The 72,089-nt window shown below is 39.4% G+C and overlaps 1 protein-coding gene and 3 long non-coding RNA genes across 4 annotated transcripts; 1 reads left to right on the plus strand and 3 right to left on the minus strand.

Annotated features, from left to right (window-relative positions):
* Window positions 1-7,054: 7,054 nt before the first annotated feature.
* On the minus strand, window positions 7,055-11,997 carry LOC139161925 (uncharacterized). The gene is made up of 3 exons (XR_011558182.1): window positions 11,852-11,997; window positions 8,116-8,237; window positions 7,055-7,159 (listed from the first exon to the last, which is right to left on the minus strand). It is a non-coding gene; the product is annotated as an uncharacterized lncRNA (long non-coding RNA).
* Window positions 11,998-17,000: 5,003 nt separating this feature from the next.
* Window positions 17,001-23,676, minus strand: LOC139161928 (uncharacterized). The gene is made up of 3 exons (XR_011558183.1): window positions 23,540-23,676; window positions 20,863-20,984; window positions 17,001-17,194 (listed from the first exon to the last, which is right to left on the minus strand). It is a non-coding gene; the product is annotated as an uncharacterized lncRNA (long non-coding RNA).
* Window positions 23,677-31,024: 7,348 nt separating this feature from the next.
* On the minus strand, window positions 31,025-35,302 carry LOC139161932 (uncharacterized). The gene is made up of 3 exons (XR_011558185.1): window positions 35,176-35,302; window positions 33,000-33,121; window positions 31,025-31,205 (listed from the first exon to the last, which is right to left on the minus strand). It is a non-coding gene; the product is annotated as an uncharacterized lncRNA (long non-coding RNA).
* Window positions 35,303-69,525: 34,223 nt separating this feature from the next.
* On the plus strand, window positions 69,526-71,691 carry LOC139157739 (beta-defensin 13-like). Its single transcript, XM_070734825.1, has 2 exons — window positions 69,526-69,646; window positions 71,140-71,691. The coding sequence occupies exons 1-2, from the start codon at window positions 69,589-69,591 to the stop codon at window positions 71,271-71,273; spliced, it is 192 nt and encodes a 63-aa protein (XP_070590926.1). The 5' UTR covers window positions 69,526-69,588; the 3' UTR covers window positions 71,274-71,691.
* The last annotated feature ends 398 nt before the right edge of the window (window positions 71,692-72,089 follow it).

The raw sequence follows: 72,089 nt of genomic DNA on the forward strand, positions 1-72,089 counted from the left end.
GGGCTTAAAAAAAACTTTATTCTGAGACAGTAACAATGAAAGAGCTTGCAAGATAGTAAGAGTTGAGAACATCATTAGCACCTGGAAAGAAACAGTTGGAGCAAGTAGAGCAATGGAAAAACCCTGCAAAGACTTAGGGCTTGGTAAACATTCTTCACAGAGAGAAACAGTGAAAGAGGTTGCAAGGTAATTGCTGGGAAGATCATTAGCAGCTAGTTAGAGCTGGGGGGAAAAAGCTACATTCAGAGTATAAGACGCACCCCAATTATCAGCCTCTCTTAGGGAAGAAAAAGGTGTGTCTTTGTTGTGGTTAGCTCTGGCCCAGCTCCTGCCCCAAGGACTGTGGATGTGGGGGAGACATCCACATGCTGCAGGCCTGTTTTGCCCCCGGGGGAATCTGCTGATGAAGGCTCCTCTGACCAAGAAGACATGAGTGACAGGGAGGAGTGTGGCAGACAGCTCAGAAGGAGATCAATTATCTAGCTCCTCCTTGGATTCAGAACAAGAGTTAATGATACAGCCACGCATGCGGAGAGCGATGCATAGGCAACAACAACTGAGAGATTATTATCAAAGAAAATGAGGCCACCTGTGGTTGGGTGGGGCTGTGGTAATTAGTGAGGCTGCTATAAATAGCAGCCTGTGTGTTTGGCCATTGTGGAGGATTATCTGATTGTTGTGTTTCATGACTGCTTTACTGACTTTGACCTTTTGTGTGCTGATTTTTCCCGGCTTTGAAACTAAACCAGGGCAAAGTGTGTTTCACTTTGTGAAAAAAGAAGGACTGTGAATTACCTCACAGCTGCAAGCTGAGTATCACAGAACTGATAAGGGACTTGTACAAATTACCAGTTTATTTGGAGACAAGTGCTCTTTGCTATCCCAAAAGAGGGCTTGGTTTAGTGAATTTTCATTATAAAGAACATTTTTTTGAATTTTCAAATGTCTGTGTGTCTGAAATTGTATCTGTGCATTTTTGGGAGGATTCTACCAGAGAGCTCGACAGAACTGTCTTATACACTGAAAAATACGGTACTTGCTAGAGAATAGTTTATTTTGTAGGGGTTGATGCAGTTATTTCTGCTTCTTCCAGGATTGAGAAATTGGATTAAAGAATACTGGTAACTGGTATCATACCAGTATTTGCTTCTTGCAATTTTGAGTCCTTGAATGCTCATTCCAACTGCTCCTCATCAAGCTAATATTGTAATACTGTACTTCTATCCAGAGCTTATAAAGTATTTGCTAGACCTATTCTCAAATACAGTTCACGTGTCTGGAATCCACACTCCATATCGGACATTAATACAGTTGAAAATGTCCAGAGATATTTCACGAGAAGAGTACTACACTCCTCCATTCACAACAGAATACCTTATTCCACCAGACTTGAAATTTTAGGCCTAGAAAATTTAGGACTATGCCACCTTCAATCTCACCTAAATGTAGCACACAAAACTATATGCTACAATGCCCTCCCTGTCAATGACTTCTTCAGCTTCAACTGGAACAACGCACGAGCTCACAATAAATACAAATTTACTGATCCAAACGTCATTACAAAAAATTTGACTTCAGCAACACAGTAGTCAGTGCCTGAAATACATTACCCGACTCTGTAGTTTCCCAACACTAATTGTGAACCTTTTCGGCACCGAGTGCCGAAAGTGAAACATTTGTGAATGTGTGAAACCCAAAGATCAGCTGACGAGTGCATGCATGGTTGGTTTTTTGGCCAATTTTCAGACTGTATTCTAGGCCAAAAACAGCCCCCCAAAAGGCCCAGAAATGACCTGAAAAATGGCCTGGATTTTGGCCATTTTCAGGCAGTTTTCTGTTATTCAGGTACCCACAAAGACCAACTGACATGTGCACCAGAAACCAGAGAAGCAGCTGGTAATGGTGCGCATGTCCACAGATTGTGGTCCAATCTCACTTTTGGTCATCAAGCAAACGCCTTCGAAATATATTTGCAATATATAAGTCAACATTTCTCTTGCAGCTTCACGCACTAAAATATATTGCATAACCATTTTCAAAACAAGAAATTGCCATTTATTTATTATAGAATACAAAGACAGTTTATTTTTTTAGTGATAAGTGACCTAGCTTGGAAGTAAGTACACTGCCCAATGATGGTTTCCAAATAAATAACACATCAGCAGTGTAAAGATTGTACTACAGATATCACCCAATAATCAGGTGTCAATATGTACCCAAAGAAAAAACAAAAGGCTTCAAAGAGAACTTCAGGTAAATATACTTTGCAATGAGTTATTTTCTTCAGGTTCCAAGATAGAAATAACTGAGGTTTTTTCTACATTGTTATATTTTTTAAGTCACAGGAAAAAAACCTCCCCGTTCTCTCAAACTGTTATGGGAAGGGAAGGGAAGGGAGGGGAGGAGGGAGAGAAGGGCAGGGGAGAGAGGAGAGGGGAGGGGGAGTGAAGGGGGAGTGAAGGGGGAGGGGAGGGGGAGGAGAGAAGAGAAGAGAAGAGAAGAGAAGAGAAGAGAAAGAATAAGGGAAATCGTTAAAGTAATCCAAATCAGGAATGAACTATTGGAAACAGTGAGCCACATCCATCCACAGTTACCATTTCTCTCTCATGTTTCTTAAGCCACAAAACAAAAACTCTTCCCTCCCCCATCTCTTCCATTAAACGACGTTGAATCCCCACACCCCATTTTCCACAATCCTTTGCTTTTATAGTGCCTGGAAGTGACATCACACCCCAAAGAGGCTCAGGCTGTAAGCTTTTACTATGTAGCTCCTCTTACCTTTCCATAATATTCTATAGTGAGGGTCTATCCACTGACTTTCCACTCTAATGTCTTCCTCATCCTCTGACTGAGACCACTCCCCCATTGTCATATCAGCCCCCTCTAGTGGTTCCTCAGGTTCACTCAGGTCACTTTCTCCCCTACTCTCACTCTTTGACTAAACTGGCAACTCCCTTGGCCCAGGATATCCAGAGGGGCCTGGCTCATCTTCCTCAGAATCTGACATGACCTGAGGTGGACAAGGAGCACTCACAACAGTGACAATGAGTTTGACACCCCTGTGCTAGAGATATAATAAATGCCAAGGGGCTTGTCCTCTGTCCTGGTGCTTCTTGACCTCTCAGCGGCTTTCAATACCATCGACCATGGTATCCTTCTGCACCGGCTGGAGGGGTTGGGAGTAGGAGGCACTGTTCTTCAGTGGTTCTCCTCCTACCTCTCTGGTCGGTCGCAGTCAGTGTTAGTGGTTGCTCAGAGGTCGACCTCTAGGTCTCTCCCTTCTGGGGTGCCTCAGGGGTCAGTCCTCTCCCCCCTGCTATTCAATATCTACATGAAACCACTGTGCGAGATCATCCAAGGGCATGGGGTGAGGTATCATCAATATGCCGATGATACCCAGCTGTACATCTCCACCCCATGTCCAGTCAACGAAGCAGTGGAAGTGATGTGCCGGTGCCTGGAGGCTGTTGGGGCCTGGATGGGTGTCAACAAACTCAAACTCAACCCAGACAAGATGGAGTGGCTGTGGGTCTTGCCTCCCAAGGACAATTCCATCTGTCCGTCCATTACCCTGGGGGCAGAACTATTGACCCCCTCAGAGAGGGTCCGCAACTTGGGCGTCCTCCTCGATCCACAGCTGAGACTGGAACATCATCTTTTGGCTGTGGCGAGGGGGGGGGGCGTTTGCCCAGGTTCGCCTGGTGCACCAGTTGCGGCCCTATTTGGACAGGGAGTCACTGCTTGCAGTCACTCATGCCCTCATCACCTCGAGGTTTGATTACTGCAATGCTCCCTACATGGATTACTTTGAAAAGTAATCATAAACTTCAGATCGTGCAGAATGCGGACACAAGAGCCATTGTGGGGCTTCCTAGATTCGCCCACGTTTCTGCAACACTCCGCGGCCTGCACTGGCTGCCAATCGGTTTCCGGTGACAATTCAAAGTGTTGGTAATGACCTTTAAAGCCCTACATGGAATTGGGCCAGAATACATCCAGAACCGCCTTCTACCGCACGAATCCCAGCAGCCGATAAGGTCCCACAGAGTTGACCTTCTCCGGGTCCCGTCGACCAAACAATGTTGTTTGGCGGGCCCCAGGGGAAGAGCCTTCTCTGTGGTGGCCCCGGCCCTCTAGAATCAGCTTCCCCCCAGAGATTAGAACGGCCCCCACCCTCCTTGTCTTTCACAAACTTCTTAAGACCCACCTTTGTCGCCAGGCATGGGGGAGTTAAATTATTCTTTCCCCCAGGCCATTACAAGTTATACATGGTATGTTTGTCTGTATGTTTGGTTTTTTATAATAAGGGTTTTTAGTTGTTTTATTAAATTGGATTGTTACATGTTGTTTTACCACTGTTGTTAGCCGCCCCGAGTCTACAGAGAGGGGAGGCATATAAATAAATAAATAAATAAATAAATAAATAAATAAATAAATAAATAAATAAATAAATAAATAAATAAATAAATAAATAAATAAATAAATAAATAAATAAATAAATAAATAAATAAATAAATAAATAAATAAATAAATAAATAAATAAATAAATAAATAAATAAACAAACAAACAAACAAACAAACAAACAAACAAACAAACAAACAAACAAATAAATAAATAAACAAACAAACAAACAAACAAACAAACAAACTTCATTGTGTGTGCTAGGGACATGTCCATTGTTAATTCTTTATTAGTTTGACATTAATACTATGGTGAACAAAGTTCTTGGGGAAACTATTATTTTAAATTATTAATAGAATCCTAAATGTTGAAAATATTCAAAATATTTTATCATTAGATTTTGAAAAAATAGGATTTTTTTTTTAAAAAAATTAAACTATAAAGAACCTTAGTAAAAATGAACTTCCTTCTTGCCTTCAGGAACAATAATATTTTTCTTTACAAGGAAGCAAAGTGCAACAGCCATCTCCTGCAATCTTACAGTATCTACTCATACATCATTCTCATTGAATACAAATACAGTGGTACCTCTACTTAAGAACTTAATCCATTCGCTACCAGGTTTTTTCCCCATAGGAATCAATGTAAAAGCAAATAATGTGTGCAAACCCATTAGGAAAGAAAAAAAAGCTTGGAATTTGGGTGGGAGGAGGAGGAGGAAGAAGAGGAGGAGGACAGTCGCTGCCCAGAGTGAAGGGAGCGCTTCTTTTCTCTTGGTGCTGGCAGAGATTTATTCCTTCTCCAAGTATTCCTTCTCTTCGTTCGCTCTGGACTGCCAAAGCCTCCTTAAGCACCACCGAAAGACTCTTCTGGTAGCCCAGAAAAGCCTGAGATGGCCGGAATTAAAGGGGAAATGGCAGGAAACTGGCTGGGCCTTCGTGCCATTCTCAAATTTCCTGGGAAATCTTTCTGGGCTTGGGTTCTTTAGTAGAAAATGGTTCTTAAGAAGAGGCAAAAAAAATTGAACACCCAGTTCTTATCTAGAAAAGTTATTAAGTAGAGGCATTCTTAAATAGAGGTACCACTGTACTTGTTTTAATGCAAGTGTTTCTAATTGCTTAGGCAGTTATAAGAGAGAAGGAGGGACTCACAGAACACTGTGTGTTTAAGACAACTCTATATGACAGTTTTTCATGTTCAAAGAAGACACTTTGTTGTGCATGTTTTCTGTGAACACAGAGATGGCTCTGGAGTCCCAGTCTAGCCCAGCAGTCCAGCATAAAGAGGGCACCGGGATTCCATTGTTGTAGTATATGTAGGTGTGATTCTGTGACACTGTTTATGGTTTTATATCAGTTTTCAGCGACACATTTTTAAAAAACAAGTGGAGGCTTCATATCACAAGGCTCACCAGTGGATTCTGTCAGCAGCTACAGCTTCTAGTTTCCTAGACTGAATGCTATAGTGGCAAAAAGTTTCTTTCACAGTGTTTTCATAGCACTTGCATGATCAATCTTGAGGTCCCTTCCCAGATTTAAATGCAATATGAAGCACCTGGAGAGGCATATGGTAGTCATCCATTCTGCTGATATGTCTCTGTCTTATCTGGCGTCTAATAATTAAGAAGGCAATGTTGGTGGACTTTGCATGATCCAAGACCTCTAGGTTGGAGTCAAGTCAAGTTCAAGAAGTTAGATTGAACTTGTGAGACATTTTCTTTTAGAACAGGCTGTCCTCGGCATAATGCCGAGGAATGCGATGGAGGTACTAGTACAAGTGTCAGGTAGGACATGCATCCTACTCCCTATGGCAAAAAAGCACATTCCCTGGGGTCACACACAGTGAAGGGCTACCAAAATGTTTACTACCACACTGTGGGCGTGGCTCTGCATTTTCTTTCAACATCTTTCAGTGCAAACTGGGTGCTCTGGGGTGGAGCTCCATTTTTGCTACCACACTGCATCCCCCCCCCCCCCGGTCTGGGCAGCAGCCTAACCCTGGTCACGTACCCCCAGGCATCGCTCCGTGCCCTCCTAGGGGTACATTGGAATAATTGCTCCAGTGAAGCACACACAGAGAGAGAGAGAGAGAGAGAGAACACAAGCTGTGTCCTGCAGCCCTCAGGTACCATACCACTGCAGATCCATTGCACTTCAGGCTGATCTAGTTCTCTTGGAAGATTGGTTTGAAAATGTGGCAGATATAGGGGGAAAGTCTCGTTTGAAAGGTCTAGAGACTTCCACAACCTGAAGCAGAAGAGCTCTTCAAGATGGTACCCAAGAAATGGGGGAGAGCCCCATCCTATACTGGGCAAGAGTATGGTTGTGAAGGTGGCGAAGAATAATCTCATGGCAAGAATTGCAATGACACATTAACTGTTTAATAGGAAAAACACCAGATTGCTTAAAGAGAAATTTAAATTCCTTCAGATATAAGTGGAGATAGGATGAAGACCATCTCCTCAGCTCATAGACAGATTCATGCAATTGCTGATTACTTCACAAGAACATGTTAATCAGATTCAAATCACCATTTGCAGCAGGTGCTTTCAAAATATAATTCAAATGTTTGATTAAAATTCATTAAATTGCTTAATTAAACTGTTGTTTCCCTACTTGCTGTTACATAGCTATTTGAAACATCATCCATTAATATCATAATTGGCTGAATATTGCACATTAGAAAGGCAAAATTCTTGTTAGGGAACATGGCAATAAATTCCGAGGGTTTCACAGCTTCTTGTCATTGGTGGTTTCACTGCAGAAAAGAAACAGAAGATTTTATTACTGGTGTGACTTTGTCTTGTTCAAATCATATAGACAAGTGTGAGGGAGCAGGATTTCAGATTTTATGGTGAGTCGAGTCATTTAATTTCTTATTGCTTCTATTGTCCAATTGCTAAAATGTAACAAGCTATGCCTGGTCACATTGAGGTTTATTTTGAATCTCTCTTGATTAGAAAAAAAAAACCCAACTAGCTCAATATCCAATACACAACAACAGCTACCTACATATCTCAGTGAAGACTACAGGCAAAACACATTTCTAAGAAATTTGGGAATTGAGGAAATGGACCTCTCATAGCATTTATAATGTGGTCCCAGCCATGCCATTATCCTTTATTTAACAAGTCATTCCCAGTCTATTCTACCAAGCCACATTCACCTCCACTTTGTTTTAACAAATTCCAGATCAGAAGCATTTTTAGGAGCATGGTACTTTCAGCTGACTGAAGAGGAAATGTAAGTTGGGAAAAGTGCTGGAAAAAAACCCCCAAAACAGTGCTGTCTAATAATCGTTGACAAGAAAATTGGAAGTTATTCTATTTTGTAACTAGCATTTTTTTCATTCTATTTTTTTTGCACTTTTTTTCTTCTTTTCTTCTTCTTTAGATTTATTTTTTACATTATGTTAAGATCCTCAATAAATATAATTTTAAAAATTGAAGCTCTGAAAAGCTTATCATGGTTCAGCTAAGGATAACAATAAAGAACTTAATAATAAAGAAGTCAGTTTCCTTTTTTCTTAAATTGTTAATGGGGATTCTTAATTAGACTATGATCTATAGCAATCCAGATGACCAATAGCTGATAACAAATAGAGAAAATGTTTATCATCTTGTGAGCAATTAATGCTTATGCAGAGTTTTGCAGCAGAAAAATGCTATGCCCACATATTTCTCATATCACAACTAAGAAAGAAATGGATCTCACCGGCCTTTTCTTGCAGCATTTGGCATTAATGCCACAGTAGTATGAGAGATATCCATACTTGCAAGGTTTTCGAATATCAGTCTGACAGAAACCACCATGCTTCTTACAGTTTTGAGGTTGTCCTGCATTTTTGGAAAAGATATTATTTGAATGAGCAATTGTCATCAAAACACAATGGTTATAGATGTATGATGGCTAACCTATGGTACACATGCCCAAAGTGACACACAAATCCATGTTGCCTAGCATGCACAGCTTGCCTGCTTGTCTTCTGGATTTCTGGTGCACATGTCTGTCCTTCACGCATGTGACAGTGCTAAAAACTAGTGTGTGCATGACACAACAAGCTGATTGTCAGCATGCATTTGGAAATTTGGCTTTTACAGAGCGTGGCCCCAATGAGCATGTGTGTGCATATGCGACAGTTCCATGCAACCTTTTCAGTACTCAGTGCCGAAAAGGTTCACCATCATTGTTATAAATTTTCTTCATGTATCCCTTTTGTCTGTCCCATGAATGCTGCTACATTATCCCCAATATTGCAGGGATAATATTGCTTGGGATTAACAGTGACATGAAAAGAGCAAGGGGGGGAACTGGTACCAGAGGAAGCAACTTTAAAATAAGAGAGGTAATAGGGAGACGAGATTAGGAGGAATTAAGAACATATTTATGCAAACAATTTATATAAAAGGAAGGGAAGGGAAGGAATCTGGAAGGAAAGGAATTATTAGTACAGCAATAATAGAAAGAAAAAGAAAAAGTCAAAAGAAGAGGTGGGAAAGAGAAAATTTATAAGAAATGGAATTTATTTATTTTATTTTATTTATTTATTAGATTTGTATGCCACCCTTCTCCAAAAACTCGGGGCAGATTTGTTGGAGATCAAAAGGAAATGGATGATTGATGAGTGATACAATTTTAATTTTCCCTCCTAGAATTAGAATAATTATGCTATTACAATTGTGTCAATAAGATTAGGGTAAATAGGTATGTATAAGAAACCAACATAATTATTATGAGGTGTTTTATAAGTTAATAAATTTACATTTATTAACTTAAGAGGTGTTTTATAAGTTAATAAATTTACATTAGATTGGTATATGGATTGAATTAAAACTTGATGCTCTTTATAAGATTTGCTTTTTTATATGAGATATGCATAATTTATAAGTTGATTTAATGTTGAAAAAATTTAGGAAACTATAGATGTAATTTGGAAAGACATTGTAGCAATATAGTCTCAACTTCATCCTATTAAGTACATATGACTTCTACCACAAAGAAACAAGGCTAAAACATAGGATAAAACATTTTCATGCCAGGTGGAATGCTGAAAGTCTAGCATTTTTTAATCTATTTATTTATTCATTTCTGAAGATGTCCAAAAAGAACTTCTGTCTGATTGGTTTTGAGGCATTGCAGAGGGGTTGGTTTGGTTGGTTTCTGAAGTTATCTCAATCTACAGTTCGATTAATCGGTAGCAAAGAATGACAGGCCCCGAATACTTTTAAGGTGTGACTTGGAGAGATTTGGGGTGTTCAAGAGGGGCCTTCAAAAGAACCAGGTGCTTAAGAACTGAATCACTAGCTCCTAAAGAACCCTTTCTCTCATGTTTGTGAATCACTCACCAAATTAATATTTTTATCTCTCCCTGAAGCAGATTAATGTTTGTGAATCACTCACCAAATTAATATTTTTATCTCTCCCTGAAGCAGATTAAGATAAACATCATGCAAACCAACTGATGTAATTCATACTTAGTTGGTCCTTTCTCAACCTACAGGTTTGGAGACAGCAACAGTCTTGGGTCTTTGTAGAACTATTGAGATGAAGGATGAGCAGTAGTAGAGAAGGAAATTTTGTTTTCACATTGTTTGGAGATTCCACTTTTTGTGCCAAATGGAATACTGACCCTGACATTACTGAAAACACATGAGGAACTTAGGAATGTGTAAGATTGGCTGCTAAGCAATGGAAAGGAAGCCTATAGCAATTGCAAGAGTAAGGAAATATAATAAATATATAGTATTTTTTTTCAGATACTGAAAATGAAGTACAGGTTGAACTCAAAAAATTATAATATCATGCAAAAGTTGATTTATTTCAGTAATGCAACTTAAAAGGTGAAACAGAATATATGAGAGAGACTCATTACATGCAAAGCAAGATAGTTCAAGCTGTCATTTGTTGTTGTTGTTATTATTATTATTATTATTATTATTATTATTATTTATTGCATTTATATGCAGCTCAACTCCAAATGGACTCTGAGTGGCTAACTAAAGTTATAAATACAATACAGTAAAAAAGCAGTAAAAAACACCAATAAAATCACATATATTGTAAAAAAAACATGCATACTAACAATCAATCTTAATTCCAGGCCTGCTGGAAAAGCCAGGTTTTGGCAGCTTTCCAGAAGACTGGTAGAGAGGAGATAATACGCTCTACAGGGTCGGAACCGCCACAGAGAAGGCTCTTCCCCGAGATCCCACCAACCAACATTGTTTGGCAAACAGGACCGGAAGAAGGCCGACTCAGTGGGCCCTTACTGGCCGCAGCGAGGGAGGAGGGAGGAGGCGGTCCCATAAATAGTCTGGCCCTGAGCCATTTAAAGGCATTAACCAACACCATGAATTGCATTTGGAGACCAATTGGCAACCAATGCAGCTCATGTAGAGATGGAATAATATGGGCGTACCTAGGTACACCCATAATTGCACGTGCTGCTGCATTTTGCACAATAATCATTGTGATGATTATTCGGCTCTTCCACAGGCTGTGGAAACTTTTGCACCTCATTTGGAAACCAAGGACCAAGAGTATGGAGGAACATTGGAAAGGCTCACACTGCAAGATGCTTGAAGTCCAGTGTGAAGTTTCCACAGTCTGTGTTGATTTGTGGAGCCATGTCATCTGCTGGTGTTGGTCCACTGTGCTTCATTAAGTCCAGGGTCAATGGAGCTGTCTACCCGGGAGATTTTGGTGGCACTTCATGCTTCCTCCCACAGAGCACTCCCCTCCCACAACCCCTAGCAGCTCTGTTAAAAAAGAATAATCATTGTATTCACTTAACATCTTGCAACAAAATAAATAAGGTTAGCAAATAGATCAATGAGAGCCAATGATTAAGGTACCAGGCGAGAAAGTGAGTGACTCTGATTTCTAGGCTTAGGTAGAAAGCCATCTGGTTGACCTTGGGCCAATCACTTTCCCTCAGCCTTAGGAAAAAGGCAATAATAACACTTCCAAATTCTTGCCAAGAAAACTGCATGGATTTCTTCTCACAGTCATCAGGAATCAACATTAACTCAAAGGTATAGTAGATAAAGAAATAAGGTTAACTTTATACAAGACATGAAGAATTGTTTTAGACACCCTAGTGTGTACCATTTTACCATGGTCTAATATGTTGCACAAGTCCAGTTCCACATAATAAATATACTATTATATTAATTTATCCATCAACTGGACCCTAGTAACTGAGAAAGTACATTAGCAGAAACACTGACGAAGAAGAACAGCTGGTTTGATTAAAGCACTTATCTAAATTCCAGGGCTGTTCATTTGTTCTTCAAATTCATCTCTGAATGAAACCAGCTGTGTGTGATTCAAATCATGGATTTTCCTCAAAAAGTGGGGATGATTTAAAAAAAACCCACCAATTTCTACCAGGCTTTCTTTTTCTCCCTTTCTGTTTCTATTACCCCAGGTTTACTCAGCCCCTTCTTACCTGAAGAAACAGAGAAAAGAAGAAGAAGCAATGCAAATGTTAGAAAAAGAAACCTCATGACTGAAGTTGCCTCTGAAATCTCTCCAGCTAGTTCAAAGAAGCAGAACTGAAGAGTTAGGAATACTCCACAAAAAGCCAAGCAGATCTGTCTATTTATAACAAGTTATGGTGTGATAAGAAAGTGGAAATGTAGTGTAAAGATCATTGATGTGGCAAACATTGCAAACATGCATTTCCTGTTACTCTTCTTTAAAACTCCCCCTACCCTCCTTTGTCCCAGTTGTGTTTCCTGGATACTTCTGGTCCTGGATGAAATTTGTAGTTTTGCTCAATTATAGTATTTCTTGCTGTTAACAGGGCAGATGAGCAGATCAGAGGTACAAAAGACTCATAAGACTCATTTATGCCTCCAGGCTTGGGGCCATTAGATTCTTGACCCCTGGCCAATGAATGTGTTGAGAGAATGTTGAGCGAATGGAATGGTTGTTTTTTATGGGGTTTTTTGGGTCTTAGAGTTTTAATTAATTAATTGTATCCAATATATTGTATATTGTTTATTATATGTTGTGAGCCGCCCCGAATTCTCAGAGAGGGGTGGCATAGAAATCCAACCACTAAGCATAATTTTTGAAAAATCCTTCAGTACCAGTACACTTCCTAAGATATGGTTGAAAGCAATGGTCATCCCCATCTTCAAAAAAGGAGACCCCTCTCTTGTCGATAACTACAGACCAATATCACTATGCTGCGTCCCATGTAAAGTTATGGAATCAATTATAAACCAATCAATTACTCTCCACCTAGAAACTAATAATCTGCTCTCTAAAAAAAAAATTGGATTCAGAAAAAAACTATCCTGCAATCTACAGCTCCTTCACTGCAAAAACATATGGACAACTCATCTTGATCAAGGAAAATCTGTAGATGCAATTTATATTGACTTCTCCAAAGTCTTTGATTCAGTGGTCCATGACAAACTACTTCAAAAACTCAAATACTATGGCATCTCAGGATCCCTCCATAGCTGGATTACTGCATTTCTGTCTAACAGGCAACAAGTGGTCAAAATAGGAAGCTCTATATCCACACCCGTCCCTGTTAAAAGCTATGTCCCCCAAGGTAGCGTACTGGGACCTACGCTCTTCATTCTCTACATCAATGACCTTTGCAATCTCATCACAAGCAATCTATTCTATGTTCTATTTGCAGATGATGTAACACTCTTCAACACCACTGATAACACAACTACTCTACAAAAAGACCTAGACTCAGTTTTTGACAGGTCCAACACATGGCAATTCCAAATCTCAACCAGGAAATGCTCTGTCCTACACATCGGCAAAAAGAACCAGAACTTCAAATACAAACTTAATAAACAAATTATCACAGATAATCCCCACTTGGTCAAGGATCTTGGAATACTAATAACTAAAGATCTAAGTGCCACAGCCCACTGCAACATTGCTAAGAAGGCCTCAAGAGTTGTTAATCTAATCCTATGTAGCTTCTGCTCTGGAAATCTCACACTACTTACCAGAGCTTACAAAACTTTCACCAGACCCATCCTTGAATATAGCTCATCTGTTTGGAACCCATATCGCATTTCAGACATTAACATCTTCGAAAATGTTCAAAAACACTTCTCAAGAAGAACCCTTCATTCCTCCACTCGAAACAGAATACCCTACGAAACTAGACTTACAATCCTGGGTCTTGAAAGCTTAAAACTACGACGCCTTAAACATGATCTAAGTATTGCCCACAAGATCATATGCTGCAATGTCCTGCCTGTCAAAGACTACTTCAGCTTCAACCACAACAACACAAGAGCACACAACAGATTCAAGCTTAATATTAACCCCTCCAAACTTGACTGTAAAAAATATGACTTTAGTAATTGGATTGTCAAAGCGTGGAACTCATTACCGGACTCTATAGTATCATCCCCTAACCCCCAACATTTTACCCTTAGACTATCCACGTATGACCTCTCCAGATTCCTAAGAGGTCAGTAAGGGGCGTACATAAGTGCACTAGAGTGCCTTCTGTCCCCTGTCCTGTAGTCTCTCCTATATCATGGAATATTGGAGGGCAATACTTGGCCAACAGAGAAAATAATAATAATAATAATAATAATAATAATAATAATAATAATAATAATAATTTATTTGATTTGTATGCTGCCCCTCTCTGTAGACTCAGAAAGGAAAGGCTCAGCTTCATTATCATTAAATTGACTAGTGAAACAATTCGAAAAGGATCAAGGCAGGGGTGAAGTTCAGCAGGTTCAGACAGGTTCTATAGAACCAGTGGCAGCAATTATATGCAGTTCAGAAAACTGGTAAAATGCACCAATGGCTGGCCCTGCCCCTCCCCTCCCACTCACTCCTTTTCTCCTCCTTCTTTGACTCATACACACAGAACAAACATGAGAAGTTGGACTGCTAGACTGCTGGGCTAGACTGGGACTCCAGAGCCATCTCTGTGTTAAAAGAAAACATGCACAACAAAGTGTCTTCTTTGAACATGAAAAACTATCATATAGAGTTGCCTTAAACACACAGTGTTCTGTGAGTCCCTCCTTCTGTCTTATAACTGCCTAAGCAATTACAAACACCTACACTGAAACAAGTACAGTGATACCGCTACTTAAGAACGCCTCTAATTAAGAACTTTTCTAGATAAGAACTGGGTGTTCAATATTTTTTTGCCTCTTCTTAAGAACCATTTTCTGTTGCTTCTGCAGGCTTGGCTTGGCCTGGCCATACCCACCAAGCCATGCCCACAGAAGGAAATGTATACTGCAGAAAACAAAAAGAGGGTTGTGAAAATATTTACAGACACCTCACATCAGGACCCAAACTGCTTCAGCTCTTACCCTCAAAATGACACTATAGAGCACTGCACACCAGAACAATTGAATGCCATCACTCTGCTAAACAAATATTTCCCTCAACACTGTCAATCTATTTACTAAGTCTGCACTCATTAATCTTCTCATTAAATTTCTCATCGTTCCCGTGTTGGTTATGACCTTTAAAGCCCTTCATGGCATCGGACCAGAATATCTCCGAGACCGCCTTCTGCCGCACGAATCCCAGCGACCGATTAGGTCCCACAGAGTGGGCCTTCTCCGGGTCCCGTCAACTAAACAATGTCGGTTGGCGGGCCCCAGGGGAAGAGCCTTCTCTGTGGCGGCCCCGGCTCTCTGGAACCAACTCCCCCCGGAGATTAGAACTGCCTCTACTCTCCCTGCCTTCCGTAAAGTTCTTAAAACCCACCTTTGTCGTCAGGCATGGGGGAACTGAAACACCTCCCCCGGCCACGTACAATTTATGTATGGTATGTTTGTGTGTGTGCTTGTTAATATAGTGGGGTTCTTTTTAAAACTATTTTAAATATTTAAATTTATTGAATCTATTTGGATTTGTACGATTGTTTATATTTTTGTTGTCACCATCTCCTCCCACAAATGACTGTATGACTGTAACTTTTTGGCTTGTATTGACTGGTTCCTAATATGATCTGATTGTTTATTTCTACCTAGCATATCATTACCTGTTGCATCTTATGATGCTTGATGAACCTATCTGTTCTTTTATGTACATTGAGAGCATATGCACCAAGACAAATTCCTTGTGTGCCCAATCACACTTGGCCAATAAAAATTCTCATCTATTTTATTCTGCTCTGCTCTGCTCTATTCTCTGCTGTTCTATTCTATTCTATTCTATTCTATTCTAAATATATTTGTATTTCCTGGGAATTTTCCAAGCTCCATCCTTATAGACCCAGGGTTTATTTTCTTTTTCATAGGTGTGCCTAAAATAAATATTAGTGTATTAAATTTATGAATTGGAAACACATTAATCCCACTGTAGATATAATCCTTTTATTAAAAAAAAACACCTACACAGTTTTCTTTGCAATTTAAGATTGATTCAGCCGTCTTGGACACACAAAGCAAATAGGAGAAGGCAGCAAGAAGCAGCCTGGTTGAATGCTAGAAGACTTGGCTGAATTTCTCCATTGGTTCTGTGGGCATGGCCTGGCTTGGCTTGGCTTGGCCAGACTCATCAAGCCTCGTCCACAGGGGGGAAATTTGAATGTCACCCCTGGATCAAGTTTTGAAAAGTTTTGAAAAGTCAAGAAGACTCAAGAAAAGAAAGAAACTGGATCTAGGAAAGATTCAATTCAATTCAATTTATTAGATTTGTATGCCGCCCCTCTCCGAAGAGCCATGTTGAGATGACTATGAAAACCTCTATAGCTGGACAGGACCTCGGTTGTTAGAAAGACAAATTCAGCAGAAAATGAGTTGAAATTCTCACAGTTCCTTTCACGTGTATTTCACCTTAAGGAGACTGTGTTGTGAAGGGAGTGGGTTAATAGACTATTCGCTTCTGAGCAGGCCGGCTCTGAGTTCAGTAGTTTATCAGTGATTAAATTCTGACACCTATATCATACAAGGTATGTATACATGTGACTGATGTTTCTTTATGAACTATAAAGTTCTTTTTGTGTGCCCATAATCTGGTCATCTTCTTATTGGTAAAGGACAAGAGGGTGAAAACGGTCTTTTTAGATCCCCCATTTCATATCAAGCTTATTTAGAATGAAGTACAAAAAGAGCTGAAGAGCTTCTTATTGGGAGAGCTTATGGAAATCACTCATTGAACTCAGGATGGCTATTGCATTAGAAACTCCATGCATTATACACTGTATGCATTCATAGAAACAATTTAACCTATGGTGGCTCAACTGGATTGTAACTTAAGGCGCTAACTTACACTCAAGTTAAAGTGCAACACACCAAACACTGACCAACAGGAAATTATCAGCAAAAATCTGTTGCCATGCCATGAGAAACTGGTCAAGATAATACCCACAGCAGTAATAGGTCTTGTTGCCTATTGAATGGGGAAACCATCGGACTAGCTAAGGAAAGGTTTAAGCTTCTTCATGCTTAAGTTGGAGATGAAATGAACGCATTCTCATGAACTCATAAACATATGAAAGCTTATGGATGCATAAGTCATCATTTCGTAATAATAACAATGTGGCCTTTCAGAATTCTTTCCAAACCCAGTAATCAAATTCAGATCACCATTTGCAGCAGGCGCTTTCAGAAGGAGATCCAAAATTCAAATATTTGATCCAAATTTATTAAATTCTTTAATTACAATGTTGTTTCACTGCTTGTTGTTATGTAGCAGTTTGCAACATCTTCCATTAATATCACAATTGCTGAATATTTCACACTAGAGAGGCAAGGTTCTTGTTAGGGAGCATGGCAATAACCTCCCAGGCCTTCACTGGAGATTGTCCTTGATGGTTTCACTTCTGAAAAAAACAGAAAATTTTATTACTGATATGACTTTGTCTTGTCCAAAACAATGGATAGATGTATAGACAGATGGGGGGGGGGGCACAGTTTAAGATTTGATAATGAATCTTGTTAGTTAATTCTTATTGTTTCTATTGCTCAGTTCCTCCATGTTTATACATGGACCCCAGCTATGCCACTTCTCTTCAGTTAACAAGTCATTCCCAGCATATTCTAAACTACACCTCATTCACCTCCAATTTTTTTTCACAGATCAAAAGCACTTTCACCTGAATGAAGATGAAATGTGAGCTGGAAAAAAAATAACCTCACTAATACACTAATTTAGTCACTTTGAATGAAATAATATTTGTTTGGTAGGATCTGTTTTTAATGAACCCCTATTGGTTTATGATTATAGTTTTATTTCCTTTTAGATGTTCACAGATTTTAAATAACTACTGTCATTTTCTTCTGTGGGCACAAATTAAAAATGAAATTATAGAAACATAGAAACGTAGAAGTTTGACGACAGAAAAAGACCGCATGGTCCATCTAGTCTGCCCTTATACTATTTTCTGTATTTTATCTTAGGATGGACATAGGTTTATCCCAGGCATGTTTAAATTCAGTTACTGTGGATTTATCTACCACGTCTGCTGGAAGTTTGTTCCAAGGATCTACTACTCTTTCAGTAAAATAATATTTTCTCATGTTGCTTTTGATCTTTCCCCCAACTAACTTCAGATTGTGTCCCCTTGTTCTTGTGTTCACTTTCCTATTAAAAACACTTCCCTCCTGGACCTTATTTAACCCTTTAACATATTTAAATGTTTCGATCATGTCCCCCCTTTTCCTTCTGTCCTCCAGACTATACAGATTGAGTTCATTAAGTCTTTCCTGATACGTTTTATGCTTAAGACCTTCCACCATTCTTGTAGCCCATCTTCGGACCCGTTCAATTTTTTCAATTTTGTCAAAAAATTTGTTGCCTATTCTCAAAAATATACAAATACACAATACACATATAGGGAATGATTTTAGGGGATCAGCTCACATGAAGCGTAACATGTTAGTACTGTGTGTATAACTAGTTGGGTTTTCCAATATATAACTTATTAAGCGAGCAATGTATGGCTAAAAGGATTAGCACACTACTGCTTTAAGAGCTGGTGTTGCAATTAGCTCACAGTCACTCATGCCCTCATCACCTCGAGGCTCGACTACTGTAATGCTCTCTACATGGGGCTACCTTTGAAAAGTGTTCGGAAACTTCAGGTTGTGCAGAATGCAGCAATCATGGGCTTTCCCAAATATGCCCATGTTACACCAACACTCCGCAGTGTGCATTGGTTGCCGATCAGTTTCCGGTCACAATTCAAAGTGTTGGTTATGACCTATAAAGCCCTTCATGGCACCGGACCAGATTATCTCAGGGACCGCATTCTGCTGCACGAATCCCAGCGACCAGTTAAGTCCCACAGAGTTGGTCTTCTCCGGGTCCTGTAAACTAAACAATGTTGCTTGGCGGGACCCAGGGGAAGAGCCTTCTCTGTGGCGGCCCCGACCCTCTGGAACCAATTCCCCCCAGAGATTAGAATTGCCCCCACACTCCTTGCCTTTCGTAAGCTACTTAAAACCCACCTCTGCAACCAGGCATGGGAGAACTGAGATACTCTTTCCCCCTAGGCCTTTACAATTTTATGCATGGTATGTCTGTATGTATGTTTGGTTTTATAATAAGGGTCTTTAACTGTTTTAATATTGGATTGTTATATGCTGTTTTCATTACTGTTGTTAGCAGCCCCGAGTCTACGGAGAGGGGCGGCATACAAATCCAATTATTAATAATAATAATAATAATAATAATAATAATAATAATATAAGAGAGAGTCAGCAGCATCTCTCTTTCTCGTAGCCTAGAGCTTTGAGACTCTCCCAAATATCTCTCTGATTCTATGCTGCTTTGACTATATGACTGTTCCATTGTAAGGACTACTATGTGTAGTAAGGACTATGTGTTCAAATGTTGGCCTGTATATGCTTTGAGTAAGGCTTGCATTGTATATATATTGAGAATATTGATTGTTGTATTTGTGAACAACTAGGATTGTTACTGACTACGATATTTGCCTAATGTAAATAATATTCATACATTTAATGTATGTGGCCCGGTTATTTGAAATAATATTCATATCTCTGCAAAATATTAGCTAAATATCCTTTACCACCACGTTTTCCGTTGCACAGGAGTAATACAGCTTACTCCTCAACCTCTAACATTGGTTATGGGACCAGTGTGAGGTCCTTAGTGTGTGGATATTTCCAGTGTAATATTTCCAATGAGATGTTGTTTCAATATTGGGTTGTATTCTTGTATAAATAATGGCACAACTACAGTCAAGTAAATTGTTCTCAATTACCAAGTTGGATGGAACAAATCATGCTACCTGGTCTACAGAATGCAGTATGTTGTTATGCTGTGAAGGACTCTGGGATATGGTAATGAACCCACCAGATATAACAGCCCTGGATCCTATCGATGAGGACGATGCAAAGAAGATAGCAGACTTTAAACAGGACAATGTTTAATAGCATTGAAATAGCAAGACTGGCTTGATAAATGTGTGATAGCTATAATCTTCACTTCCAATGTATGCTTTAATGCTAAGAATGTCCAAAATGGCTATTCCAAAAGAGGGAAAGATTAATTAATAAAAAGACTTTATTCTACTTTCTGCCTCATTTCACTTGCCACCATATTTGGATCATCTGAAAAAGTTTTCATGGTTCATGTAAGGACATATTAAATCAAGAAAATTGACATGTTTTTAAAAGATCCTTTCTCTTACACTGCGGATGGGGCTTCTCAACTGAGTTTACCAGATCTGAACTGTAAAGATGCAGATGATGAATTAGTGGTAGAAAATTGAGTAAACTCTTATTCTCTTGCAAACATCTAATGCTTATGTAGAGTTTTGCAGCAGAAAGATGCTATGCCCATATATATGATATACTCTATTCCTATATATGTATATGTGTGTGTGTATATATATATATACATATGTATATATGCATGTATGTATATGTGTATGTATGTATGTATGTATGTATGTATGCATGTATGTATGTGTATATGTATATGTATGTGTATATGTATGTATTTGTTTTCGTAAATTTTCACGGGTATATGTATGTAGATTGTTCTGAGTTCGGGTTTTGCCCTGTGTAATATTTTGCATGTCTATGCGATGTTTCGGTGAAATCACAAGCTTGGAACTTCAGCCTGATGATGGTGAATGTGATTTCACCGAAACGTCGCATAGACATGCAAAATATTACACAGGGCAAAACCCGAACTCAGAACAATCTACATATGTATGTATGTATGTATGTATGTATGTATGTATATATATATATATATATATATATATATATTCTGTTACTATATTCTATATATTCTATATATTCTATTCCTATATATTCTATTCCTATATCTTCTTTTCGCCTTTTTTAGATATATTTTACTATGAGTATCTCCTCTATAACCTTCATCATGTATTTTACTATGTGTATATTGATATATACTCACTAAAACCCTCATTGTGTATTGGACAAAATAAATAAATAAATAAAATAAATAAAATATTTCTCATCACATAACTAAGAAAGCAATGGATCTCACCGGAAAACGCCTGCAGCAGATAGCATTAATGCCACAGTTGTAGGGGAGAGTTCCATACTCGCACAGTTTGTGAAGACCAGTCTGACAGAAACCAGCATCCTTCATACATTCAAATAATTGCCCTAGATTTGTGAAAAAATATTTGAGTGAGCAGTTTTCATCCAAACAATGCTATATTTCTCCTTCAATAAATCAATGGAAGGTGAGAAGAAAGTTTATTTTATTGACTTCACTAACTGACCAACTCTTACGTTTTGAACTTAAAGATATTGATCAAGGACAGCATGAAAGAGAACTGGAAGGGAAGGGAAGCTGAGAGAAAGAAGGGACATGGAAATGTATCAATACATTCTTGGGAAGTACCAGGCAATTCGTTATAGACACAAACAGCATTGTGAACCAGCAACAAGAAAATCAGCTGCCCTAGAGCAACATGTAACTTGTTGTGTAAAACACACTTCTCTCTAAACACAGGGGGGGGGAAAACATCTTTGTGAAAATATATACAGACCTCTCACATTCTGGCCTTAAACTTTTCAACTCCTCCCCTTGAGGTGACACTGTAGGGCATTGTCAAAATAACTAGACTCAGAGACAGTTTTTTCCCCGGTTGCCATCACTCTGCTGAACACTTTATTCTCACTGTGCTTTCATATGTCTAGGTATAATTACCCATGTGCCATGGTTGTATTAGTGTCACTCTTCCCAACTTTTCTACTACCTTCTTTTATTGGTACCACTATTATGATGGTTATTATGCTGTTGTTTTGAATGTACACTAAAGAGCTTCTGTACAGGAGACAAATTCCTTTGTCACACTTTGCCAAAGAAAGGATTCTGTTCTGTTCTATCATGATATGTGGAGGGGGATGGGACTTGACAGCATGGACAACTCCCATAAAAAGGAAGACAGTCTATTGGTCACTTGATTTTGCTTATCATTTTGACTTTTCTTGGGAATAATTCCTTCCTAACATCCCCAACAATACTCTTTGAAAAGAATAATCATATCTTCCTGCAATAAAAAAAATAAGGTCAATAGATAGACCAAGGAAACCCACTATGGTTATTTAAATGCCAGGTTAGAAATCTGGAGATCCTAAACCCTAGATCTGTGTTTGGCGCAAAACAACTGGCTGATCCTATATCATTTATTCCCTCTCAACCATAGGAAAGAGGAAGTGGTAAACCACTTCCAAATCTTGGCCCAAAAAATTACAGGGATCTGTCCAAGCATTTGCCAGTAGTGAACACTGATTCATTTTGGTACAGTAGAGTCTCGGTTATCCAGCCTTCGGTAATCCAACACTCTGGATTATCTGACGTCATGGCTGCTTGGGGGTGTGGCTGTAGGCATTTCTGCACACACACACACCCAGACATGCCTGCAAACATGACAGCCACAATGGGGAAGCAAGTTGGGAGGAGGGAAGTGAGAGAGAGAGACCTGGGGACAGAAGTCGGCAAGCCAGAAAGACAGAGAGAGCCGGGGACAGAAGCAGGCAAGCTAGAGAGAGAGAGATAGAGATGGGGACAGAAGCGGGTGAGCTAGAGAGAGAGATCGAGAGAGAGAAGAGAGAGAGATGGGGACAGAAGCGGGCAGGCTAGAGAGAGTGAGAGAGAGAGAGAGAGAAGCGAGAGAGAAACGGGGACAGAAGCGGCCGAGAGAGAGAGGAGAGCTGGAAACAGAAGTGGGTGAGCTAGAGAGAGAGAGAGCTGGGGACAGAAGCGGGCAGGCTAGAGAGAGAGAGAGAGAAAGAAGAGAGAGAGATGGGGACAGAAGCAGCCGAGAGAGAGAAGAAAGCTGGAGACAAAAGCGGGTGAGCTAGAGAGAGAGAGATGGGGACAGAAGTGGGCAGGCTAGAGAAAGAGAGAGAGAGAGAGAAGAGAGAGAGAGAGGGACAGAAGCAGGCAAGCTAGAGAGAGAGAGAGAGATGGGGACAGAAAAGTGTGAGCTAGAGAGAGAGAGAGATGGGGACAGAAAAGTGTGAGCTAGAGAGAGAGAGAGAGAGAGAGAGAGACAGGGACAGAAGCGGGTGAGCTAAAGAGAGAGGGAGAGATGGGGACAGAAGCAGGTGATCTAGAGAGAGAGAAAAAGAGAGAGAGACAGGAACAGAAGCCGGCAAGCTAGAGAGAGAGAGAGCCAGGGACAGAAGCGGGTGAGACACAGAGAGAGAGAGAGGGAAGAGAGAGAAAGATGGGGACAGAAGTGGCTGAGAGAGAGAGAGAGAACCAGGGACAGAATCAGTACAGTAGAGTCTGGATTATCCGACATTTCGGCTATCCGACTATCAGTCTGCCCGTTTATGTTGGAGAACTGAGACTCTACTGTACAGTCTAATGGATTTTACAAATGCATTTCCACATAATCAACACCATTGTATTAATTCTTTTATCATCTAACCATCAATAAAATTCTGAGCTTAGTAGCTAAGAGGGTTCCTTAGCAGAACGATTGATAGAGAAGAACATCTGACCTGATTAAAACACTTGTCTAGAGCTGTCTATCTGTTCTTTGGAGTTGTCTTTAAATGCAGTGAAAGCAGCCGTATGTTATTCAAATTGTAAATTATCCTCAAAAGTGGGAATAATTTTTTAAAAAAATCTTTCCTGCGTTCCCTTTTTTCACATTATGCTTCTATTCCCCCCTTCCCCAGTTTACTCAACCCCTTCTTACCTGAAGCTACATAGAAAAGAAGCAGCAAAGCAAAGGTGAGGATAAGAAACTTCATGACTGAAGTTGCCTCTGAAATCTTTCCAGCTAGTTCAAAGAAGCTGAACTGAAGAAAAGCTAGGACTCTACAAAAAGCCCAGTGGATCTCTCTCTATTTATAACCCCTTATGATATCACGCGAATGTGGAAATGGAAGATCATTGATCATTGATATGGCATCATTGATATGGCAAACATTGTAAATGTTTTACTTCCTCTTACTCACCTTTTGAAATGTCACTTCTTCCCCATCCTTTTTATCAAACTCATTGCACCCCATTCTATTCACTGGAGATTTCTTGCAACATGTGCAAACTTATGGTTTTCATCACATGCATATTGATAAAACTTCAAATTCGTTGCTTGCAAATTTGCTAAAGAGCCACAAAGTTTGCTGCAATGAAATGCAAAGCAATTCATTCAGTTGACAGATCCGATTATAATTATACAGGAATGGAGCTATTATTAGTGTTAAAATTTATGCAATGTTTGCCGATTTGATAAGTGTGTTTGAAGTAATAACAGATATGGAAACTTATGCAATACTTAGCTGTCTTTTGATTGTTAAATATGAAAACTCATTTATGGAGTCACCTATATTTTTGGGAGAGCACAAATTGTAGAAAACTCCTGGGAAACTATAAAGAATAGACTAATCCCAGTGACTGATTAGGTCCCACAGAGTCAGACTTCTCCGGGTCCCGTCGACAAAACAATGTCGTCTAGTGGGACCCAGGGGAAGAGTCTTCTCTGTGGTGGCCCTGACCCTCTGGAATCAACTCCCCCTGGAGATCAGGATTGCCCCCACCCTCCTTGCCTTTCACAAACTCCTTAAAACCCACCTTTGCCATCAGGCATGGGGAAATTGATTCCCCTGGGCCGTTCCGTTTTATGTATGGTTTGTCTGGGATGTATGACGACTTTTTATATTAAGGGTTTTTAATTTTTTTTTTTAATCATTGGATTTGTACTGTGTTTTGCTGTTGTGAGCCTCTCCGAGTCTCCGGAGATGGGCGGCATACAAATCTAATAAACAACAATAATAAAGTAATAATAATAAGGAATAAGGCAGTGATGGTGAACCTATGGCACAAGTGCCACAGGTGGCACGCGGAGCCCGGTCTGCTGGCACGCGAGCCGTTGTCCTAGCTCAGCTCCAATGTGCATGTGTGTGCCAGCAAGCTGATTTTTGGCTCTCCCAGAGGCTCTAGGAGGAAACTGCTGGAGGAATGGGGAGTGCAGTTTTATTCTTCCCTGGCTCCAGGGAACCTTTGGAGCCTGGGGAAGGCGAAACGCGAGCCTACTGAGCCCACCAGAAGTTGAGAAACAGTCTGTTTCCAGCCTCTAGAGCAGTGGTTCTTCACCTTTCCACTGCCAGGACCCCTTAATACAGTTCATCAAGTCGTGGTGACCCCCAACCATAGGTCTAGTGCCAATTCTCCCAACAGACCTTTAAGCTGATTGGCAGGAAGGTCAGGGGCCACTGATTGGTCGGATTGTAAAAATATGTTCCAAGGTGCCAGAATAGAAGCTTAATTTCCTAACACCATGGAAAATTTGTCTTTTCCAATGGTCTTAGGCGACCCCTGTGAAATGTTAGTTCGACCCCCAAAAGGGTTCTGACCCCCAGGTTGAGAACCTCTGCTCTAGAGGTGGGGGCAGGGGAAGCAGTTTTTGCCCTCTCCAGGCATTGAATTATGGGTGTGGGCACTCGCGCATGCGTGATGGCCCGCACATACACTCTTTCGGCACACAAAAGGTTTGCCATCACTGAAATAAGGCAATTTTTAAAAAATCTCACTTCCTTCAATTTTTCTTAACAATTTACGTTCAGTTACTAACAAGACGGATGAAATACTCATTTTAAACACAAGCAATTCTGATTTTTACAACTCATCTTCCCTATGTTTTATTGAATCCTGGCTAAACGAGGAAATTGATGACCATAGTATGCATATACCAGGGCTTCAGATACTTAGAGCAGACAGGATTGTAGAATTATCAAGTCATATTCCCAGATATGCCCATGTCTCATCAACATTCCACGGCCTGCACTGGCTGCCGATCAGTTTCCGGTCTCAATTCAAAGTGTTGGTTATGTCCTATAAAGCCCTACATGGCATTGGACCAGAATACCTCCGGGACCGCCTTCTGCGGCACGAATCCCAGCAACCAATTATGTCCAACAGAGTTGGCCTTCTCCTGGTCCTGTCGACTAAACAATGCGGTCTGGCAGGACCCAGGGGAAGAGCCTTCTCTGTGGCGGCCCTGGCCCTCTGGAATCAACTCCCCCTGGAGATTAGGACTGCCCCCACTCTCCTGGCCTTTCGTAAACTTTTGAAAACTCACCTATCTCGCCAGGCATGGGGAAATTAGCATACCACTTAGCTATTGAGGTTTATGCATGATTTGTTTGGTTTGTATGACTGTTTTTTATAAGGGTTTTAAAACTGTTTTTAAATATTGGATATTCATTGTATTGTTTTCCTTTTTGTGAGCTGCTCCGAGTCCTCGGGGAGGAGCGGCATACAAATCTAATAAATAATAATAATAATCATAATCATCATCATCACCATCATCAAGTGGGGAGAGGCAGGAGGCTTATGTATATATAACAACAACAGCTGGTAATATAAAAATTCTGTGATGAAAACTTGGAGACCTTACTTATAAAATTTATGCAATGTTTGCAGATTTAATGTGTGTTTGAAGTAATAATAGATATGGAAACTTATGCAATACTTAGCTGTCTTTTATTCTCCTCAAGAGTTTACTTCATTTATACTAATTACACTATATATTCATCCACAAGCCTGTGTAAACAAGGCATTAAGAACTCTAGCTGATCAGTTTATGGAAGCTGAAGCCAAATACCCCAATTCACTGGCCATTACTTTCTAATCTAATCTAATCTAATCTAATCTAACCTAACCTAACCTAATCCAATCCAATCCAATCCAATCTAATCTAATCTAATCTAATCTAATTATGTAAATAAATAAATTTTGGGAGATTTAAATAAGGCAAACTTAAGGAAAGATCCACCAAAATACTTTCAGCATGTCAATTGTCCCACTAGAGGCTAGAATACTTTAGACTATTGCTGCACAACACTAAAAGGTGCTTATTGGTCTTTACCACAAGCAACTGTGGGGCACTGATCATTGCATGATTCACCTTGTGCCTGCTTGCAGGCAAAGACTTAAAACCACAAAACCAATAATTAAATCAGTGAAGACTTGGACTGAGAAGGCAAAGTTTGCTACAGGCTTGCTTTGACTGCACTCATTGGAATATTTTTGAAGATACCTCTGCAGACCTGGATGAATTTACAGACATTGTAGCATCGTAAGTCAGCTTCTATGTCAGTGTTTTTCAACCAGGGTTCTGTGGGACCCAAGGGTTCCGCAAGAGCCGGCCAGGGATTCCGTGACTTAATGACGCAGCAGTAGCAACCCTCGCCGTCCCCTCCACCTCAGGTCTGCACTTTCATCGCCCCCACCAGTTAATTTCTCCACAGTCCCTCCTCTGCCTCCTTTTCCTCCTCTTCCTCCTTTGCCAGGATCTCCTTCAGCAGCTGACAGTTAATGGAAGCCCCCCTGGGGGTCTCTCTTTCTTTGTTCTGGCTGGAGAGGAGAGAAGGTGCTGCTCCTCCACCTCAGCTGCCAGACGGCTTCCGTTAAGCATCAGCTGATGAGGGAGACCCCAGTGAAGGAGAAGGAGGAGATGCTTCTCCAGTACCCTTCACCGCCTGCTGCCACTCTGGTTAGTCCCGCAGCCGCCTCTCGTCATCTTCCCCTCCGGTCAACATGGTGTCTATACCAAACAGAGAAAAGGGGACACAGCAGGGGAAAGACGGACCCAACGCTTGCATTCCCACCACCACCACCACTCCACTTTTGGCTTTACCTCCTCCCAGAATGCTTATTCGTGGACCACATCAAAGTCGCGGCCCCACCCACTCATTATGGACACCAGCAACTGAATGCCACCCCCCGTACACTGCATCAAAGGGTTCCCCTGAAGAAAAATGGTTGAAAAACACTATTCTATGTGTACCAACCAGGAACTTGAGAATATACAGCAACAACAAACCTTGGTTCACAGCTAAACATAAACAGCTACATCGTTCCAAAAAGGAAGCCTATATAAAAAGTGATAAAATGCTGTATAATCAGGCCAGAATTGTACTAACTGGGGAGATCAGAGCAGCAAAAAGAAGCTATTCTAAAAAGCTAAAGAATCAGTACTCAACAAATCAACCAGCAAACATGTGGAGAACTCTTAAAAATATCACTGGTTATGGCAAACCACCTTCTCAGGCTGAATGAAATAATGAACTGGCAGATGACCTGAACGTGTTTTACTGCAGGTTTGAAAGGAAACTAGAGCCATCTATCTCCAAAACTCCCATCTCCCAGTACCTTGGTTGTTAGAAAGGCAAATTCACCACAGAATTAGTTGAAATTCTCACAGTTCCTTTCACGTGTATTCTACCAGGTTTGGGTTCCTCCCAGTTTGGGACAGTTCTAAAGACCATCCCAATGATTTCATGGAACCAGATCAGTCAGTGCCAATTCATGGGCACCGCCATCTTTATTTTGATTTTTTTTTTTCTGAGCATATGCCAAAGCTGAGTTTCTGGCTGTGCATGGCCACCATTTTTTTCAGCTTTTTATTTTTTTATTTTTTTATTTTTTTATTTTTTTATTTTATTTCATTTCATTTCATTATTTCATTTCATTTCATTTCATTTCATTTCATTTTATTTTATTTTATTTTATTTTATTTTATTTTATTTTATTTTATTTTATTTTATTTTATTTTATTTTATTTTATTTTATTTTATTTTATTTTATTTTATTTTATTTTATTTTATTTTATTTTATTTTATTTTATTTTATTTTATTTTATTTTATTTTATTTTATTTTTATTTTGAGCTTGTGCAGAAGCCGAGTTTCCAGCCATCTTGAGGAAGCAAGGCAGCAGCCAGGTAAGTTAGAACCCATCCCTATATAGGTCCCCTAAACCTTCCACACACACACAGAAAGTGGCTGAAAAATGCTTTGACTTTCTCCTATTTTGCATGCATTATTTTCCTTGTCTCCTTCCAATTTCTATTTAGTTTTCCCTCCCACTCTGAAAGCAAAAGGAAGGGAGGGGGGAAGAGAAGGATCCGGGTGTGGGAAGGGAAGGAGAGGACAAGGAGGCCTTAATGGCTCTGATAAGGCTTGGAACAGGGGTCTCCAACCATGGCAACTTTAAGGCTGGCGGACTTCAACTCCCAGAATTCCACAGCTTTGCCATGCTTTATACTTGCCATGGCTGGAGACCTCTGGTTTGGAGAATCCAGAGCTTTCCTTTCTCCTTCTCTTTTCTGGTGTTTTTATTTCTAAAGGCTCTCTCCCCCTATCTCTCCACTCTCTTTACCTAACAGCAGAGCTAAGCTGTCTGCATGCAATCTATTAAGAGTAAATCCCACTGCAAGAGAGTAGCTTTACTGCCAAGTAAACTTTTTTAAAGTTAGTCCCAGTGAAGGGCTACCAATATTTTTACTACCACGCTGTGAGCGTGACTTATACAGGACGCCCTGCATTTTCTTTCAATGTCTTTCAGTGCAAATTGGGTGCTCTGGGGTGTAGCTCCATTTTCGCTACCCCACTGCATCCCCCTCCCCAATCCAGGCAGTAGCCCACCCCTGTTTAGTCCCCTACTTCCCTTCCCTTAGACTTTAGGTAGTTGAGAGATAGGGTATTGAATTTATTAGTATCACAAACCCAGAAAGAGGAAGAAAGAGAAAGTGCATGTGTGTGTGTTCTCTCTCTCTCTCTCTGTGAAAGAAAGAGAGACAGGAGAGAGAGAGAAAGAAAGAGAAAGAAAGAGAAAGAAAGAAAGAAAGAAGAAAGAAGAAAGAAAGAAAGAAGAAAGAAAAAAGAAAGAAAGAAAGAATAAAGGAAGAGGAAGATAGAGAAAGGAAGGAAGGAAGGAAGGAGGGAGGGAGGGAGGGAAGATAGATGAGAAAGAGAGAAAGAAAGTAAAAGGAGGGGAGAGAGAAATAGAGAGGTTGCTTCTCTTTTTTTTCAGTTTCCATCCATTGCTTCTTGTTTTGTCTTCTGGTGCTTTGGAAAATAAATGGACCCCCCTTCCTTCTGGCAGTCCCCTAAAGCTTGTTGCCTATCACACTCTTGGGCAAAGCATGTGAGCCATTTCCTCCTTTCAGTGGTCCATGAAACTACAACTATAGTATGTACATAATAATTTTTTTTTAAGGTGAAGAACATTTTTACAGAACTGTAGATTTGTTGAGGCTGGGAGTGACAAGGAAGGCCTGGGCTTGGGAGGGGAGGGGCTACATAAAGAACCCCTTGACAGGAGTGACATTGAGTTGACCATTCCCATCCAGTCACATGACTATCAAAAGACTATTAGCTTCTGAGGAAGCCAGCTCTGAGTTCAGTAGTTTATCAGTGATTAAATTCTGACACCTACATCATACAATGTATGTATACATATGGCTGATGTTTCTTTATAAAATGTAAAGTTCTTCTTGTGTGGCCACAACCTGGTCGTCTTCTTATTGGTAAAGGACAAGAGAGAGAAAATGGTCTTTTTGGATCCCCTGTTTCACACCAAGCTTGTTTAGAATGAAGTATAAAAAGAACTGGAGAGCTTCTTATTGGGAAAGCTTATGGAAATCAGCTCCTTGACCGCAGGATGGCTTTTCCATTAGAAACTCCACATACTGTATACACTGTATGCATTCATTGCAACTTGTGGTGCCACAACTGGAATGTAACTTAAGGCCCTAACTTACACTCAAGTTAAAGTGCAACACACCAAACACTGACCAACAGAAATCTATCAGCATAAAATCTGCTGGCATGCAATTGGCATTCCTGCGTTCTGGGGGGGAAATCAAGATGATACCCATTATCTAAAACCAACTTCTTTTTTACATTACAGTCCTTGATGGTCATGTCTAAAGACTAAAGATGAAAAGAGGGAAGGATCCATCCTAATTTGGGCAATAGGTGCTGGGCTTATCCCACACGTCTCAGTGACATAACATCTGTGAAACTGGTCAAGATAACACCCACAGCAATACTAGATCTTGTTGCCTACTGAATGGGGAAACCATCAGACTAGCTAAGGAAAGGTTTAAGCTTCTTCAGGACTAAATCAGAGATGAAATGAACGCATTCTCATGAACTCATAAACATATGAAAATGTATGTGTGCAATAGCTAATCATTTCATAATAATAGCAATGTTGTAAGCTGCTCCGAGTCTCCGGAGAGGGGCGGCATACAAATCAAATTAATAATAATAATAATAATAATAATAATAATAATAATAATAATAATTTTAAAAGGTCTCTCAGAATTCCAACCCCAGTAAATAAATTCAGATCACCATTTGCAGCAGGCGCTTTCAGAAGGCGATACAAAATTCAAATATTTGATCCAAATTTATTAAATTGTTTCACTGCTTGATGTTATATAACCGTTTGCAACATCTTCCATTAATATCACAATTGCTGAATATTTCACACTAGAGAGGCAAGTTTCTTGTTAGGGAGCATGGCAATAGCCTCCCAGGTCTTCACTGGAGATTGTCCTTGATGGATTCACTGCAGAAAAAAATAGAAAATTTTATTACTGATGTGACTTTGTCTTGTCCAAAACAATGGACAAGTGGGGGGAATGCAGAGTTTAAAATCTGATGATGAATCTAGTTAGTTAATTCTTATTGTTTCTATTGCTCAGTTCCTCCATGTTTATAGCATGGACCACAGCTATGCCACTTCTCTTCAGTTAACAAGTCACTCCCAGCATATTCTAAACTACACCTCATTCACTGCCAATTTGTTTTCACAGATCAAAAGCACTTTCACCTGAATGAAGGTGAAATGTGAGCTGGAAAAAAAATAACCTCACTAATACACTAATTTAGTCACTTTGAATGAAATAAGATTTGTTTGGCAGGATCTGTTTTTAATGAATTCTTATTGGATTCTGACTATAGTTTTATTTCCTTTTAAGAGTTCACAAATTTAAGATAACCTTGTCATTTTCTTCTGTGGGCACACATTAAAAATGAAATTCTGTTGCCTATTCTCAAAAATATACAAATACACAATACACCTATAGGTATGCTATATACATACAAATGTACATACCTACACCCTAAGATATAAATACATATAAATATTAATCACTGCCCATCTTGAATGCATAGTAGAAAAAGGAATCCTAAGATTTCACAAGGTTGATACTGTATGGAAAAAAACTGGCTGAATCTGAATGTTCTGAGTTGGATACCATGAAGTCTCATCCCAGAAGGTAACAAGGAAAACAAGTCATGAAGGTGTAGCATCACAGACAATCCTGCGGACCTTGCTCAAGCAACGCTTATATGCTATGTCCTGGGAGTAAACTACCAACTATCTTTTATGCCATCCTCACCACTCTTTGCACTGCCTTCCTGTCTGAAGCAGTAATCCTTCCAAACCACACTGTTATGCAATATGACAGGATGTTCTCGATCATCCCAGAATATATTTGTTATTTATTCATGCTTGAATTCTTTATTCTGATCCGATTTTCCCAAGATTGGAGCAATGAAGGCAGCTATATGATCCTGATGATTTGTTCAGAAGAAATTTGTGGCTACTGAGTTTACTACTTGATAAACATAGAGAAAATTACTTAATTCTTAATTTCTTTCTTCATGTGGTATACCACCCATTGATACAGTCTGGTTTTTGAGGATCATCAGTAAGTTTAAAGCTGTTGCAGCACTGTTTCCTGATAGCTAATAGAATGTAATTTGAAGAATAAATAAGCAAAAATTAAGGGAATGGGGAATGATTTTATGTGATCAGCTCACCTAGAAGCATAAAAATAGATTTATGCAGAGTTCCTGCACTGAAATAATTGACTTGATAAATATGGGATAACTATAATTCTCACTTCCAATGTGTGCTTTAATACTAAGACAGTCCAAAATGGCTATTCCAAAATAGGGAAAGATTAATGAATAAAAAGACTTTATTCTACTGCTTTCTGCCTCATTTCACTTGCAACCATATTTGGATCATCTGAAAAAGTTTTCATGGTCCAGGTAATGACATACTAAATCAAAAAATTGACATGTTTTTTAAAAATCCTTTCTCTTACACTGAGGATGGGGCTTCTCAACTGAGTTTACCAGATCTGAACTGTAATGATCCAGATGATGAATTAGTGGTAGAAAATTGAGAAAACTCTTACTCTCTTGCAAACATCTAATGCTTATGTAGAGTTTTGTAGCAGAGAGATGCTATGCCCATATATTTCTTATCATATAACTAAGAGTTTTGTAGCAGAGAGATGCTATGCCCATATATTTCTCATTACATAACTAAGAAAGTAATGGATCTCACCGGTTCACGCTTGCAGCAGATAGCATTAATGCCACAGTTGTAGGGGAGACTTCCGTACTCGCACGGTTTGTAAAGACCAATCTGACAGAAACCACCATCAGTTTTACAGTTTTTTATTTCCCCTGTATTTATGAAAAAAACATTTGAGTGAGCAGTTGTCATCCAAACAGAATGATATATTTCCCCTTCAATAAATCAATGAAAGTTGAGAAGAAAGTTTATTTTATTGACTTCATTTAGTCAGCATACTTCATAGCTGTTTAGCTCTTGCAAATGACACTATTGTCAACATTGCAACAAGAAAATCAGTTGAGCTTGAGTTTTCTGCAAAAAACACACACACAAACAAACAAACCCACAAACAAACCTTGAGAAACTTATGGATAATCTCATATTTCCTGTTGGGAATGTGTAAAATTGGGGTGAGCAGTAGAAAGGAAGCCTACATCAATTGCAGCGGTAGGAAAATCTAACTAACAAGTCGCCATTTTTTAAGATGCTAAAAATGGAGGGGATCCCCAAGCAGAAACTACACTAACTGGTCAGCCCTCATGTTATGGACTTAACGATATTGATCAAGGGCAACATGAAAGAGACCCGGAAGGAAAGCGAAACTGAGTGAAAGAAGGATCAAGGAAAATGTATCAATACATTCCTGCGAAGAACCAGGCAATTCGCTATAGACACAGACAGCACTGTGAACCCACAAAAAGAAAATCAGCAGCTCTAGAGCATTAGTGTTAGTGTCATCCTTTCAGTGAAGGGCTAGCAAAATTTTTACGATCACACCTTGGGCGTGGCTTATGCAGGACACCCTGCATTTTCTTTCAACATCTTTCAGTGCAAATTGGGTGCTCTGGGGTGGAGCTCCATTTTTGCTAACCCACTGCGTTCCCCCCCCCCATCCGGGCAGCAGCCCACCCCTGCATCCTTCCCAACTTTCCTACTACCTTCTTTTATTGGCATTGCTATTATGATGATTATTACTCTGTTGTTTTGCATGTACACTGACAGCTTCTGTACAGGAGACAAATTCCTTTGTCATATTTGGCCAAAGAAACGATTATGTCCTGCCCTGCCCTGCCCTGCCCTATTCTATTCTATTCTATTCTATTCTATTCTATTCCATTCCAATCCATTCCATTCCATTCCAATCCATTCCATTCCATTCCATTCCAATTCATTCCATTCTATTGTGGTATGTGGAGGTGGAGACTTGACAGTATGGACAACTCCCATAAAAATGGGACAAGGCTTTTGGTCACTTGATTGTGTTTACCATTTTGACTTTTCCTGGAAGCACTTCTTTCCTACCATCCCCAACTACCCTCTTTAGAAAGAATAATCATATCTTCCTGCAATAAAAAAAAATAAGGTCAATAGAAAGATCAATGAGAGCCACCATGGCATGGTTATCTAAATGCCAAGTTAGAAACCTGGTGATCATAAACTCTAGATCTGCCTTGTGCACAAACCAACTGGATTACTTCAGCTTCAACCACAATAACACAAGAGCACACAACAGATTTAAACTTAATATTAACCGCTCCAAACTTGACTGTAAAAAATATGACTTCAGTAACCGAGTTGTCGAAGCGTGGAACTCATTACCGGACTCCATAGTGTCATCCCCAAACCCCCAACACTTTACCCTTAGATTATCTACGGTTGACCTATCCAGATTCCTAAGAGGTCAGTAAGGGGCGAGTACAAGTGCACTAGAGTGCCTTCCATCCCCTGTCCTATTGCTCTCCTATATCTTCTATACCTTTCTTCTATTTCTATATCTCTTCTTCTATTCTTTCATTGATATGTTCTATTACTATATCTTCTTTTCTATTCTTTCTTAGATATATTTTACTATCAGTATCTCCTCTATAACCTTCATCATGTATTTTACTATGTATATATAGATATATACCCAATAAAACCCTCATTGTGTATTGGACAAAATAAATAAATAAATAAAATTTATCCTGTGCCATTTATTGCTTCTCCACTATAGGAATGACAAAACCACTGAAATGCAGTGAAACTAGACGTATGTTATTCAAGTCATGAATTTCCCTCAAAACTGGGAATAATTTTAAAAAAACTTATTTCTTTCATGCTTTCCCTTTTTCCCATTATGCTTCTATTTCACACACACACACATGTTTACTCAGCCCTTTCTTACCTGAAGCTACATAGAAGAGAAGCAGCAAAGCAAGGGTCAGAAAAAGAAACCTCATGATTGAAGTTGCCTCTGAAATCTTTCCAGCTAGTTCAAAGACGCAGAACTGAAGAAAAGTTAGGAGAACTCTACAAAAAGCCCAGCAGATCTCTCTATTTATAATATGTTGTGTTGTCACAAGACTGTGGAAATGGAAGATAGATCATTGATCATTGATATGGCATCATTGATATGGCAAACATTGCAAACATTTTACTTCCTCTTACTCTCCTTTTGAAATGTCACTTCTTCCTCAACCTTTTTATCAAAATTAATTCTATTCACTGGAGATTTCTTGTAGCATGTGCAAACCTATGTTTTTCATCATTTGAATTTTGATAAAATTCAAATTTGTTGCTTGCAATTTTGCTAAAGAGCCACAAAGTTTGCGGTAATGAAATGCAAAGCAATTAATTCAGTTGACATGTATGGTTATAATTATACAGGAATGGAGCTAATATTAGCATTAAAATTTGTGCAATGTTTGCCGATTTGATAAGTGTGTTTGAAGTAATAACAGATATGGAAACTTATGCAATACTTAGCTGTCTTTTGATTGTTAAATATGAAAACTCATTTATGCAGTCACCTATATTTTTGGGAGAGAACAAATTGTAGAAAACTCCTGGGAAACTATAGATAATGGACTAAGGCAGTGATGGCAAATATATGGCACTTTCTGTTCAATTCCTTAAAACCCTTAGTTGGGTTGGGGGGGCAGGGAAAAGTGGAGATGTGAGGTCCCATAAAACTCAGCTGCTTAGGCTTCTTTTGACTTCCATTCTCTGCTCAAGCTGAGGATTTAGAGTGCGGAGGGAGCAGGTGAGAAGTTTAAAAAAAGGGGGGGCGGGAGAGAGACAGCCAAAAACAGGAAAAGAAAGAGAAGAGGCCTGGAACAGAAGCTTATAGTGAGGAGATTAAAAGGGAGGGGGACCCAGACAAAAAGGCAAAGGGGAAATTCCCCCCCACCACCACCACCACTACCTTCAGAGGCCGATACAATGGGAGCAAAGCTTTGGGTTGCGGTGGCTTTTTTCTGAGAGGGGGGGAGTGGGGTGCATTGAGGTCATTTAGCCTGCTTGGGGGGAAGGTTCAAGACTGCCAATGATGACAGCAAGAAGCTGAGACTCCCAGGTTAGTTGGGTGGCTTGCAAGGGCCCCATCATGAGGGGGAGTGAGCCCTTTTGCAAGGAGGAGGGGGGGAAGTATGAAAGTTCCAGCGGCCAGGAGAACGTTGGCTTTCCCTCCATTCGCTTTCACCCCCTCCATCGGGAGAAAAAAACCCCTCAGTGTTCCATCTGGAGGGCTCCAGCGCTCTATCCGGCCTCCCTGAGTGGGTATGTTTGGGCGCCTATCACTGGAACCGGGAGGTGAGCAGGGAGGGGGAGGTCTAGGAAGGGCGGCCGAGGTAGCCCCCTCATAAGCAGGGATCTCTTCCCTTGGATGTGTCTGCTTGGAAGATCAAAGGCAAAGCTCAGACTTTCCTTTGTGTGCCTATCCTTTATTTATTTATTTATTTATTATTTATTGATTTTATTGATTTTGTCCATTACACACTGACAAGGTGTTAATCTCATCAGACAAACTGCTAAGTATACAGTGATACCTCGTCTTAGGAACTTAATTGGTTCCAAGAGGAGGTTTGTAAGGTGAAAAGTTTGTAAGACAAACACTGTTTCCCATAGGAATCAATGGAAAAGTGATTAATGCGTGCAAGCCCAAAACTCACCCCTTTTGCCAGCCGAAGCGCCTGGTTTTGCGCTGCTGGGATTCCCCTGAGGCTCCCCTCCATGGGAAACCCCACCTCCAGACTTCCGTGTTTTTGTGATGCTGCAGGGGAATCCCAGCAGCACAAAAACGGGTGCTTCACTGGCAAACCCCACCTCCGGACTTCCGTTGCCAGTGAAGTGCCCGTTTTTGTGCTGCTGGGATTCCTCTGCAGCATCGCAAAAACACGGAAGTCCGGAGGTGGTGGAGGTGGTGGAAATATTCTTTCCCCCTAGGCCTCTACAATTTATGCATGGTATATTTGTATGTATGTTTGGTTTTACAGATAAGGTTTTTTTAGTTGTTTTAGTATTGGATTGTTACATGCTGGTTTTATCACTGTTGTTAGCCGCCCCATGTCCATGGACAGGGGCGGCATACAAATAAATAAATAAATAAACAAACAAATAAATAAATAAATAAATAAATAAATAAATAAATAAACCAGAAGTCCGGAGGCGGGGCATCCCAGTGGCAATGGCTTGGGTTTGTAAGGTGAAAATAGCTTGGAAGAAGAGGCAAAAAAATATTAAACCCTGGGCTGCCTGTTATTGTTTTTTTAATTATTATTTTTTGCTCCCTCACTCCCCGGGTAGACACAAATCTTCGGATATTTAGATTATTAGCATCCTTTCTAAATCTTTTTTTAAAAATGTGTTTCCGGGTTTGCGTGTTGTTGTTATTTTCCTCCCTTGAGTGGCTATAATAAGTAAGTAACCAGCGATCCATTGGTAAGGTAACCAGAATGTTAAAATCTGGTCACCTCAGGTTAAGGAAATTGCTAAACTGAAAAGCTGGGAGAACAAAGGAGCAAGGATATATTAATACATTCCTGAGAAGAATTGGTCAAACCATGACAATACTTTCTGTTGTGCTTTCTTCCACCCTCCCATCAACTCAAGGTTGACCTAGCCTTTCATCTTTCCAAGAAATGGGGACCCAAATTGTTGGGGGAAATATAGTGACTCTGCAAAACTGTTTAGAGAGGGTTGTAAAAGTACTGTGAAGTGGCATATAAGTGCTATTGCTACTTAGCTTCGTGTTAAAAAGGACAATACCATTCATCAGTCTTATAAATATTAAGAGCAGGAGAGGCAGCAGCAATTGAGAGGTGAAATTTCTCAAAAACATACCTTTCTGTCATTTCAAATAACCAGCATGCTCATGTTCCTCTCTAGTGCATATAGAAAGATGATTGTTTATAGCTACAAATGGTCACTAGCTAACATGAGTAAGAATGCTCCTTTCCATCCCCATTTTTCCTTTCCTTTCCTTTCTTTTTTTGCCTTTGAGTCAGTTTTAATATTTGGCAATTGCCTAGATAACTCCTTGCTGGATTCTTGACAAGATTTTCAAACTAGTTTGCCAGAACTTGCTTCCTAGGGCTATCTTAATCAATATATCAAACTGAGTCTCTTTCTACTTTCTTCAAAACCTAAACATTGTTTACGGCTGGCATTTTCAAACACTATGTCAAATGAAGATCCTATTCTCTGTTTAATGAGTTGCTGAATTGTTTTGAGGTTGCATTGCTCCAGTTGATGAGTGACAGCAATTTTGGTCAATATTTCAGGACTGCTTTGAAAACACTGGAAAAAGGGGGTGGTTTTTTTTCCTAGTTGTGCCTCAAGATATCAGGAATAAGTTAGCAACTTCTAGGGACCTGTACATGTCAAACTGAAAAGACTAGCTGTAAATACAGCTAGCTGTAAATAAAGCACATATCTTCCTAAAACAAACTAAAAGAAGTTTGAGGATAATTTACATGTTCTCTTTATTCACCAACAGATCAAACAGGACACGATGGGGAAACATCACATGAACTCTGTTTTCATATCCTCAATCCTACTAAATCCAGTTTTGTATCTATCTTCTATGGCAGAAAATATAATTTAAAGGTCTGTCTACCTGTGTGTATCTGTGTCTTTACCTTGATAAATGAAATATAATAAATAAGGATATCTATTGATAACAATCAACAACTTACATTCATATAGTTGTAAGTGAGAGGAGATAGGTGATAGGAATAGTAATAGCAATGCAGCCTTAATGAATACTTTGACAGTGATGAGGGAATTATTTGTTTAGCAGAGTAATGGCATTCAGGAAAAAAACTATTCTTGTTTCTAGTTGTCTTGATGTGCAGTGCTCTATAGCATCGTTTTGAGTGTAGGAGTTGAAATAAAATTTATGCCTAGGGGTCCGTAAATATTATCATGGCCCTCTTTTTGACTCATGCAGGTCTTCAATGGAAGGCAGGTTGTCAGTAATTGTTTTTTCTGCAGTGCTGATTATCCTCTGGAGTCTGTTTCTGTCTTGTTGAGTTGCAGAACCAAACCAGACAGATATAGAGGTGCAGATGACAGACTCAATAATTCCTCTGTAGAACTGTATCAGCAGCTTCTTGTTCAGTTTGAGCTTCCTGAGTTGGCACAGAAAGAACATTCTTTGTTATGCTTTTTTGTTGACATTTTTGATGTTAAGTGACCATTTAAGGTCTTGAGATATGATAGAAACTAGAAATGTGAAAGTCTCTACTGTTGATACTGTGTTGTCTAGTATTGTAAGAAGTGGTAGAATGGAGAGTTTCTCATAAAGCCTATCACTATTTCTATAGTTTTGAGTGTGTTCAGTTCCAGATTGTTCTGGTTGCACCACAAGGCTAGTTGTTCAACCTCTCAGCCGTATGTAGTTTCATTGTTGTCTCGAATAAAACCAATCACTTGTATCATCTGCAAAATTCAGTAGCTTAACAGATGGATCATTTGACATGCAGTCACTGGTATATAGAGAGAAGAGAAGTGGTGAGAGCACACAGCCTTGAGGGGGAGGGCTGTTCTAATTGTACAGGTATCTGATGTGATTTTGCCTAGCTTCACCTGCTGCTTACTGTCTGTTAGGAAGCTTGTGAAGCACTTACAGGTGTGTTCAGGTACCACTAGCTGGGAAGTTGGGAGGAGAGCAAGAAAGAAAAAAGAAGGAAAGAGGGGAGGGAAGAGGAAAGGACAATGAAGTAAGAAGGAAAAAGAAGAAAAGGAAGGAAGGAAGGAAGGAAGGAAGGAAGGAAGGAAGGAAGGAAGGAAGGAAGGAAGGAAGGGATGCTCCCAGCCCCACCCAGGCCACCACAGGTGCCCCTGAATGACTGATGTTCAATTCAATTTATTAGATTTGTATGCCGCCCCTCTCCGAAGACTCGGGCCACATCCCTTCCACCCATGCCCCATGCCCACCCTAGGTCAAACACAACCCTGTTGCATCGCTCAATGAAATTGAGTTTGACACCACTGTTCAGTCATAGGCCTCTCCTCCCATGTGGGGGGACACTGTCTGGCCAGTGGAAATGGCCTGGGAATGGCACGATTGATACATTTTGGCCTGGGAATGGCATGACGGAAAGATTCCCAGAGAAAATAGCCAAAATCTCACTTGCACTCACGAGATTTCCTCTATTTTTGCCATTTCTTTGCTTCTGTGCATGTGTGGAAATACCAGCGAAAATAGCCAAAATCTAGCAAGATTTGGCTTGCTGTGCATACGCAAAAGCCACATCTCACATGGGGTGTGTGTACGCACATATCAAGAGTGCCCACGCCATCCACTGAGGACCATCCAGTTAGCACAGTAAGTGGTTGCCCAATACTGACCCTGTTCTAAAGTGAAAGTGAAACTTTCCACAGATGTGGCATTTATATGCAGGCGGTTGGACTAAAATATTACCAAGGTCCCTTCCAACTCTGATATTGTACATTCTGTAATTTTATTTCTATATAGATGTTTCACTTTACTCTTATGAAGAATTGTGCTTTGATAAATGCATGAATGAATGATCTCGCTGACCTGCTAAAAGTTCAAATTTAATTCCTCTCGCTTTTTCTTTTGAATAGTGATCAATACTTTCTATAAGAAGGTGAAACTCAAAATGCCTTACTATTTATTAAGTATATCCCTGCAACGACAAATACAGACTTTTCTAGCGTGGATTCCTCTAAATGAGGTATGATTTTTACATATTTAAAAGACTACGCTAAATTACATGTTTTAATTGCTAAAGCAACCTTTGTGTTTCAACACACTCCATATTGGAGGTTCAATAATAATTGGAAAAACTATATATTTTTAAAGTGAGAAGCAGAAAAATATTTCTAGCAGTATTGGAATTAATTATTAGTATACCGTCCATATAACTGTCCTGTTTCATCATTAAACTGCTGAGCATGAAGAAGCATTAAATGAAAATTGAAATATTGCATTGCTTCAGATATTCTGGTTCATAATTTTGCAACATTTATGCTGGTGTTTCTTCTAGGCTCTTATCTCGACAACATTTCAGCCGGAAATGGTAACATGTTCCAATCTCAATTTCATTGACGTAACATTGACCAGCTCGGTGACATCTTCCTCCTTTTTGCCAACAGAGTCTGGCAGATAAATTCAGACTGGATCCTTAACAAAAGAAAAATTGTAATCAAAACCATTTGATACCCATGCAAACTGATTCAGAAAATAGGATGGAAATCATTTGTAGCTTAGTGGTCCCAACACTTACTGTGCATACAAGAGATGTTCAATTCAACCCAAGATATCTTCAAGTAAAAGATTGAAAACTAAACAAAAAAAAAAACCTTGCCAGAGGTCTGACAATTGTTGCAACTGGGGAATTAAAGAAGATAGTGATAGACTAGATGGTTGATGATCTGAAGCCATTTCTAGAGCACAAATGCATGCAACCATTCCTTAATTCACTTCCATGCACAATTTCTGCCTATGTTTTCTGGCTTTGAGTTAGAAATGGCGTTTTTTACCCTGCATTGGATCAACCCTTACTTTCCCTTTTTCTCAAAACCAAAAAAGAGTCACCTTATGGGAGATGTAGGTGGACAAAAATTTATTTTTATTTTTTTTTAAAAAAAAATCTCTATTGCATATCCTGGAAGAGGAACAATTCTTTTCTTTTCTTTTATCCACCATCACATTTCACTAGAGGAACAGTGAAAAGATAAAAGTTTTATTTTGTTTTCTACACATTTATTGAGAATTTATTAATGAAATTGAACAAGTTTGGTGATGGACCTGCTGTTTCTTGGTTTACTATCTTTAACTAGGTGAAATAAAATTGATGAGAATTCTGCTATTTTCCACTGCTAGCCCAAGTAATAGGATCAATGGTGAAACTGGTTTCCTTCCTTCCTTCCTTCCTTCCTTCCTTCCTTCCTTCCTTCCTTCCTTCCTTCCTATCTAGGAGGGCTAAGGCAGAGAAAGCTAACAATCAAAAGTCATTACAGACATAGTTCAGAAAAAAGCATGAAGCCATCATAGTGACCAAAAGTAGCAGTTGAAATCCATAATGAGATTTATTAAATTAGGTTTATTTCCAGCTGGTTTATGCATGGGAGATGAGCTATTGCAGAAAATCCCTGAGTATAAAATAATATCAGATTCTGGATCTGTGAAATGGAATGTTTTTCCCCAAATCTAGAATGTGTTGATGATCACTGACATGAGGATTTTAAAATGGAATTATTATTATTATTTATTAGTATATGGGTTTTTTAAATATTTAAATATTTTAAATTTGTCTGATTGCTTATGATTTGTTTTTACATGTTGTGAGCCGCCCCGAGTCTTCGGAGAGGGGCGGCATACAAATCTAAGTAATAAATAAATAAATAAATAAATTTGTATGCCGCCCCTCTCTGTAGACTTAGAAAAAAGTTTGAAGAAAATAAGGTTATCTACGGCTACTTGTTATGATTGCTATATACCATATCTAGAATTAAAGATAGTCCACTTCAGTTCTAGTAATGAATGAAAGATCTTTGAGGAAAACAGAATGCTGTTGTGGTCTGATCCAGCATAGCTCTTCCTAGATCAAGGACTGAAACAAGGAAGAAGCATTGATAAGTACAATCCTTTTGTTCTAGATGAATTCTAGTCCCATCTTAAGGCACAAAGCTAGTCAGGTAATTTTGAATCTATCAGTCTCTCAACCCAAGGGATAGTGGCAGGCCACTTATGAAAATTGGTCAAGTGCAAAGATTTGTCCAGGTTTTCACCAGAAGTCAACATGGACTTAAAGGCTCCAAAACAAAGCTATTAGACTGGAGATACTGACCTTGACATGACACTACAGGCATCTCTTCCCCTTATGATATATATATTAGGCAACTTGTCTTTTTTTTCAAGGGGACAACCCTTGAAAGGTATCCTGTAGAGCAACAACTCTTACACATCTTACCTAAAGAGATAAGGAAGACAGCAAAAAGAGCAACAACTAACAGCTTACAGGAACTCATCATCGATTAACTAGAATAAAGGACAACAACAGAAAATGAATGTCAAATGAAGCTTTTCGGGCTAGTCAGAAAAGGGGGAAATGGGTCAGATAGTACCAATTTGGTTCATAATTTGTTTTATCTGTAATGAGATGGAGAAATAAAGTGTTAGCCAACCATCAGACTAAACCCACAAACTCACCTTAACCACCTTAACCAAGAATAAATATTCTGTTTCTCTATTGGCCAAAGCAAGTCATATGACAACTCTGGAATGCTCCATTGTTGATTTTTTTTTTTTTCTGTTTTAGATCTTCTACTAGAAAGGTCCATATTCTGGCCATGGCTGAGATTAATCTTCAGACCCTAAATGATGTATGTGATTCTAGATTTAATCATTCAAAATATGTATATTGTTTAACCAAGCGAAATACTGCTCACTTTGCTAGTAAATGTAATGTATATGTAACTAGAATTACATATGGAACTGTAAAGTTTTCACTAAATTAAATATTAAAATTCAAATGTGGTAGAATTTGGTTGAACACTGTTGTGATTCAGCCTGAGGCTCCTCAGGGACCGGCTGGAGCTCTGCCGGATCCATGCCCAGAGGAGGAGGACAGTGACCAGGAGGGGGAGGACCAGGCAGACGGAGGAGAGGAACGTCAGGAGGAGGAGGAGGGAGAGCAGCCTGAGACCCCCCGGGGGGGCCCTCTCCCCAGCTAGTAGCCTGGATTCATTGGATGAAGACGCACAGGCTATAATAGACATGCGGCAGAGACGTGCAGCTCAAAGAAGGGGCCAATTAGAAAGATATTTCCATCCCTGAATTGGCAACAGCTGGGTTTGGGTGTGGTTCTCCTCAGCAGGGTTGAAAAGGCAGGCCCGCCCTTACAGTCTTGTGGAGAGTTATCAACTGGGAGTCCTGTGACCTTGCTTCGATTCTTGGCATCTCTGATCTTGGCTTGTGGCCTAGAAGGCTGAAAGACTTGGGGGAGGCGTGGGTTTTATTATCTCCAGTGTTGTTTTTGCCAGCAAGAATCCTGTTTTATTGCCTGGCCTTCGTGAAACCTCTGTGAAGCTTCATCGTGTTCCTGTCTGTAAGAACAGTTTTTGTTACCCGTGTTTGCTTTCCAGTATATAAACTGCCTTTGCTTTTTACCAGTGTGTCTGGCTACTCTTTTTGGTTAGTGTTGGCGTCTGGGGGGGACCCAGACAGAACAAACACAAGTACCTTTTTATAGAGATTTATTTTACTTCCCAAACTAGGCTATCTTTTGCTGAGATTTCCTGATGATTTTTCATCAATATTAATCATATCTAAGCTTACTTAGTTTATTTCTGTTACAAAATTGGCCAAGGTCACTGCCTTCTTCTATATACACTGATAAAAGTGGTTGACCAATAAAATGGATCTTAATATTGTATTTGCTTCACATTTCTATAAGATGGGTCTTTGCACTGACAGAACTTAGCAGACGCTTGTCTTTTTTAAACAGGGGAACTTTTATTCTGGCATTTTCAGCACCACTCCAGCTCAGCTTAAATAGAACAGCGAACAGCCTTCTGAAAGCTCCTTTTTGTAGTCTGACTGCCAGACAGCCAACCAATCACAATGTTTTAACTTCCACTCGAAAGTCCTCTTGTGCTTAGCCAATCAGGCTTCAGCATCAGCCTTCCCGGCTAGTCATAAGTCGAGGACTTTGCATTTCTTCAAAAATTCAGTTGACGTCCACCGCAATAAGATATGCCTTAATACCAGAGCAGCTCTTGACATACTATTGATAATTTGGGACATTGAATTGAATCATGTAAATGTGGTAAATGTAATAGAGGGTGACCTAAATGAACTGCAGCAAATATATTATGTGGAAAAGAAGTGTTTAGCTTAGAAGAAAAACATTAGGGAATAGAATAGAAAGTGTATACTGTGTAAAATTATTCATGGTGTAAATAAAGTTTGGAGGAAGAGTTGCTATGTATGAGTTGCTATTCATAAACATCCAAGAAACCATAGTGATGAAAAATACAGCCTTAATTAAAGAGAAATACATAAAGCACATAAGTGCATTACGTATTTTAGATGTTTTAACAAATAAATAATAATAATAATATTAATAAATAATAAAAATAAATAATAATAATAATAATAATAATAATAATAATAATAATAATAATAATAATAATAATAATTTGATTTGTATGCCACCCCTCTCCGAAGATTTGGAGCGGCTTAATCTTAGTTTGACTATGAATACAGATATGCAAATCTTCAAAAGCATGCTTTGCTTCAAGAAATGTTCATGTTAAGTCCATCACAATACAACACTGCCCCCTTGCTTCTAAGATCTAAGAGAAGCAACCAAGTTATTTCCCTTTGCTCTGCTTTACAGAAAAGGCTTTTGGCTGTTGCAAGTCATAAGAGATTAAAAAGCAACAGCAATCCTAAGCCTCTTTACAGAAGTGAAGAGAATCACTTATGTAATGGTACCAATGAAACAATGCAGATGTCTCCGTGTCATTGCCGGGAACCATGATCCATTCTATGGCCCAGATTATTGGGGGCAATATGCTGATTCTGTAAGCTGCTTAGAGAGGCTGTAAAGCACTATGAAGTGGTATATAAGTCTAAATGCTATTGCTATCTTTAACATTTACAATAGATATACCAGAGATATATGTAACTCAGAATTGAAGTCCTTGGTGCTTTCCAAACTTGGTTGTTTTCTTGTAGATGTTTTAATGCCCAAATAGGTAACATCTTTAGTACAAAAAGTGAGTGGAGTCGACTGTCTGTATATATACAGCAGTTGCCCTGCAAGTGCTGGTAAGGGTATTGTTTTCTCCTTAGTAGTGTCTTAGGGTATTGTTTACAGTTTTGTTGCTTGTCTGGTATTAATCTGGTATCAACCCCTTATCTAGGTTTAAATTACTGGCAATATCTCTTTGGAAAAATCTATAAGGCTGGGAAAGTTAGTAGGAGAAAGAAAAAAAGGATGTGTGGACTCAATTATAGAAACATAGAAGATTGACGGCAGAAAAAGACCTCATTGTCTATCTAGTCTGCCCTTATACTATTTCCTGTACTATAATATCATAAATATCATTATAATTAATTATGATTGTGATGAGTATGCTATTGGAAAAAATAAGGACAGATTAACTGGAGGATAACACCCTATAAGTTGATACTAGCTTGATGGTACTTACCGGTAGTCAATTAATTAAGACCAGCATACTGCTATCATTTAGCACTTCTTTTATTCCCACTGGACCATTTTGATTATCCATTTCTTCACATTTATTATTATCTCCAGCTACCATAAAAATGTATAGTGGGTGTGTTGATATTTAACCTTCAGTGGTTTGCAGTCATGGTCCAAGGCACATGTTAAACATCCTAACACACTGCCCAATTGTTCTGTTACTGATTTTAAATCAACTCCAGAATCCAGAGCAAATCTGGATTAGAAAAGACAAAATTGCTTTTCTGCCAATAACTGAAATGACGTTATTGACATGTGTGCTCTGATTGGCTCCAGTAGCTCTGGACCAAGACTTTATTCAGCCTATAGCAAAAGAGGCCTTCATTATCTTATGTCATAGTAGGAGTTCCAAGCATGAGTTAGCATCACAGCGAGAGAAATACTAAAGAGAGGAAGAGGTAAGACCTGGTGGGTCGCCCAACCTGATAGAAATGTTGAATTACTCTATGCAATTTTAACACTTACACTTTTGCCCACCTCTATTTCAATTCACCCAAATAATTCCAGAAAGCCAAAGTCATTCGAGTAGATCTACTGATATTGAAGAGGATTTCCCAATCTGCTGTTGTGTGGATGCATTTAACTCTAGCCTCCATTCACACGAGACTCTTTGACAATGCCGGTCAGGGACAATGGAAACAGTGGGCAAATTCAAAGAATGTCATGCTGGGGAAGATGATTTAGAAAATAAGTTAAGTAATAAGTCCTAATCAGTTAATGTAAACTATGTTAAATTTGGTTAATACATTCACCTATACATGTTGGCCTGGTAAAATAAATATCAGAAAAATAAATCAGTGTTTCTCTTCCAGAGAATCCAAAATATTTAGGCACTTTTCTGGATCTGATTCTCCCCTTTTTATATATAAAAACAAATTAAGGAACATATTCCTATCATTACATGTGTTTTATTTTCTAATAAAATATCATGTTTCTCTATTTTTAGATCATTATTAATATCTCCCTAATTGTATAAAATATCATGAAAATATCTATAAGCAGTTTATCATTCATATAGTTTAATAGTGAATTAAATCTGATTACCTACCATATTACCAAAACAGGACAACATAAGACACATCTTGGTTTGAATAGTTTGATAAATTGTATTCCTAAAGTGGATGAAATATTGGTTTTTCCCAAAATGAATCATAGAATGAATACCCCTGATGGTGAAAAACACCTGTGGGCAAGAAATATAAGAAATGAATGGTAATAAAAAATGTCCACTGAGTCATTAATTAATAATCAACATTTATATGCTACTTGTTTAAGCAATTCTTACTGTAAAAAAAGGCATAAAATACATCATAATAAACTAAACCACATGCTACAAGAGATTTAAAGCTGCATCTTATCTCCAAACTAATATATAACTATATAATTCAGAAAGATTTTAGAAAAAAGGTTTGATTATTGCTCAAAAAGATTTGCTGTATGGGTAGAATAAATGAAAGAAATATAGAGTATTGAAGAGAGATAAGAATTTTTTTATATAGATTTTAGCCTTCATTGGCCTGATGTTTTCTTCATATATAAAATCATAGCTACCATCAATCTTTGATGACTGGAGATTATGTTAGTTGTAACCAGGATCATCTGAAACAATTTATTCTTCTCTGTTTCCAACCCCCAGATTTTTCAAATCAAAATTAAATATTTTTATAGCATTTGTTGGCATATAAAGAGATTATAATGATTGTCTTCTTTATTGTCTTCCTTATTTGATCCTCCCAGTTATTTGTAGACTGAGTTTGACCCAGCCATGAAGATTTGCCACCTTGCAATTGCCCTTTTCTTTGCAATGCTCTTAGTGAGCTCAGGTAAGATGCAATCACAAAGCCACAGGCTCTGTCTTGGAAGTCATTGATGCAGGAAACCAAACCCAGGATCAATTTCCCAGCTTTGAAACTCTCAGATACTAGCAAAACACCTCACTTTTGCTTGCCCTAAAGCAGCCATTTATGATCAAGATACAAGGAAAATGTGCTTTAAAATATTTTGAATTCCTGATGACAATGGGACATAATGAACACATGGTATATTCATGGTAAATAACAATACTTTCAAATGGACTTCATTTAGTAGCATTGATGGAGAATCCAGCAGAAAATGTTTTAAAGTAATCAGGAGTTTTCCATTAAAACTGCAGAGCATAGATTAAACAGACTTAAAGATTTAGCTGTTCTAGAGACCAAAACTGTTGTGTTCGTTGAAATAATTGAAGAAATTCACTGATTGGTTAAGACGCGGCTAAATGTAAGTTGCCGCCAAAGTTAAACGGTTGTCAGTTAGAAAAGCCCACGTTTTAAGAAAGGTATAAATAGGGCAACGGGTTAGCCCTTGCCCTTGTTGGGAGTTGCCTTTCAGGAGAACGCTTGCTCGTTGTGTTTTATTGAATAAACGTATTATGGATCAACAGAAGTCTCCGGTGCAGTGATTTAACAAAAACATTCCCTTGTTTATTCAGCAATCTACTTGATTATTGATTTAAATATTGGCAAAGCATTTAGTACTTCAATGGAAGTGAATAGAAGGGAGTGTTTTGTGAGTTTTTTTCATTCCAATACAATAAACTGAATATTGTTTCCTTTATGAGATCATTAATACTGTACCACATGATTCTTGACAAATGTATCTTTTTCTTTTATATACACTGAGAGCATATGCACCAAGACAAATTCCTTGTGTGTCCAATCACACTTGGCAAATAAAAGATAAATAAGGCAATGGGTCCAGATGGCATCCACCCCAGAGTTCTTAAAGAACTCAGATCTGTCATTGCTACCCCCCTGACTGATTTGTTTAACCAATCCTTGTTAACAGGAGAAGTTCCTGAGGATTGGAGAATGGCCAGTGTTGTGCCTATCCACAAGAAGGGCAGTAGAGAAGAAGCTGGTAACTACAGGCCAGATAGCTTGACATCAGTGGTAGTTAAAATGATGGAGACTCTACTCAAAAAGAGGATAAATCAGCACCTAAAAAACAATAACTTATTGGACCCAAATCAGCATGGCTTTACTGAAGGCAAATCATGTCAGACTAATCTCATTGATTTCTTTGACTATGTCACAAAGGTGTTGGATGAAGGTGGTGCCGTGGATATTGCCTATCTGGACTTCAGCAAAGCCTTTGATACAGTTCCACATAAAGAGCTGATAGATAAATTAGTGAAGATTGGACTTAATCCCTGGATAGTTCAATGGATTTGCAGCTGGCTGAAGCGTAGACATCAGAGAGTTATTGTTAAGGGCGAGTATTCTGAGCAGAGTCAGGTTACAAGCGGTGTGCCACAAGGGTCTGTTCTGGGTCCTATTCTTTTTAATATGTTTGTGAGTGACATAGGGGAAGGTTTGGTAGGGAAGGTTTGCCTATTTGACGATGACTCTAAAGTGTGCAATAGGGTTGATATTCCTGGAGGCGTCTGTAATATGGTAAATGATTTAGCTTTACTAGATAAATGGTCAAAGCAATGGAAACTGCAGTTTAATGTTTCCAAATGTAAAATAATGCACTTGGGGAAAAGGAATCCTCAATCTGAGTATTGTATTGGCAGTTCTGTGTTAGCAAATACTTCAGAAGAAAAGGATTTAGGGGTAGTGATTTCTGACAGTCTCAAAATGGGTGAACAGTGCAGTCAGGCGGTAGGAAAAGCAAGTAGGATGCTTGGCTGCATAGCTAGAGGTATAACAAGCAGGAAAAGGGAGATTATGATCCCGCTATATAGAATGCTGGTGAGACCACATCTGGAATACTGTGTTCAGTTCTGGAGACCTCACCTACAAAAAGATATTGACAAAATTGAACGGGTCCAAAGACGGGCTACAAGAATGGTGGAAGGTCTTAAGCATAAAACGTATCGGGAAAGACTTAATGAACTCAATCTGTATAGTCTGGAGGACAGAAGGAAAAGGGGGGACATGATTGAAACATTTAAATATATTAAAGGGTTAAATAAGGTCAAAGAGGGAAGTGTTTTTAATAGGAAAGTGAACACAAGAACAAGGGGACACAATCTGAAGTTAGTTGGGGGAAAGATCAAAAGCAACATGAGAAAATATTATTTTACTGAAAGAGTAGTAGATCCTTGGAACAAACTTCCAGCAGACGTGGTAGATAGATCCACAGTAACTGAATTTAAACATGCCTGGGATAAACATATATCCATCCTAAGATAAAATACAGGAAATAGTATAAGGACAGACTAGATGGACCAGGAGGTCTTTTTCTGCCGCAGACTTCTATGTTTCTATGTTTCTAAAAAATTCTATTCTATTCTATTCTATTCTACTGTTATACACTGGAAGCCCCAGATTTGTCTCTTTAAGTGGTAGCTGCTTTACAAAGAAGTGTTACTCCACACACCATATATAAAATTAGCTGCTGGAATTCATGACAAGAGCCAGTGACTAACAATTTTTTTTCTGAAAGTTTTCCACTAAATAGGCAAATTCACACACAGCTAGAAAATTAATCATGAAAAACAACATGGAACTTTCATAGACACAGACAATCTACTTCTGAATATCAAATGTTGGGGATAAAAGAAACAAGAAAGCTGTGATGTGGTCACTGCTTTCCAATGTTGCTGCATTGGGAAGAAAATTAAAAAGTAATTCATAAGATTTTCTCTTTTCTGCAGGAAATGGTGAACGTGTGGTCCGATTTGTGAGCCACTGCCTTCGGAGAGGTGGGATTTGCCGGTATGATGACTGCAGTGAGGGTGAAGAACAGATTGGGACCTGTTATCACCACACTATGATCTGTTGCCGGGATGAAGTAATGTAATTAAGAAAGCGACCTGGCAAGATAGAAAGAGGATAAATAAGGGAGGATTCTTCTGTCCCCATTCCCCTGGCTAAAAATTACACTGTCTTCCTAATAAAAGCTATTTTTTGCTCTTAAACTTGTGTCTACTCTTCCCGAGTGCCATTTTCCCCAGTGGTGAATTTTAAAACCTTTTACTACCGGTTCACACAAGCACAAGAGTGCGCGTGATGCTTCTGCACCAGAGGTGAATTCCTCCAGGTTCAAACTGGTTTGCCTGAACCGGTAGCGACCTGCTGGTGGCATCAGGATGATGTCATGGATTCAGTTTGGTTGGTGCTGGTCCTTGCACGCTGCCATCTTTTTTCTTCTGTGCATGTGCAGAAGCTGAGTTTTCTGTGCGTTCATTGCCATCTTGTTTTTGGCCTTTTTAAAAAAATATATTTTTTGCACTAGTGCAAGGAAGCAAACTGGCAGTGAGGTAAGTTAGAACCCACTCCTGTTCTGTGCATGCGCAGAGGTGTCCTGGATGGGTGAGTGGGCTGAACCGGGAATAACCCACCACTGATTTTCCCATTTGCAATGACTTTACCCATTTAAAAATATATATATACAGTGATCCCTCTATTATCGCGAGGGTTCCGTTCCAAGACCCCTCGCGATAATCGATTTTTCGCGATGTAGGGTTGCGGAAGTAAAAACACCATCTGCGCATGCACGCCCTTTTTTTCTATGGCCACGCATGCGTAGATGGTGGAGTTTGCGTTCCCCGCCGCCCACGCAAAGGGGAAACCCCGATTCGTCTGCTCGCTGCTGCTGCGCTACCGAGCAGATCAGCTGCTGGACAGCCGAAGGAACTTTCCTGGGTCTTCCCCCTCTTGCTGGTGGGCGGGCGAGCGGCGGGCATCAGCGAGGAGCCGGGGTTTCCCCTTTGCGTGCGGGGAAACCCCGATTTGGCTCCTCGCTGCTGCTGCGCTACAGAGCAGATCAGCTGCTGGGCGGCCGAAGAAACCTTCCCTGGGTCTTCCCGGCCGCCCACGCAAAGGGGAAACCCCGGCTCCTCGCTGATGCCCCCGCTCACCCACCCGCCACCCGCCGCCTGCCAGCAAGAGGGGGAGAGATAGAGAAAGAGAGAAAAGGAAAGAAAGAGATGAGAGAGGGAGGAAGAGAGTGTGAGAGAGGAAGAAGCAAGAGAGAGAAAGAGAGAGAGAAAGATGAGAAAGGAAGGAAGAGAGTGACGTCATCGGGTGGAAAAATCGCGATATAGCGTTTCGCGAAGATCGAGATCGCGAAAATCGAGGGATCACTGTATACCCTGCCTTAATTCAGTTTATTACCATCATAAGAAACCAGAACAAATAAAAACACTCAGTCAATATCCAATTAAAAATTATAGAATAAAATAATAACAGCTAGAATCTGTTAAAATCCCATCTGTCAATTGCACCTGGACTAAATAACAATCCATAAACTGTGACAATTTATCCTAACTTTATTGTTTTTTTTATAAATGCCTCAAAGAGGCAACATATCTAATACTTTATCCTACAGTTTTGCCCACAGCAGCCCTGTAAAGTGAGTTGGGTTGAGAGAGAGTTATGTCAATATTAAACCTATTGTACCACTAACATCTGGCATTTTCTTCCAACAATTTTACAGTTTGCTAAATTCATGCATATCTAATACATGTCATGTATTTGATCCACATAAAAACCTGCTTTGCTATTATATTCAATATCCAAAATGGCTTACAAGGATGTAGCAATAGCACTTCAACTTATATACTGCTTTACAGTCAGTGGTGGGATTCAATTTTTTTTTTATTACCAGTTCTCTCGATGTGGCTTGGTACGCATGGCAGGGGAATGATACTGTAAAATCTCAATTTCCTCCCCACTCCAGGAGAAAGTTACTGCAAAATCCCCATTTCTTCCCCGATCAGCTGGGACTCGGGAGGCAGAGGCTTTGCCAGTCAGAGGTGGTATTTACCGCTTCTCTGAACATAGAAACATAGAAGATTGACAGCAGAAGAAGACCTTATGATTCATCTAGTCTGCCCTTATACTATTTCGTATATTTTATCTTAGGATGGATATGTCTTTACCCCAGGCATGTTTAAATTCAGTTACTGTGGATTTACCAACCATGTTCCAAGCATCTACTACTCTTTCAGTAAAATAATATTTTCTCACGTTGCTTCTGATCTTTCCCCCCAGCTAATCTCAAATTGTGCCCCCTTGTTCTTGTGTTCATTGGGATTTTGAACTACTCAAACTTTCCACTACCAGTTTTCCTGAACTGGTCAGAATATGCTGAATTCCACCTCTGTTTATAGCCCTCTCCATGTAAAGAATTAAACACATAACCGGGCAGAAATTCATAATCACTGAAACATTTTATAAAACAAGGAATGTAAAAAATGATGAGTCCAACCATGCAAAGATAAAGCCATTTTGACCATCTGGTATAGTGACTCTGCTTGAGCAGGAGATTGGACTAGAAAACCCCCAGTGTTGTTCTGTTGCAATGTCAAGTGCATAACAAACATCAATGGTCTGAGAAGTCACATAATTAGAAGTTGTTTTTTTAATTTTTCACAACATTTTATCTCAAAGCATGCCAGGATAGTCAGTAAGCCCCAATTTTTACAGCAGGTATTTCAAAAAGAAAATCAGGACAAAGTTTTTACAGAGTTTTATGTATGGTATGCTTGTTTTGTATGGATTTTTAAATGATGGGTTTTTAGATGCTTTCTTTTAATTATTAGCTTTGTTACACTGTATATTGTTTTTATTATTGTTGTGAGCCGCACCGAGGCTACGGAGAGGGGCAGCATACAAATCTAATAAATTATTATTAATTATTATTAAAATTGTAATCCAAAATTGTATTACAAATTTGGATGTGTGACAGAATCCATTACCTGGTTGTGTTTTAGGTTTATAATTCTTCAGCTGTTATGTATTTTATTGTTTATTTTGAATTTATATTTGTATATATTTTAATTGTTTAATGGCATGACTGCCCAGAGTCATGTATTGACATGGGTAGCTAAATAAATGTATCACCTTTTGGCAAGCTCATATGTACCGAAGCCTGGGTGGCAGAGCAAGAAATATAAGGGGCGTATATAAGTGCATTAGTGTGCCTTTCATCCCCTGTCCAATTGTCTTTCCTTTATCTCATATATCATATATTTTCTTCCTTTCATATATCTTCTCCTCTATTTTTACATATTATCTTTATATATATTACTTCATGTCTATTCTCTTCCATATGTATTGTGTATTGGACAAATGAATAAATAAATAAAATAAAATAAAATAAATATGAAAGGAGGCATGTTGGAGTAGATGCAGCGGTAGGTTGTTCCCGGTTCAGCCTGGTTCTGTGAACATATAGCAGCAGTGGCAGGAGGCTCCGCCCACCCACCTGGGATGCTTCTGCACATGTACAAAAGCTTCTGTGTATACGCAGAAGTGTGCACGCGCATGAGTGTCTGTGTGACCGGTAGCAAACTAATTTAGAATGCATTACTGAGTAGATGCAATTACTTTTGCTTTAATCAGAGCTGGAAAGTATCCTCCAAAATGTAGCATGGAAGTAATTAATTAATTCCCACCATTTAAAACTGATTTCTAACATTTACTTTAAGTAATAAGGTTACATTTAGAGCAGCATATAGCAACTTTAATATGTATGGACTCCATATCCTAAAATTACCCAGTTAGTGCGGTTGGCTGTGTGAGCTGAAGTCCATGCATCTTAAAGTTACCAAGTTTGTAAAACACTGGTTTAGACCTTCTGCCTGGAATTTTTCTTCACTTACCTCTTATGACATAGTGGAATTTAGAACTGAACCGATAGGCCTAGATGGCATGTTTCCTTATACCACTAAGCCCTGGAGAGGATTTGCTTTCCTTGTTTCCTTCAAAGTATGCCTTTTAACTCTGTCCATTTTCCTTTGATATCCTTGATGCTTAGAACTCAAACAGTTCTCGCCTGCCCCTGAAGCAAAATTCTGAAATAAGGTACTTGGCCTCAAATCTCTGTTAAAGTGACACAAAGCAACTTAAAGTCATGCATTTCTACTCTTCTCTAATTTTCTATTGTTATCATTTTAGTCACAATACTTTAAACTCTTTGTAATATGTTGTTTTTAGGTTTACCTGAAGAATATAGCACAACTGAAATTGTAATACAGTGTTCCCTCGATTTTCGCGGGTTCGAACTTCGCAAAAAGTCTATACCACGGTTTTTCAAAAATATTAATTAAAAAATACATCACAGGTTTTTTCCATATACCATGGTTTTTCCCGCCTGATGACGTCATATGTCATCGCCAAACTTTCATCTGCCTTTAATAAATATTTTTTTAATAAACTTTAATAAATAAACATGGTGAGTAATAATCTAAACATGGTGAGTAATAATCTAAATGGTTGCTAAGGGAATGGGAAATGGCAATTTAGGGGTTAAAAGTGTTAAGGGAAGGCTTGTGATACTGTTCATAGCCAAAAATAGTGTATTTACTTCCGCATCTCTACTTCGCGGAAATTCGCATCCCGCGAAAATCGAGGGAACACTGTATAGCAGTTCTATACTTTTAGTAGTATTTTTTAAAATAAAGCATTTAAAAATATCGTTTAGCTGTATAATGTAGATATATTGATCCACATAGAGATTTTATTAGTTCAGAATTGCACTAAGCAGAATAAATTCATCCACACATGAATATGTGACAATTAGCAATGGTATTTATGAATGAATGGGCATGATTTGCAAAAAAAACACCCCAAAAAAACCAGTTATATGTCAAGCTGAAGTACACATATGCATTTCTGAACAGGCTTTCAATTGTCCAAGTCCATTTTTTTTCAAAGGCCTACCTAACATGTACAGCGGGGGAGGGGAAGTATTTAGTCAGACACCAATTGTGCAGGTTCTCCCACTTAAAAAGATGAAGGAGGCCTGTAATTGACATCATAGATAGACCTCAACCATGAGAGACAACATGAGAAAACACATCCAGAAAATCACATTGTCTGATTTTTAACAAATGTATTTGCAAATTATGGTGGAAAATAAGTATTTGGTCACCTACAAACAAGCAAGATTTCTGACTCTCACAGACCTGTAACTTCTTCTTTCAGAGGTTCCTCTGTCCTCCACTCATTACTTGGCACCTGTTTGAATTTGTTATCAGCATAAAAGACATCTGTCCAGAACCTCAAACTGTCACACTTCAAACTTCACTATGGTGAAGACCAAAGAGCTGTCAGAGGACACCAGAAACAAAATTGTAGCCCTGCACCAGGCTGGGAAGACTGAATCTGCAATAGGCAAGCAGCTTAGTGTGAAGAAAACAACTGTGAGAGCAATAATTAGAACATGGAAGACATACAATAATCTCCCTTGATCTGGCACTACATGCAAGATCTCATCCCGTGAGGTCAAAATGATCACAACAATGGTGAGCAAAAATCCCAGACCCACACGGGGGAACCTAGTGAATGACCTGCAGAGAGCTGGGACCAACGTAGCAAAGGCTACCATCAGTAACACACTACACCACCAGGGACTCAAGTTTCTGCAGTGCCAGATGTGTCCCCTTGCTTAAGGCCCATCTGACGTTTGCTAGAGAGCATTTGGATGATCCAGAAGAGTATTGGGAGAATGTCATATGGTCAGATGAAACCAAAGTAGAACTGTTTGGTAGAAATACAACTCGTCGTGTTTGGAGGAGGAAGAATGCTGAGTTGCATCCAAAGAACACCATACCTACTGTGATGCATGGGGGTGGCAACATCATGTTTTGGGGAGGTTTCTCTGCAAAGGGACCAGGACGACTGATCCATGTACATGAAAGAATAAATGGGGCCATGTATTGTGAGATTTTGTGTGCAAACCACCTTCCATCAGAAAGGCCACTGAAGATGAAACGTGGCTGGATATTTCAGCATGACAATGATCCCAAATACATCGCCATGGCAACAAAGGAGTTTGCTTCGTAAGAAGTATTTTAAGGTCCTGGAATGGCCTAGCCAGTCTCCAGATCTCAAGCTTATAAAAAACTTTTGGAGGGGGTTGAAAGTCCATGTTGCCCAGCGACAGCCCCAAAACATCACTGCTCCTGAGGAGATCTGCATGGAGGAATGGGCCAACATACCAACAACAATATGTGCCAACCCTGTGAGGACTTACTGAAAATGTTTGACCTCTGTCATTGTCAACAAAGGATATATAAAGCAAAGTATTGAGATGAACTTTTGTTATTGACCAAATACTTATTTTCCACCAAAATTTGGAAATAAATTTTTTAAGAATCAGACAATGTGATTTTCTGGATGTATTTTCTCATGTTGTCTCTCATTGTTGAGGTCTACCTATAATGTCAATTACAGGCCTCTCTCATCTTTTTAAGTGGGAGAACTTGCACAATTGGCGTCTGACTAAATACTTCCCCCCCCCCACTGTACTAATCAACACTAATGAAATAAGGCTGCTTAGAAATGAATAGTAACATTTTGACTTATTTATTCATTCATTGTATTTATTGTATTTTGAGTCATCTTGAGTCATCCAAATTCCTGTTGTAAAAAGATGTTTTGTTTTCAAGTTTTAGATTACAAAACTCTATGAAGCCATGAGGATGAGTTGCATATTCTTTACCAGTGTCATCTTGTCTTGTCTGGCCAGTTCAGGTGAATAATATCGCAATTGTGCACTATTCTTAACTCCTAACATTGCCTAGATCTGTGATGGCGAACCTTTTCTTCCTCAGGTGCCAAAAGAGGAAGTGCCCGAGTGCCCACACCCATAATTCAAAGTCGGGAGAGGGCAAAATCCCCATGGAGGCCCTCTGGAGGGCAGAAACGTCCTGTTTCCCAACTTCTGGTGGGCACAGCAGGTTCGTGTTTCACCAACCCCAGGATCCAAAGGCTTCCTTGGAGCCGCGGGAGGGTAAAAACGCCCTCCCCCATCCTCCCATCCTCTAGAAGCCAAAAAACGTCCTCCCATGAGCCTCTGTAAAAGCCGAAAATCAGCTGACTGGCACACATATGCATGTTGGAGCTGAGCTAGGGCAACAGCTCACGTGCCAGAAGATATGGCTCCATGTGCCACCTGTGGCACCCATGCCACAGGTTTGCCATCACTGACCTAGATCAATTATGGTGAAACCTTTAGGCCGTGAGTGCCCAAACTGTGTGTGCAGACATGCCCAAACTAGAAACATAGAAACATAGAAGATTGATGGCAGAAAAAGACCTCATGGTCCATCTAGTCTGCCCTTATACTATTTCCTGTGTTTTATCTTACAATGGATATATGTTTATCCCAGGCATGTTTAAATTCAGTTACTGTGGATTGACCAACCACGTCTGCTGGAAGTTTGTTCCAAGGATCTACTACTCTTTCAGTAAAATAATATTTTCTCATGTTGCTTTTGATCTTTCCCCCAACTAACTTCAGATTGTGTCCCCTTGTTCTTGTGTTCACTTTCCTATTAAAAACACTTCCCTCCTGAACCTTATTTAACCCTTTAACATATTTAAATGTTTCGATCATGTCCCCCCTTTTCCTTCTGTCCTCTAGACTATACAGATTGAGTTCATGAAGTCTTTCCTGATACGTTTTATGCTTAAGACCTTCCACCATTCTTGTAGCCCGTCTTTGGACCCGTTCATTTTTGTCAATATCTTTTTGTAGATGAGGCCTCCAGAACTGAACACAATATTCCAAATGTGGTCTCACCAGCGCTCTATATAAGGGGATCACAATCTCCCTCTTCCTGCTTGTTATACCTCTAGCTATGCAGCCAAGCATCCTACCTGCTTTTCCTACCGCCCGACCACACTGCTCACCCATTTTGAGACTGTCAGAAATCACTACCCCTAAATCCTTCTCTTCTGAAGTTTTTGCTAACACAGAACTGCCAATGCAATACTCAGATTGAGGATTCCTTTTCCCCAAGTGCATTATTTTACATTTGGAAACATTAAACTGCAGTTTCCATTGCTTTGACCATTTATCTAGTAAAGCTAAATCATTTACCATATTACAGACTCCCTCCAGGAATATCAACCCTATTGCACACTTTAGAGTCATCGGAAAATAGGCAAACCTTCCCTACCAAACCTTCCCCTATGTCACTCACAAACATATTAAAAAGAATAGGACCGGAACAGACCCTTGTGGCACACCGCTTGTAACCTGTTTCTGCTTAGAATACTCACCATTAACAATAACTCTCTGATGTCTACGCTTCAGCCAGCTTGAAATCCACTGAACTATCCAGGGATTAAGTCCAATCTTCACTAATTTATCTATCTTTATGTGGAACCGTATCAAAGGCTTTGCTGAAGTCCAGGTAGGCAATATCCACGGCACCACCTTGATCCAACACCTTTGTGACATAGTCAAAGAAATCAATGAGATTAGTCTGACATGATTTGCCTTCAGTAAAGCCATGCTGATTTGGGTCCAATAAGTTATTATTTTTTAGGTGCTGATTTATCCTCTTTTTGAGTAGAGTCTCCATCATTAAAAGATGTGTTTGCTGGTGCACGTGAAGGTGTGCATGCGTGGACATGTGCAAATGTGCACATGCATAGACATGCACACATGCATGTGCACGATGCAGGAGAGACCCAAAGACCAGCTGGCTGGTGAGGGGTGGGGCATCCCAACACTGGCAGCACCACAAGAGGTAAGATATTTTTCTTATGTGAGCTTCTGTTTCATCATTTGCAGGGAAACGGAGGCCCATGAAAGAAACGCCACAGAGATCTGACCTGGGGCATACCTGCCAACAGAGAGGGCTCTATATGCCACCTCTGGCACACCTGCCATAGGTTCGCCATTACAGACCTAGACTGTAGTAAGGTTTAAGGAGGACGGGTAGGCTTTTCATATGAAATGCAAGGCAACCAGTTTTTTCCAAAAACCGGGGATCCTGCAGTAACATTTCCAAACCAGCCATTTTCAAATGTACTGAGACCAAAATTTTAAGAATTAACAATTAACATTAATGAATTAAGAGCTCTGGAAATACCGTATTAGGACTTGGATTCACAACTGACCCAAGGGTAGAAAGTTATAATAATCAGAATAATTATAATTTATAATAATCAGAACTGCAGAAAAAACAATTGCTGCCAACCTGCCTTCCATTGAGGACCTGCATACTGCATGAGTCAAAAAGAGGGCGGGAGAAATATTTACTGATTTCTTGCATCCTGGACGTAAACTGTTTCAACTCCTACCCTCCAAACACCGCTATAGAGAACTGCACACCTAGACAACTAGACATAAGAATACTTTCTTCCCAAATGTCATCACCAAAAAATTCCCTCAACAGTGTCAAACTATTTATTAATTCTGCACTACTATTAGTACTAATTTTTTCTCATCATTCCTATCACCCATCTTCCCCCACTTATGACTGTATGACTGTAACTTGTTGCTTGTATCCTTAAGATTTTTATTAATATTTATTGTTTCCTGGTTGCTTATTTGACCCCTATGAAAATCATTAAGTGTTGTACCTCACGATTCCTGACAAATGTATATTTTCTTTTATGTACACTGAGAGCATATGCACCAAAGACAAATTCCTTGTGTGTCCAATCACACTTGGCCAATAAAGAACTCTATTCTATTCTATTAGCTCCCACCCCTTTCCTAGAACAATTAAATATTTTGAGGAATATTAAAAAGGCAGAATATTATATTTCCCTAAAGGAGAATCATGTGCTTAGAAAGCAGCCGCCATCTTTCTTAAATGGGCCAACTTATTTTCAAGTCAAGAGACGTTCAGCTCCAGGGTGATGAGAGTAGCCCTCACACAAGATCCAAACCAAGACAAAGCCATAGGAATTGTCCAACACTCTTTCCAAACACAAGCCTCTTCATTACATCATCACCCAGCAACTTCAAACAAACCTATCTCAGACAACCTCAGCTATGACCTTTGCATAGACCCATGGGAGTCTGACAGCAGCCAATATAATACATTTTCTTGCACAGGAACAGGAAGCTAAAGTTCAAAGCCCAAGAGAAGATATAAGAGCCACCCTCTCTCAACTCCATGTGTTCAGCTGCACCAGGACCATTAAACCAGGTGGTTCTGTTCCATTAAACCACCTTTCCAATCATCCTCCATGTTTCCAGTTTCTTTCTCCCCACTTGGAACTCAACCAGATGGATATTTCTTCCAAGGATACCATAGATGACTAGAATACCTCCAATGTCCTTTTCAGCTCTATTCTTATTAAATTAAATTAAATTTGGGGAGGCACCATTCCAAGGACACTCAGAGAGAACATTGATGACTGCTGGGAAGTTATCTGACATGGATAATATTTGTGTTGTCTCTCCATGCAGGCAAAGGAGATTTTGTCACACTGGGCTGTTTTTTCCGAGGTGGAATCTGTGAAGCTAACACTTGCAAGGAAAATGAAATACAGATTGGGAATTGCTCCAAGATTCAAAAAATATGTTGTAAGAAACCGAAACCATCTCTACAGAGAACAATTAGAAGGAATTAGCACTAGATCCATGGACAATTCGATAAGTGATGAGTTTGCAAATAGGTTTTGGTACAGTCTTGTTTTGTGCACGTGCCATTTTCTTTAAAAAGTTTGAAGATGTGATGTGACTCTTCCTCTTTAAGATGTTTCTGGAGCAACCACATCCAGGTTGCAAAATAACTGGCAGATGGCCGTGAAATGGATTTTTGCTACTATATGTAATTCTCTGGATCTTATAGCTAAATGTTTTTTGAGAAAGGATTTGAACATTTCTATAATTTTGATCATTAGTGCATTTGTATTTACATTTCATCTTCTGCCTGCAAATTCACATTGGTTTCCATAAGGAAAGGAAGCCATTGTGCAGATGTACCTAGTGAGCTATCTTGTTAAGTGGAGGCTGAACCTCAATCCTCTTTGTACAGCTCAACATTTACTGACCTTACTATACTGACTCTCTACATATTACATATCTCTTGAGTATTAATTTATTTCTTTCCAGACAGCACCCAATCCATCTTTCCCACCCTCTGTTTTTGTTCTTTATGTAACTCCAGGATTTTGCCAGTCCTGTTAACTGCTTTCAGGTTATTGTAAATTACAAGATGTGAGACAAAATAATTTAAAATCTCACTGGCAGATTCTTTTTTTTTTTTTTGAGAACTTCCCAATAAAAAATAATTAGAGTGGCTGTTACTGCTTTGAACTCTGTTGACATACCCTAGTCTACCCCGGGAATGAGCACTTAGATCTTTCTATCACTGATTAAGACCAATCTGATGCCAAATTTCTCAATTTGGGAAAAGTGGATTCCTCTCTCTACTAATCCAGCAATATTTATCATCTGATTTAGCAATAGCAATAGCAATATCACTTGTATACCCCTTCATAGTGCTTTAGAACATTCTCTAAGATGTTTACAGAATCAGCATATTGCTCCCATCAATCTGGGTCCTTATTTTGCTAACCTGGAAGGATGGAAAGCTGAGTCAACCTTGAGCCGGTGAGGATTCAAACCCCAGGCAGTGAGTTAAATTAACCTGCAATACTACATTTTAACTACTATGTCACCATGGCTCCTTTATCCTCTGTATCTTCCATATTTGTTTTATTTTATTTCATTCAATGTATATAGCCATCTATTTTACATGGCCTAGTTTCCAGCATGCCACGGACAGGCGCCAAGCCACAGACTGGGGTTTGGGGACGGAGGTGGGTTCCTGCCAGTTTGCACCGATTCTATAGAACTGGTAGCAGGAATTTTACTCCGTTCACCAAACTGGCCACCCGAACTAGCTCTCTCTGCAGTGCCATAAGCACCACCGTCTTGTTTTTGGCTTCTGTGCACATGCAGAAGCTGATTTTTGCTCCTACACTTGCACAGAAGCTGGGTTTTCAGCACTGTGCACAAAGCACACTCATACCTACACAGCACAGGAGGTAGCGAACCGGCAGCGAGGTAAGTCAGAACCCACCTCTGGTTGGGAATTCCTGCTCTATTAGATTAGCACAACAAAGTAAAATCTGGACCAGACTGGACCAAAGGTTATCAAATGCATACTGGGCCAGATATGACTGAAAGCCCACATATAAGATTTCCCATGAAATATAGCAATTGTATTTAGACTAATATACCACTTCATATAGTGCTTTACAGAGTAGCCTCTTCCTTTTCTGTGAGAAATGGACAAGCATCCTATTGGCCTACCAGAATCCATTGGTCTCAGAAAGATATTAGGCACTAACAAGTTATATGAACCAAAGTTTTAGACATTTCAAAAGAATCACCTACTGATAACAAGCAAAGAAAGAAAGAAAGATTGCAAAGTGTGTCAGAACTATTGTAATCCTACTGAATTGTTGTTGTGAAATGTGATTGAAATGCAAAGAATGTAGTTTAGAGACATATTCGAAATTAGAACCGTGAAACTGTGAGAAATAGGGAACTGAAAGCAATGAAGAATGGGACTCAAGTATATGCTGAATTGACAATCTGGGTGCTGAGTTTATGGTCTGAATGAAAGAACAAGGTACTGAAGTAGTAATTGCTGAGGACCATAGGAAAAAGAATATAAAAGATGAGGACAGGTACTAAATTGGGGTCTCTGACTGTAGCTAATCCTTCCTGAATTTAGCTATGACAGTGGACCTCATTGGAATGAGTTGTTGATGTAAGATGTAAGATTATTTTACTGAAAGAGTAGTAGATCCTTGGAACAAACTTCCAGCAGATGTGGTTGATAAATCCACAGTAATTGAATTTAAACATGCCTGGGATAAACATATATCCATCCTAAGATAAAATACAGAAAATAGTATAAGGGCAGACTAGATGGATCATGAGGTCTTTTTCTGCCGTCAGTCTTCTATGTTTCCATGTTTCTATGTAAGTTGTATCTTTAATGTTGACTTTTTCACATGATTCTCAATTGCTCATGTAATAAACCTGTGAATCTCTAAGATTTATTGTTTGTGATTTGCCTGTGGTTTATTTTTTGTTGGAAAATATTTTTCTGACACAATCATATTCCCTTGGAATTAGTAATATGTTGAAGGACAAACAGATATACCAACGATAATGAAAGAAAACTATCAACAAGAGGAGCAGCATCAAAACAAAGGACAAAGAGGTGTGAAGCAAATATAATCTTTCAGATCATTAGAGCAGTGTTTCCCAACCTTGGCAACTTGAAGATATCTGGACTTCAACTCCCAGAATTCCCCAGCCAGCGAATGCTGGCTGGGGAATTCTGGGAGTTGAAGTCCAGATATCTTCAAGTTGCCAAGGTTGGGAAACACTGCATTAGAGGTCTCACATCTCTCATAAAGGTCAGGCAGCTACATCAGAAGCTGCTTCCTGCTTTCTCTACTTTGAAGTGTGTGGCTGCTTTAATGATTGAAAAACAAATGTTTCATTTGTGTTCCCCTGTATTTTAAAACATAATAGCCAAAAACATAACTCTATTAATATCAAATTCCCTGTTAGTCATGTGAAAAAAGAGATTTTTGTTTGCTTTTCTGTATTTCCTTATTTTACTTTCATTTCATGAGCCTAGCTTTCCAGTATTATAAAAGGGATTAAAAAACCACACCTTCACTTTCTCCCCATCATTTTGACAGCTTAACACCTATCTATCAGCCCCTGGTGAAATTTTCCTAGGTTAAAAGCTCAAAATATTGCACAGGACTTAGTTGTAAGGACTGCTTCTTTATTTTTATTCATTCCATAATTATGTTTCTCCAAGCAGTTAATCCCCATTCTGCAGGGAAAGCTGGCAAGGGTATTTATAAAAGACATTACCTTTGTTTGTGGAAAAACCACTCCAAATTTGTCCTTCTGTCCTGCGCATGAAATTTGGTCAGTAGGCCAAAAAAAAACCCCAACCTTTTGCAGTTGAAGGACTTTGGCTCAATTGTTGGACTATCTAATATTCTTATCTAATCTCCGTTGAGGCAGGAGGCAGACAAGGACAACATGTGCCTTGGGAAAGGATTGTACTTTTCGTCAGTTGCACATTTTGTTCATGGCATTGACCTGAGCACTTCTGCAAAGACAATATTATATAAATATAAAGTTCCATAAGGGCGGTAGCCTCAAGCATGTACATACTACTTTCCTGTGTTAAACGGTGTATGGGTTGTGCCTTACCTCCAAGGATTAGAGATTACATTTTTAATGTAATTAATTACTCCTTTTAATGCCTTTAAATGGGTGATAAAAATTGAGTGCTTCCTAGAGATGATAGGCATTATTATTCAAAACATATGGAGAGCATAAAAATGAGAAACCATGACCTAGAAATGAGTCAGTTCAAAATATGTACCTTCAGCACCACTCTAATATTTGCACCTGAATAGCTGATCTGATTTTCAGCTGATTTGACTATGAGTACAGCTCAAAGATTTGTGACCTTGAAGCTCTGAAGCAGATGAAAAGGCTATTTTTAGATTTGATTTGATTTGATTTGATTTGATTTGATTTGATTTGATTTGATTTGATTTGATTTGATTTGATTTGATTTGATTTGATTTGATTTGATTTGATTTGATTTGATTTGATTTGATTTGATTTGATTTGATTTGATTTGATTTGATTTGATTTGATTTGATTTGATTTGATTTGATTTGATTTGATTTGATTTGATTTGATTTGAGTGCCGCCCTTCTCTGAAAACTCGGGGCGGCTCACATAATACAATATAGAAACAAAGCATACAAGACAAATCTAATACATAAAAATAAACTACAGCTAAAAATCCAATGTATTAATCAAACAATCCAATCACATTTATTGGTCAGAGGGGCAAGGTCTAATGGCCCAAGGCCTGGCGACATAAGTGAGTCTTAAGACTCTTGGGGAAGGCGAGGAGGGTGGGAGCAGTATGAATCTCTGGGGAGAGCTGATTGAAGAGGGTCGGGCCCCCCACAGAGAAGGCTCTTTCCCAGGCCCCGCCAAACAACATTGTCTGATTTACAGGACCTGGAGACCTAACCGGCCGCTGGGGTTTATGCGGCAGAAGGCGATCCTGTAAGTAATTTTCCCATTCAGGGACTCTCCCTTCTTCCCATCTCTTGCAATATGAGCTCCAAACTCAGTAATAATTTCCCAGTCAGCAGTAGATTAGACTGTCTATGATGATTCTCAGTCATCCAAGTCATAGTTATCCCAAAGGTGCTTTTTTTCCCCCAAGAAGCAACTGGATTTTCTGGTTTTTCTTTGAAGACATTTCACTTCTTATCCAAGAAGCTTCCTCAGCTCTGACTGGATGGTGGGAAATGGAAGGATTTATACTCCTTGCAGACAGCTGGACATTTGCATTATTTTAGCAGGTTGTTAAGGTCACCTGGAGATTTATCCATGTCATCATCTGCATAGTGCAAATTGGTGTGGAACTTTCTTGGAACTGTTGAATGGACTGTGTCGTAGATTGGAGATAGATGAGGTTAACTCCCTCCTCCTCTGAGTGATCCTCCTCCGTTCACATAGATTAGACTATTCCAAAAACGATCTTTGAAATTCTATTTCTTTCTATCATGAGATGGACAACACCAAAATCAAACTAATGACATAGGGTCTCAGCAGAATTGCTAACTGTTGTGTTTGAGAACTTCTGACAAACTCGTGAACAATGGAAAAGAGCAAATGCAGAGTCTTTTTAAAAAAGAGCAGGAATTACAAACCTGTTAATTTGTTGCCCATATTGGACAAATTTCTGGATTTATTGGATGGGACGATAGCAACTAACAAGAACTAACAAGTCATAAACTAGTCCTGCTAGATTAGCTTGATTCACACACACCCCACCCCCCATGAAATGCAGTGGATGTAGTACGTCTTGACCTCACCAAAGCATTCGATAGCCTTTCTCATGATCTATTATAATAACATGTAACAGGGTAAAACAATTGAGTGGAAGGATTCATAACTGAATAAATGACTACATCCAAAACATATTCGTAAATAGTTCCATATTCGATTGAAAACATGTATTAAATGGAGTAACATTATTCCTTTTCTAGAAGAATATTGAGGCAAATACAGTGGTACCTCTACTTAAGAACGCCTCTACTTAAGAACTTTTATAGATAAGAATGGGTGTTCAAGATTTTTTTGCCTCTTCTTAAGAACCATTTTCTACTTAAGAACCTGAGCCCGGAAAACTTTCCCAGGAAATTTGAGAGCAGCACAAAGATCCGGCCAGTTTCCTGCCATTCCCCCTTTATTCCTGGCCATCTTGGGCTTTTCTGGGCTGCCAGAGGAGCATTTCAGTGGTACTTAAGGAGGCTTTGGCAGTCTAGAGAAAACAAAGCATTTTCCTTTCTCTGGGCTCTTGGAGAGGGAATAAACCTCTGCCAATGCCCAGAGAAAAGAAACGCTCCCTTCACTCTGGGTAGCGATTGTCCTCCTCCTCTTCTTCCTCCTCCTCCTCCCACCCAAATTCTGAGCATTTATTTCTTTCCTAATGGGTTTGCACACATTGTTTACTTTTACATTGATTCCTATGGCAAAAATTGCTTCTACTTACAAACTTTTCTACTGGCCACGGAACAAATTAAGTTCTTAAGTAGAGGTACCACTGTACTGCTAATCTGGGATTAATTCAAGCTTTATCATAAATCCTGAGAACTGTTTAAATGCTGATCACCCGAACTAGAAGCAGTTACTATTTTAGACGACAATTGAAAAAGTTCTGTATAGGGCAGAACAGTGAAGCAAACTGAACAAGATGAACAATCAATAAGAAATATAAAGCCATACATTTGCAGTTAAAAGTGAAAAAGTACAAGTATAGGATGGGTGAGACCTCACTTGGTGGTTCTATATGGTATCGGCTTCGGCGTCCTGTATTCCCGCCGCCTCGAGGAAGATCTCGAAGGTGGTCATGTATTCGTCCCAGGTCGTTTTCTCGGGATTGAAGAGTTCCGGAGCCTGGCCGATCTGGACTTTGTTCATTTTTGCACGCGATTCTTCCGTCCGTTCGTCGCCAGTGAAGTAGACCCAGAGGCAGGGTTTTGAGCAATCGGTACTTTATTTCAGCTCAGAGAACAAGTGACAGCTCAGCAAAGCAAAGTGACAATTCAGCGAGTACCGACTGACTCTGCCTGGAGAAACCGCTCCTTTTATACTTTTGCGGTTCCCGCCAAAGCTAGAGCCGGCCGCGTCTGAGCCAATCAGGAGCGACTTCCTGCTTGGGCTCAGACAGCGCTGGAAAGAGGAACAAACTATTTACAGAGTTACAAGGTAGCCATTTCAGGATACAACAGAGTGTTCTTGTAAATCATTATTATTATTATTATTATTATTATTATTATTATTATTATTATTTATTTATTAGATTTGTATGCCACCCCTCTCCGTATCATACACTGAATACCATCCAACAGTGTGATGCAGCTGCTAAAATGGCAGGTGTGATTTGGATATTTACTAATGGGTTAGTAAGTCCAGGTAACGGGAAATAATACTCTCACTCAACTTTGCCTTGGTCAGACTCCATTTAGAATAATATTCTGGTCAAAACTTTGACTACCAAGGTGATGAAAAGATTAGAAACTTAAATCCCTGGAGGAACAGGTATGTTAGCCTGCAGGAGAGATAACTGAAAAGAGATAAGGTCACATATCTTCATATATCTAAAAGTAAAAGGAGGAAGTGAACAATGTTTATTTTATCACTCAGAGAGCAGAACCAGAACCAAAAGCTGAAATTATGGAGAAGTAGATTCAAGTTGCATATTTAGACCTGACTCCTAGTGACTTTTTTTTAAATGTCCCAAATGAGAAAAACTGTTGTAAAACTAGAAGAAACCAGATGGGAACAAAAGAAAATATTCTGTATGGTGCAAAGGAGGCTTCAGTGACCTTCATAAATGCTCCCATCACATGCTAGCGAGTCTTCAGAGAGGGGCGGCATACAAATCTAATAAATTATTATTATTAATTATTATTATTATTATTATTAACTCAGCTGCTGAACCTAAAGTTTTACATGGATTAAAACAGAGCCAGAAGCAGGGGGGGGGGGAGAGAGAGACTTCTGGCATGGTTCCACATAAAGCCTGGTTTGAACTGTGTCATAACAGACAAAACTATTCCACAAAAGGTTATGTTTGTCTGAATCCATGTTGAAATGATTAACGTTTTGGCCACCTTCCTCACTTATCACTGAAGAAGCTTCCCAAACATTTCCTATAAATGCAGAGGCTTTCAAGCAGTTACGCTTCACATGATCGTTCCTGCTAAGACCATCTGAGTTTATTCATCCAAAACATCATGAGGACCATTTTTATGCTTTGGGCCCTGTTCCTCTTTCTCTGCCAGGCTGTTCCAGGTGAGAAACAAAGACTCAACCAGGATGGGGCAAACAGGTCAGAATTTTAGTCTAGCTTCTTCTGTCCGCCAGTCATAAAATAAGCATTAGGAATATTGCTTCTAATTTATTCACCTATCAGGGGTAGGCAAAGTTGGCTCTTCTATGACATGTGGACTTCAACTCCCAGAATTCCTAAGCTAGCATGATTGGCTCAGGAATTCTGGGAGTTTAAGTCCACAAGTCATAAGAGAGCCAATTTTGCCTACTCCTCCCCTAGATTAATCACTCCGTAGCTGTGCTGCAGAAAATAAGGTAAATTCCTCATTCATTCTTTCTTGCCATCCACTGGTTTTGCAGCCTGGATATGGTTTGGAATGACAAACAGTAGGTAGACATAGCAGAGGTATATGTGTTGAAATTGTACTTTTATTCAATACTAATAATGGTGGTGGGCTTTCTTATTTTATTAGTTTCAGTTACAGGAGGTGTTAGGTCAGTTGCTTGGTTAATTGCACTAGGTTTCACTCATGACAAAGGAAATTGGGGGAAGGTAAGAATACAGAAATCAGTTCATTGGTCCTTGAATTCACAAAGAACATATAATGGAAGTGAAACCAAATAGATTTGTCCTTGCTTTTCACCCTCTCTGCTATAAATATGTGGGACAGCTGATGCTAAAAGACAATTGAGAGAAAGAAAGATTAAATGGAACAAATCTATCAATTGCTATGAAGGAAGAATTCTGTATCCCCATCTCTCTTGCTGCATTCAGGAATATCCATGGGGGACAAGATCAATGCAATCAACATAGTGGCTGTGACTGTATGATTAAACTCTGTGTTCAATGTCACTGTAACTGAGTCCATCTACTTTACAGCTAGTCATTTTTGGTCAGTGCCTAATTGTCCCATTCTGTCATCTTTCCAAGCAATGGAGAGAGCTGGGTCTTCTTTGCATAATGTGTCCAAAGTAAGATAATTTGAGTCTGGTCCTTTGTGCTTCAAAGGGAAACTGTGAGGTGATTTCTTCAAAGATCCATATATGTGTTTGTTTGTTTGTTTGTTTGTTTGTTTGTTTGTTTGTTTGTTTGTTTGTTTGGTTGGTTGGTTGGCTGGCTGGCTGGCTGGCTGGCTGGCTGGCTGGCTGGCTGGCTGGCTGGCTGGCTGGCTGGCTGGCTGGCTGGCTGGCTGGCTGGCTGGCTGGCTGGTTTATTGGACTTCTATGTCGCCCCTCTCCAAGGTTGTTAACAATATTCTCAGGAATCTTCTTCAACAGCTAAATTCAAAGATAGCAATACTCTTCCCGTTTTGCTTGTTTAAAGTCCAACTTTCACTTCTATAGAGTGTCACAGGGAATGCCATTAGCAGTCGAGTGTATTTTATATAAGGGTTGTATAAGTGTTAAGTTTGGTTTCTGCACCAATACCAGCACAATCTAGGAGCAATCATTTCCCCCTGTTTTCTTGCAAGTTTCCTTTCCAGACTAACTGAAAACCTTTTTTCTTTTAATAGCAAAGGGGGACCTTTATGACAGTTTGGTGTGCCGCAACAATCACGGGCGTTGCAGGAGAATTTGTTTCCACCACGAACAGGTGATTGGCACTTGTACAAATGGCCGGCAACGCTGCTGCAAGGGAACTACATGAGGTTGGGGAATTACAAGGAAGCAGAGGGAACAATGACTAAAAGCACCTGGAATATTGAAGAAGCTAAAGATTGCCTGTGAAATGTGACTGCATTATAGTGGGCACGTCCAATGAAACAGGAAACGCATGGCTGTTTGCTACCATGAATTGAACTGTCAGTGGATATTTTGAAATCTAGCCACTGCTTCTGAATGGCTGTACTTCTTTATCTTTGTAGAGAATGGGATAGGGAAAAAATTTGTGCCATCTTGACTTTCCACACAATTTTTAATCAGAATCTAGAACCAGCAGGTGGCAGCATTCACCCAGTTTATTTTAGCCATCTGAAAATTGTTCAAAATTGTAATGGGAGGTTAAGCCTCTATGTTCAGCTAAAACTATCGAAGGCGATATCTTTAATAAAAGTCAAAAGCATTAATCAGAATGAACAATATTGTAAAGCGGAAAGGTGTGGGGTGTGGGTGTGTTGCCTTCAAGGTTGATTGAAGCCCTGCTGTATTACTTTTGTCACACATACAAAACACCTTAAAAAGTGTGGAGCTTCAAAGACATGATTCCATCATGCCCCCCCTTTGACAGCCATGGTCTGCACCTTCTTTCCATTCTCCGGCCTAACTACTCTAAACTGTGTACTCTAGATTTTCTACTTTTAAATTGTCTGTTCTGGGGGAGTGGAGAAGAGAGGCTTTGTCACGACAACAATTATTCCTACTGCAATATCATTCAACGATATCTTTCAACCATACAATTTTATGCAACAGTTGCTTCAGGGTTGGGTTCTACTTACCTTCCCCACCGGTTCACATAACAATGTTT

This window comes from Erythrolamprus reginae, chromosome 1 (genome assembly GCF_031021105.1).
Source record: "Erythrolamprus reginae isolate rEryReg1 chromosome 1, rEryReg1.hap1, whole genome shotgun sequence".
Taxonomy (NCBI): domain Eukaryota; kingdom Metazoa; phylum Chordata; class Lepidosauria; order Squamata; family Dipsadidae; genus Erythrolamprus; species Erythrolamprus reginae.

Excerpts from the sequence above, each read along its gene's own strand:
- LOC139157739 (XM_070734825.1), top strand. The coding sequence starts at position 69,589 with ATGAGGACCATTTTTATGCTTTGGGCCCTGTTCCTCTTTCTCTGCCAG. Across the intron at positions 69,647-71,139 it reads TCTCTGCCAGGCTGTTCCAG|CAAAGGGGGACCTTTATGAC; the intron begins GTGAGAAACAAA and ends TTCTTTTAATAG.